This window comes from Aotus nancymaae, unplaced genomic scaffold (assembly GCF_030222135.1).
Source record: "Aotus nancymaae isolate 86718 unplaced genomic scaffold, 86718_ANA_hifiasm-v0.15.2.pri h1tg000041l, whole genome shotgun sequence".
Classification (NCBI taxonomy): domain Eukaryota; kingdom Metazoa; phylum Chordata; class Mammalia; order Primates; family Aotidae; genus Aotus; species Aotus nancymaae.
In genome coordinates, this window is record NW_026988455.1 from 24,118,510 (window position 1) to 24,190,598 (window position 72,089).

A 72,089-nucleotide genomic window follows, 5' to 3' on the forward strand; every position below is an offset into this window, starting at 1 on the left:
CACATTCCTATCCATACACCCCCACACACATGCTCACACACGCATATTGTCATACACAGGCCCACTCACACACATATCACATAGCACACACACACACACACACCATACACACACACACCAAACACAGTACATATAAACCACACACACAACTCACCACACACACCACACACCACCAACATACATGACACACACATCACATACACACACCATACAACATAATACACACATATACTACACACCACACACATACAATACAGACATATACACCATGCATATTCTACATACACACACAATACACCACATACCACACATATACCACATACACACTACACAGACATACATTGCACACACGCTAACTATACAAATCACACATACTACACACACATATGCCACACAGACCAAACACATATCACACATGCACTCACCACACATAAACTCCACCTAGGTATACCATACACACTCTAACACACACTCTACATACAACACACACACACACACACACTACCCCCACATTTAGCACACATATACCTCACGCACACCATACACACATACACCATGCATACACTGCATACACACACAGACACACACTACACACCCCCCAACACTCCCTGTGTGAAATTCTGTCACAGGCTCCTGTCACTCCCTGTGTGAAATTCTCTTCTCTACTCCCCCAGTCAGAGTCTCTCCTTGCTTCTCCCCCTAAGAACAATTCTAAGCCCTGGAAATGGCACAAGAGGCCACCACAGGACTCTGAAAGGGAGAAGGGGAGGACAAACTGGTCAGCAACCCCAGGACTAGAAGAACAAAATAACACCAGAGAGTTCTATGGCCCTTGATCCCAACAACAGAAGGTGACCCAGACCCTGCATTCCTTGAGCCCTCAGCCTAGCAATGGAGGCCAGCCCAGGCAGGCTCCTTCATGCCCCATATAGAATAAGAGTCCTGCTGACAACACCAGCAAGCCTGGCAGTAGGCATGGGGGCCTGGCTCCCTCTGAAGGAACATGTTCCTTCCCCACTGGTCCTGAGCTCACTTCTCCCAGCTAGAAGCTCTGGCAGCTGGGCAGCAGTAGGGTGGTCCCTTCCAGCTCTCAGCCAGAGAGACACTCTCATCCCTGAGGGCTGGAGAATCCCTTCCTCCACCAAGAGACACTGGGAGGCTGGGTGGTATGGACAGGGCAATCCCTGCCCTGCAGGAAGCATGGGCTGGAGAATGCTCTTTGGCCATTAGAGACGGCCATTAGAGACACTGAGCAGCTGGAAGAACTCACAAGGGGTGGTCTGCAACAACAGCAGCCCTGTCTAAGAAGCACAGTTTGTTCCTCCAATCCAAAGAGGTCTTCTGCCAACCAGAGTCACAGAGGCGCCATGCAGTTCCATAGCTGTGATCCCACAACAATGAGCACCTGCATGGGACTGAAACCACAGCACACGAAAGCAGGCCAGGCCACTTGCTAACTTTAAGCATGGCAACTGCCTCCTAAAATGAAGAGTCTCATAGGACTCAGAGTCTACAAATGCAACAGGCAAAGTGTTCTTAATATTAATATTTTTGCCATTAAAAGTAATGGCAAAAACTGCAATTACTTTTGCACCAAACTAATACAATAACAAGTCACCCATTATATCAAGAACCAAGAAAATCACAACTTGAATGAGATACGATCAACTGATGCCAGCACTGAGATGAAGCAGATGAGAATTGGAATTGTCTGATGAGAATTTTAAAGCAGCAGCCATAAAAATGATTTAACATGCAACTATAAATTCTCTTGATAAAATTTAAAACTAGACAATCTCAGAAAGAAACAGAAATTTAAAAAATAATGAAATGGAAATTATAGAACTGATGACTACAATAACAGAATCTTTTTGAACTTACTAAATGGGCATATAGTAGAGTGGATATGAGAAATATAGAATCAATAAATATGAAGACAGATCAATAGAATTTATCAAATCTGAAAAACAGGAAAAATAAACACATTTCAATATAAACTTACCAAAACATATACAGAATCTGTATACTAAAAATTACAAAATGCTGATTAAACAAATCAAAGAAGTACTAAATAAACAAAAAGACATACTATGTTCATGAAGTGGAAGATTAAATATAATAAAGATAATTCTTCCCTATATAGGTTTAATACAATTTCTCTAAGTGTCCCAGCAAGGTATTTGTTGTAGACATTGGAAAGCTTATTATAAAATTCTATGGAAAACATATGTCCTAGAATACCTAAAACAGTCTGAAGAAGAACAAAGTGTAAGCAATCACTCTACCCAATATCGAGACTTTCTCTATTAAACTAAAGTAATGAAGACAGTGTCATATCAATGAAGAAATAGATACACAGCTAAATTGAGCAGAAGAGAGACCTAGAAATAAGCCTGTTTGTGTATATCATGTCAGTTATCAATTTATTGCCTCTCAGCTTCAAAGAACATTTCCATATGTGCTCTATGATAAATCTCAGAGTTCCATTAAGCTTTTCTCCTATGCCCCATGCTATGCTTTTTTAGTACAGTGTTCTGGAGAGACTTTGCAGAAGGATAAGAGTTCTTGACATTTCTACTGTTGGCTGTGGGTAGGATTAGCTGTGTGGGGACATCTGATAGAGGCTGCCCCAAGCCACAGGCCCAGAACACAATGCCTCTGTGACCCGACAGCTATGGCCTGGTCATAACCTATCCACTACCTCCTCCACATGGAAACAAAAGCCCCCAGGTGGTCTGCATGCTCTGGCATACCTTTACCATGAAACATTCCTCAGCAGTAAAAAAGAAATTAAGCATTGAAACACACCACAACTTGGGTGAATCTCATGGGAATTATACTGATTGAAAAGAGCCAATTTTAAAAGGCTACATACTTTATGATTTTCCTAGTATGACATTTTTGAAATAACAGTACTATAAGATGGGGGAACAGATTAGTGGTTGCTGGAGTTAGGGATAGGCACAGGGAGAAAAGTAGGGGTGGCTACCTTTCTGCCCTGGAAGGACCAGAATTCCACAAGCATCTTGCATGTTGTCCTCCTACAGCCTGCTTTGTTGAATTAAAGCAAAATGATATTGTTAAATCCAAAATCAGATGTTCTTTGTTTCAGGTTTGATAAATTCCACAGTGGAATAGGTCAACTCCTCTGGCATCTTGGAGCTTCATCCATGTTAGGAATGGGAGACTCATTCACTGAATGGAAACACACATGTTTTAGGCAGCAGAGTGAAGACCCAACTCTCACTGCTGCATGATGCACAAGTAGGGGCTGAGTTTGGGAAGACTCCAAGCCACTTGACTGCAATTAAATATCCTATTTTTTCCTATACTGCTTATTAGGACCAGCTTCATGATGCAAAATAAAAGAGGAAGGGAGGAAGTGGAAGGGATGAAAGGAAGGGGAGGAAGTGGGAGGAAGTGGAGGGGATGTCTCCTGCCTTCACCTTGGTGCCACTAGCATCTGCATCTGTCTTGCAGAGCATCTGGAGTCCATCCTGTTTAACCTGGCTTCTGACCCAAAGAGCTCAATTTAATTTCCTACATTCCAGACCATGAAGGAATCCTGATGAGTCCCCATGGAGGACTCATAATGTGATAATAGGGAAATCTGAATAAGATGAGTGAATTGTATCAATTCACCCATAAAATGCCATCCACAGAGGGAGGCCGTCTACAGAGGGATGCCACCTCGTAGACCTTTGGACAGCTTCCCTCCATGGACAGCATTCTTGGGGAGTTGTGGTCACTTAGCTGGTATTAGCTGTCTGTGCCCAGGAGTCCCTGGGACTGCCTTCTACCAAGCTGCAATTGCTGTGCTCTGAGCAGACTCAGGCCAGGCTTGAACTGGGCGATGTTAGGCAACTTCTGCCCTTCCATTCTTCGTGTTGCTGTAGGTAGAGGAGGGAAAGCACACACTCAAAAGAGAAGGTAGGACCTGCCATTTGCACTCAGGATCGGCACAGGGACAGTGTTGCAGGATTACAGCACATATGAGACATCCCCTGTGGCACTCCCGGGGCTGGCACAGGTGTGCAGCAAGAACACAGCAGGAGTTTGCTGGAAAACAGTACCCATGATGCTTTTTTTCCACTTTAAATTTTACCTGGGAGGAAAAAACCTTTCGGAGGAGATAATACATTTTATTACAGTAGTTGAAGAAGGGGCCACCTAGTATACAAGAAAGAAAATTATATTTGAAAACTACAATAATTTAAAACTGTGACAATGGCTTAGGAATGGAAAAATAGATAAGTAAGACAGATCATAAATTTCAGGAACAAATCTAAGCATATATAAAAATTTAATGTAGGAGAAAGGGAGCATTTAAACATGTTGTTCTTATAAAAAATGGTAACTGGGAAAATCTGCTAATCATTTGAGAAAAAATATTAAAGACCTTATACCATACAAATAAATGACTGTAAGACAATTTTTTAAAAAACATAAAAGTAATGAAAGAAAATACAAGTGAGCCTATAGGTGAAAAGGGCCCTCTACATAGGGCCTCAAGGCAGAGACCACAAGGTTAGAAAATAGGGGGTCTGACCTCTCTCCAGCCACCCAAAACATAACAAATTAGCAAATACAGTGTTAAACACCCCTAACAAACTAGAGAGATGGATGACAAAAAAGAACCATATTTTTCACTCTGTATGATCTGTAAGGTTTTCTTTGTTTTGTTTTGTTTTGTTTTGTTTTTGAGATGGAGTCTTGCTCTGTCACCAGGCTGGAGTGCAGTGGTGTGATCTCGGCTCGTTGCAACCTCCGCCTCCCAGGTTCAAGCGATTCTCCTGCCTCAGCCCCCCAAGTAGCTGAGACTACAGGCACGCGCCACGACGCCCAGCTAATTTTTGTATTTTTTGTAGAGACGAGGTTTCACCATGTCAGCCAGGATGGTCTCTATCTCTTTACCTGGTGATCTGCCCACTTCAGCCTCCCAAAATGCTGGGATTACTGGCATAAGCCACTGCACCTGGCTAATCCGTAAGTTTTTATACTTTAAATCTTAAAGCCTAATACTGAAATGCTAATGGAATGAACAAAAAATACCAAAGGATGATTCACATGCAAAAATACAAATTAAAACCAAGGAGTTGTTATCTTCCATGGTGCAACCTGGCAAGACTATTCTATGTTGATACTACCCAGGAAAACATCTATCAGTAGTAGACTAGATAAATAAGGGAGGAATAATTTGAAAGTCCAAAACTAAGAGATCGGTTGAAAAAGTTCTGATGCATTCATAGTAATGGAATCCCCCCGAAGGCCACTAACAATGATGTCATAGGAGTGTGTTAATGATATAGAAAGATGTTGAAAATATCAGGTTTTTTGAATTAACAGTCTTTGAAATCATGTTATTCTGTTTTTAAGTACAGTGTATTGAAATCATTATATGTAAAAACAAAAATTATTGGGATGACTGAAATTAAAGTATTTAAAGTGGTTTTCCTGAATGGGGTAGTAAGATAGTTTAAATGTTTTATCTATTTGTATTTACCATAAATATAATTTTTTCCTTAAATTTTCTTTTAAGAAATAAATAAATATAAATAAAATTTCCTTGTAGTTTTGTGTATGAGAAGGAGAGAATAAAATTCTTATTTCAAAGAAAAATGGAGTCAACATGGCATCATCAGCTGGAGAAGAGCTGAGCTACTGGTACTTCTGGTACACCTGGTATCCCTGCTACGCCTGGTCCCCTGGCACACCTGGTCCTCTGGCACTTCTGGCTCCTTGTACATCTGGCACCCCTCGTGTGCATGGTCCCTGAGCACACCTGGTACCCATGGCACACTTGGTCCCCTGGCACATCTGGTCCCCTGGTACACCTCACACACCTGGCACACCTGGTCCCCTGGTGCACCTGGTAGACCTGAAACTCCTGGTCCCTGGCACACCTGATAGACCTGAAACTTCTGGTCCCCTGGCACACCTGATACCCCAGCACACCTGTCCCTGAGCACACCTGGTTCTCTGGCACACCTGGTTTCCTGAAACATCTGATCCCTTTGACACACCTGGTCCCCTGGCACAACTGGTACTCTGGCACACCCTAATACACCTGATATACCTGAAGCAAAGGAGTTGGCCTGTGAAATTACCCACTCAAAAAGTGAGCTGTCAGAGCACATATGATTACCCCAGAAACATATATCCACATAGATTTACCAAGACAGGACCAGAACACCAAAAGGTTATGTAATCCACTGCTTTTCTAATTTGTTTAGTCATAAGACCTTAGTTTCATGAGTCCTGACTACCTCCTGTCTCCAGGGGAATCCCAACCTGAAAGCCCTGAATCTGGATCCTGTTCATCCTTCCCTTTTCAGATTCAGTTGTTGTCTACACTGTTCCAGACCAGGAACCATCACAGCGACCAATGCAGAGACCGACACAGCAGGAAATTCCACAGTAGACCACACTCCATCAAGATAGAGTGTCTGCCTCAACCCAACCCAGGAGCTGACCACAAGGAGCCGCCAAGGAAGTCAGTCATGTGTCATGATGCACAGCACTCTACCAAGGAGACAAAGGCAGGAAATAAGAATAGACTGGAGGTCAGTGAAGCGTTTTGTCAGTGCCTAGGAAAGCAACAAGCAGCTCCCACGCAAGGCTCTGGGACAACTTTAGCTCCTGCCTCACCCTCTCCACCCCTCCCCTACACTACTTGTATTTTGGGACCAGCATGCTCAGAATATCAGATATGAGGAGGATGGGGCAGACAGAGAGAGAGAGAGACCCAAGCCTAAATTTCTCCACTCATTACAGGCATGGAAAGTGAGGAGGCTGCCCAGGAGATTCTTCGTGAGTTCTGACTTTACGGCACATCACCTGAGTGGTGATAGCAGATGGCCCAGTGCTAGTCCCGGTATTAGAGCAGGCAGATCAGAAATGCCCCTCTCCCGGAACACCTAGGAAGAGGATGGGCCAGGAGGGCTGCAGAGTCCTTTCTCCCCTAAGTGACCTGCTGGAAATGCTCAGCAAATTCTTGTTAGAACAACTGATCTCGTGCGCATCCACAGGAATATGCATTTGAGCAAACAGAATCCCTTCTGCTTTGGTACACGCCCTTTTGCGCAAATTCACGCTTTTGAGCAGACACTCCACTTCTGGAGCAGGAGTGCATCACTGCCTCAGTTTTTCATTTTCTCTTCTGGCATCTGAATCGTCTGATTTCTTCCTTAATTTTCCTCCAGTTCTTCCTCTCATTTGCTACTGATCTGCCTGGCTCTCCTTTTTACTGCATCTGAGCACACCGCACATGCCTCTTGAACATGAATGAGAGCCTTAATTGGAAAATGCTTTCTCAGCCACCACAGGGAAGAGAAGAATACTCCAGCTAATAATGTCTTTTCGGTAGAGCCCTTGACCAAATGACTCTCTCTGCTTTAATTGAGAGCCAATGCTTTTGAAAATGAGTATGTATCTTCAGAAATGGATAAAGAATGCAGTTTTATCTTACGAAAATGTCATGTTGGGATGTCAAGGTGAGGGATTGTTCAAGAATTTACCAGAGGACAGCTCTCACCCAGGCTTCTGAGGGTCAACCGAGCTCAGATGTCCCCCTCAAACAGCAGACCAGTGGGACAATTAGGGAGGGGCCGCATGGTTGTTGCAGATGCGTCTCAAGAGTTAGAAGAAAAGGCTGAAATGAAGGCAGCGACTAAGGGCAAGCTGACAGTCTGTGACTTTGAGTGGCATGCTATTTCCAACAAGTATCCCAAAGCAGAAATAAACATGGCTGGAAAGTGAGTGCAGGACGTGAAATATCTACTGAGAGTTGGGGGCCAAGCCATGGTGGTAAAGACGGGGAAGAAGAAACTTCAGAAATAGAAAACATTGTAAGTCTCTTAGCATCTGCATATACATGGAGACACTGGGCGGGGGGGTAAGATGTCACAAGGCCTCTTAGGGGGTGTCCACCCCTCTGGTGGCCTCCTTGGACAGCACTGCCCTGAAATGGAGGGGAAAGTGCATTTCCCAAGCTGAAGCCCTGGCCAGGGCCTCTAATTTTACTTCCATGAGTGTGCCCTGATTGATTTTGAAAGGGAGGAGGTGGATCATAAATAAAACACAGTCCACAGCCAAACCATAATCAGCTGCAGCTGCTGCTGGGATAGAGTCCTGACAGGCGAATGGCATCATGATGGAGCATTCCTCGGGACCAGCCACATTTGGCTGCCAGCGTAGGGGCAGGGAGCCAGTTTATTATTAGGAACGTGCCCGAAATGTGAGTTTGCAGAATTCATCATTCTAGATTAAAACCACTTTTGCAGGGAACAAACCCTGGAGATGGTGGAGGTGTGTAGACTTCTTCTCAGCTTGAAAGATGTATCAAACTTTAAGAGGGACTTGGACTACCCACTTGCAAATTCCTTTTTCATGCAGTTAATTTTCTATATTTTTCATCCAAATCTAAAAGTAGACCCATCCTTTAAAAGTATATGGCCATGTTGGGCGCTGTGGCTCATGCCTGTAATTCCAGCACTTTGGAAGGCTGACACAGGTGGATCACCTGAGGTCAGGAGTTCGAGACCAGCCTGCCCAACATGGTGAAACCCTGTCTCCACTAAAAATACAAAAATTAGCCAGGTGTAGTGGCTTACACTTGTAATCCCAGCTACTTAGGAGGCTGAGGCCAAAAAAAAAAAGAGTATATGGCCAATAGGTCACCAGAAAGTACCCTAAAGTAGAGAGGACTATTTGAATAGAATGACTAAGGCACATAGGGACCCTGGAGGCTCTGACCTTGACCAGGGTGAGGAAGGGATGCACTGAGCTCAGGGCTGGGCTCTGAGTGGGGAAACCCCACACACTTGTTTCTTAGAGGTTCTGCACACCTGCTTTGCTTACTAAAGAGAATTACAAATCCCATAATTTCTTTATGTTTTGATGGAAAGCAATTTCTTCCCAGAGATGAAAAGATGTTAACATGAAGGCGCTGCCTGGAAAGCAGGGCACAGGAATGGCTGCATTCCAAACAAGGTGCCGGAGCCTGTGCAGCATTTACAGTCACTGTAAACATCGGTTTTGGTCTCTAAGGACATGTTGGAGCATCTAGGCCCTCCATAGGGAAGGCTGGGAGACTCTGTGAGGAGGATTATTTGGAGGGTGCATTCCAGCCCCCTGCAGGGGTAGGGAAGGTGTTTTCCCTTTTACCTCAAGTCAAGAACTCAACCTGTCTGCTTCTGTGTGAAGAGCAGCTTTACGGGGCTGTGAGGATGGTGGGGAATGGAAGGCCCGCTGTGCTGGGCGTGATGCCCTCTCAGAGCCAGCTGCAGCTCAGGGTGCAGAAGGCCTGATGGGATGCGGGCCTGGTGCAGACTCCCCCGCAATGAGAAGGGAGCTTGGGAGGCCAGAATGCCCCGTAAGAGGGTCAGCAGGAGGCACTTCCTGGCCCCAGAGGGCAGGTCTTCAGGGCTCTCCTCCTCTCCTCTCATGCTCCCTCTTCCAAGGCTTCATGTGGAGCAGTGAGCCCTCAGCCATGAGTGGAAAGGCCCTGGACAGCAGGAGAGATCAGCCCCAGACTGACTCTCTGGCCCTGAACTGGCCAGCCCACCCACATGGGCCTCCATGGGAGGCTCAATTCAGGTGGATTTAACACAAATTACCAAACTGAGGCTATGTTGTGAGACTGTTTTGATGACTTGAGTAGACAGAATACTTCCATCAAGAGTTTTTGTAAAAATAGCAAGAGAAGTCTAAGGCCTGCTGCATTGTCATCCCTGGGCAAAAGAAAGATTCTCTCCACTGAAGACTTTCTAAAGGTATATATAGAGAGAAACAGAATGTTTTCTGATTATGCCACACAAGTCTGGACCAGCTAAAGTGCAGGTATGCGGATTTTATTTCTTGCTAGCAACAAACAGTTTGGTGATCGACCAAAGACCAGGAGGAGGAGTTGGAGATACTTCCACGGGCAATGCAAGTTTAGAAAATCCAACAATGGAAACCACAAAGAGAAAGGAAAAACACACTCAAAATAGGAAGCAGAGAGGGAACAGGCCAGCACTTGGTGGGGATTCAGCCTGGGCGGGATTCGGGGGGCCGCCCTTGCCTGTTGCTCATTATCCGTCTTTACTCCTCCATCAGAACACCCTCGGCTTCGTTTGGATGGGCAATTGTTCTGAAGTGATTTTCTATGAAAAAATGTGTGTTTTCCACATTGAACTCCCAGAGTCATGGTTTATGGCACTGGCATTGCAAGGTCCCTGCAGCTCTTCAGACGCTGTGAGCATCAATCACAGATCCGCAGCCTTTTCAGGCTTACTCCGTGTTAGATCCACAAAGGCCTCTAGAAACAATCTTTTCACATGTTAAAGGCACCAAAATACTTTTTTTAAATAAAATTTTATATAGAAGCCCATTATATAAAACCCATGCAAGAGCAAGAAATCCTTGTCCCTCCAAATGGGAGGGTCCCACAGTCCAGGTTCTGGGGTTGCCCTTGCCCTTGCCCCATAGCACCTTAGTGGAAACCCTACTGTTTCTCAGAGCATATTTTGAAAACACTGTGCCAACTCAGTCTGCTTGTGTGGCAAAGTAGACTGGCCCAGGGAAGCCAGGCTGGACACAGCACCAGTGTCTTCCATCTTGGCCTGAGGCTCTGTCACTGTATCCATCTCGGGATGGGGCAGGGTGGTAGGCACAAAGGCTGCATCTTCGCTCTGAAGTCACTGCTGCAGATATTGTTTCAAGGCAATGCATAGATCTTGTTCAGGTCTTTGATCTCTTATCCACTCTCTTAGGGTGCAAGAAACATGCTCAAGTTGCCTCATCAGTGGGGGAATAAGGAATTAAGGAGAAAGGATCACGTATTGGTTGTCTGTGACTGTATAACAAACCAGTCCAAAATTTAGTGGCCATACACAGCAACGCTGTTGTTTCTCTTGATTCTATGAGTTGACAGGGCAGTTTTTCAGCTGACCTCACCATTCAGCTGGAAATGTTGATTGATGTTCCACCATCTCCTCAGAGAAACAAGGATTCACTGGGCCAGAGCAGGATTCAGGCATTCTTAGGGTATCTCAGCAAATACCCTGCAACGTTGCAACAGATCTATCCAGCTAAATCTGAAGGACATTCCATAACCACTGATATATTAATTTAACACACATGTTAGACACTTGGGCAGGAACTGGGCAGAGGCTAGAAGAATGAACACTGTCCCTAAACTTTCTAAGCAGAGGCCATATCTAAGGAGGAGGGAGCCTGAGGGTAGAGGCCACATTTAAGAAGAGGAAATCTGAGGGTGGAGGCCACGTCTAAGGAGCAGAAAGCCTGAGGTTTGGAGGCCATGTCTAAGAGGAGAGAGCTTGAGGGCAGAGGCCGTGTCTAAGAAGAAGGGAGTCTAAGGGTGGAGGCAACTTCTAAGGAGGAAGGGATCCTGAGGGCAGAGGCCATGTCTAAGAAGAGAAAGCCTGAGGGTGGACGTCGTGTCTAAGGATAGTGGAGGACAGGTTAAGAAAGAAAAAAACAAGGAGAAGGGGAAGGAGTGAAACAGTGGCATCTGCTGTCTTTATACATCATTCCCGGAAGCCCTTCTGACCGGGCTTATTTCCTAGAACTGGGTCTGCTGCCCACCCTCAGCTGTAACGGAGGATGGAAAGTTTCATTTCATACCTGGGAATGCTAACTCCCAGAATAAAATCAGACTCCTATTAAAGAATAAAGGCATAACGGGAGCTGGGTAGGCAACCGGCCATTTCTTGACAGGAAGCATGTGAGAGAGGCTAAGGAGAGTGAATCCACAAAAGGAGTGCAGGATACATTTAAGAGCAAACTGTCTTCTCCGTGTCTTTGTTGGGAGACCCACACTGGGGAGGTATGCACAGCCTGTCTCTATGTGGACACATTACCCACAAACATGGAAAGTGGCCCTCAGAAGCCTCTTGCAATGAGATTCCCTTTCATAGATCATAAAAAGGGTGGACCATGGGAGGGTACATGGTGTTCATTTGTAGTTTTGTAGGGCATCATTATTAGTACTCTGAATTTTTACCAAGGGGTTGAGTAGAGGGGTTGTAGGGCCCACCGTCCCCACAGAACTGGCCCATGTCTGCCCTTACAAAGCTTCCAGGGAAGCCAGGAGTGGAAAAATTCCCATTTCAAGCTTTTGATTTCAGCAATATGCTCTAGTTAATTGAAATGACACAAGATTATTTTTCAACATCCATAAAATCTACCCTTCCTCTCCTAGTTCATAGCACAGCAACAAGCAAGCGAATGAGCGCCAATTCATCTTCATTTGCTTCATTGTCTTTTGATGTTGCTCCTAAGTCATCGGCTCCGCTCAAGTATTGTGGAATTCTGCCGTGCTGAATGTCTGCGTTGTTGCCGACTGGATAATAAAAATACAAAATGTACTGGCCGAGCTAACAAAGAAAAATAAACATGATAGATGAGGGGAAACTTCATTTGGGTTCTGTTCCTGACAGCTCATACAAGTTCATGACCATTGTTGACTTAAATAATGTACACTGATGAAAATGACAAGCCTGCTGCCTCATATTTGAACTTTATCCATTTAAATCTTGTTTTCTCAAACTGTTGCAAGTCAGTTTAAAGCCCCATGCCAGGGGGATTGAGTGGCAGTAAGTTCTGTACCACTTAGGGCTGGAGGTTTATGTTCCTAAGGGCAGAAGTTTGCAAGCTGAAGAGACCCGCAGCCTGGGCACAGCTGCCTGTCTCACTTCCATGTCTGAAGAGACCCATCCAGTGCACCGTGGAAGGAGCTAGAAGTTATCACTGTTCACAAGATGGCCTCCTCCTGGGGTTCGCACCATGATAACAGCTCTCCAGGGGCGAGCACACTGATGTAAGACTTGCCTCCTCTCTCCTTATTTTTCCAAGAATAATAAACAACTCCCTGTCCAGACTCTAGGCTGATGTTTATCTCGGGTTGTGGAGACATAGAAAGAACAACAGCGATGGCTTCCTGCTCTGTTGAGAAATCTGAGGCTTAAAACAATGAACTGGCACTTATGAAATGCAAGGTGTGTAACTTTGAGCCTCTCCTGGAAAGTATGGCTGGACCCTTCTGAGTGAGGACCATTGTTGCCGAGCACAGATATCAAAATATAGTGGACTAATAGAAAACTGAAGGTATAGTAAGGCCAACAGAGCAAAAGAGGGGAGAGGGTTGCCATTGAAAAGATAATTCGGTTACTCGGACTCCAAGAGGAGGGGACATCCTGCCTCATGCTGGGCTGCATGGGGAAGCACCAGGGCTGGCGGGGAGCAGAGGGAACTGGAGGGAAACATGGCCAGGAGCATTTATTAAGGTTTCTGTGGGAAGGCATAAGTGATACAGGGTAAGCAAACTTAGGATTGGCTTGCAATAATCTCAACTTTAACAGGCTCTAGGGCATAAGGGCTCAGAGTGTGAGACTCCAGTAAGGGAGGTGATGGGGTGTGAGTGCTGGATTGGTTGGTTTGTATTTGAGAAGTCTGCTCTTGCGTGAGTTGTTTACTACTTTTAAAAATTGATGAACCCTGAGGGCGGCAGCCCCTACAGGGCTAGCAAGGCCCCAGTTGTCAAAGTGTCACCGGGCAATGGACTCACAGTCCAGTGAACACAGAATCCAATATTATGGCATTGGCTTTTGAGAAAAGCCAAAGCCAATGCCATTGCGAGTCTACCGGCGAGGAGATAGGTGGCAATTCTCCAATGTGTCTCCCCTGTGCTCTGACACAAAATGACATTTTAAAATTGTAGCATTCTCTACCTCAAGCCAACTAGATCTATCTGGGAGTGGGTCAAGCTTTTATAGCATTTCTTACTAGTCCCAGATGATGCCAGTGCAGCCAGCCAGACTGCCAGGCTGGTGCTGTTACCATTTAGGAAGCTAAAGCTTTTTCCCATTGAGCATGCCCAGGATACATGTCTTGCAGTTTTGGTTCTGTGCCATGTATAACAGCTTAGGCAATGGTTAATCAGTTTGAGCTGGTCTCATGGTTACAAAAGCATTAGGAAATACAGGAAATAGAAAACATGGTTTACAAACCAACCCTGGGCTGGAAAGGTGGGGAAAGCTGCCTTGTGGAACTGTGTTTACTGGGGCAGGTGTGGAGGGTGGCCGTGGTGCCACAAGCCTGGCTGAGAGATGAACCACAAGGAGCTTCTCCCACAGTGCAGACCCCCAAGGCTGGGAGGAGCCAACCCCTGGGGGTTTGTCAAGGACGGTTTTCCCATGGGCAGTCCAGAGGCAGCCTGGTCCTCTTAGCAAGGCAGCTAGCTCAGCACCAGGCAGCACCAGGCTGGCCTGCAGCAAAAGGAGCTCCTGTTTCTCCCATTCGCCACGTGGTTGCAGCCAACTGCTTGCCATCTCATGTCTTTTGAGAGGAATCTCCTGGGTATGCCGTTCTGCAGAATCACATTCTTGAATCCTTTTTAATGACCTGCCAGGCAGCTGCCTTCTGCATTGACTCACAGCAGCAAGGTCAAAGGAGTTTCTGCCCCAAACCCTCCCATTCTTCTGTGTCATGGTAAGCAGAAATATAGACAGTGAAGGTGGAGGTGTAATGAGGACAGGACCTTCACCTGCCCACAGGTGTTGGCATACGCTGGACATTCCCTCGGTCATCCCCTCTTTCCAGCCTGCCTCACGCTTCATGGGCACAGTGCCTCCTGGCCTCACACCTGGTTGGTTCCAGAAGGCTGGCCTCGACCGTGCCTCACCAGGGAGTGCCCAGCCTGCTCCTGGATGTCCCAACACCAAGTCAAGAACTCCTTTCCTGGTGATTCTGTCATGGCCATAAGGATTCTGTCCAAAGAGCAGGATCCAGATAGCCACACTCCTAACCTAGATCTTTGATTGTAACAGAGAACATAACTTAGAGTGGCATTAAAAAATAAAGGCTCATACAAGTTCATGACCTTTGTTGACTTAAATAATGTACACTGATGAAAATGACAAGACTGCTGCCTCATATTGGCTTATTGGACTCCAAGGTCTAAAGGCAAGGCTGGCTTTGGGCAATAGCTGACTCACGTGTTCAAATGCTGTGCACTGATTTCCTCCCTCGGTTCCTCAAAGGTGCCTCTTCAGCACTGGCTTTCCCTCCACCATCTCAAAATGGCCGTCAGCACCTTCCTCTCTTGCTGCCAGCTTCCAATCAGTAGGAAAGTGTTTTGCTTTCCTGGAACCCAAATGTCTTGCACTTGAGTGCACTAAACCTGATTGGACTGATGAGTCATGTGATTATCCCTGAACCACTCATGGTGGGGTTCATGTCTTGATTGATTTAAAGCAATCCCAGTGGGCTCTTAGAAATTGGGTTGGGAGGTGGGGCCAACTGCTTCCAAACTGCACAGCCAGGAAAGAGGAGGCTCTGATGGGGAGGAAGCAGGAACACACCACTGTAATGCCTCTTACTTTCAAACTTGGGATACTGGAATCTTGCCTTACTATTTACTGGGTAAGGAGGCAATCCCCAGAGATCTGTGACACTGAAGGCCCCCCATCCAGGAGAACCCGCAGCACTGGGTGGAGGCTAAGCAGATGTGCCCTGTCACCTGTGGAACCTGGACGACAGAGGAGGTGTTTCCCTGCATCAGCCCCCTCCTCCTCCAAGATCCATCTTCAAACCAACCCATGTTCCCTTCAAACATAAACTGAAATTTTCCCATGTCCCTTGTTGACGGCCATACTTCTCTTGGCATACAAATCCTTGCAGTGTGCTGGGATGATTATTCTGTAAGACAGGTGACAAGGGAAAACGGTGAACTTGCTGGAAAAGGTGTCTCCAATTATCTGATAAGAGGTAAACTTTTCAAAGCCATATTCTCCTAGTATAAAATAAGGAAATAAGGCCAGGTATGGCAGCTCCCATGGGTAATCCCAATACTTTGGGAGGCCAAGGCAGGAGGACCACTCAAGGCCAGGAGTTCAAGATCAGCCTGGGCAACATAGCGAGACCCCATCTCTACAAAAAGTACAAAAATAAAATAATGAAAATAATAATTTTTTTAAAAAACTCGGGGCTTGGTATTACCAGTGGATAATGTTTGAGAGTAGCAAAGCCAAATGCTGAAAGGAAAAAGGGCTGTAAGTTTGTGGTCTTAATTACACATTTTTTGGGTCCCCTGGTTGGCTCTAGAAATTATCTGGTATCTGTACTACCTGAGACCTTTGCTTGTGTCCACTGCTGTCACTTTATAAGTTTTTCAGACTGGCTATGTCAAAGTTATTTATTTTGTCCTGAATACATTCTTAATCATGAGTGACCACTACACAGTCAGCCGTGTCTTTCCCAAAGCAAAATGAAGTGAGAAGAAAGCAGTCATCCTGTCCCACTCTACTATTCTTTTCTTTAAAAAGAAAAACCAGAAATAGAACTAGAAGCAAAAGCCAGTACATCTAATCACTGTTTTAAAAATACCCAAGTAGGCAAGTTGTAAAGAAGCATAGTGATCAAGGTATAAGGAGAAAGGTTAAATATGGTTCTGTTGTGTAGAGAACTTCCAGTATGACTCCATATTTTATATTGGGAAAACCAGAGAAATTTAAGGTGTTCATGTTCTCAAAGGTCTTACTCGAGAAACTGGAGCTGAATTCATTGTCATCAACCAATTGATAACCAGTGGCCCTTCTCTTAAATGTTCTCTGACTGTGTTTCAAGATAAAACTTCATATGGAAACAAATGCTCTAAAAATAAGGCCACTGACTCTTCCAGCATCTGCTCATTTGCAGGGTCTGACCAATGCCTGAAAACCATCCTATCCTGCAGCTGACTCCAGCCCTTAAACTCACTAAACCACTAATAAGGTCCACTCCCCACCCCATGTGACACACGGTTCCCATGATGTGAGCCCCTTGCAGTAGCTCCCAATGTGTGAGCCCCCTTGCTGTAGCAAATAAGAACTCTAACTTAGTCAACCACAGATGTGTCCCTAATGGTCCTTAGCTGGTAGATACTGACATGGGTTATAAATGTTATACATGCATTATTAAAAATACAAAATTGCATGAAATTAAGATTATAATCATAGTTTATCATTTTCCCAGGTATGAGCAATCTAAGTTACTTTCTGTTTTCTTTATATTTACATAATTCTACTGATACACTTTCTAATTTTCTTTTTAATTAAGAAATAGTTCAAAGTCAACCAATCCAAGGAATTATATACTGAAAGCTTGCACATCTACCACCAAGAATTGATATCTGTGTGTTGTGCCATCATTTCTCCAGGTCCCAGAAAAAAAAAATGAAAGAAAATATTTGATATAAATAAGTAAGAAATATCTGATATAAATAAATATTTGATGTAAATAATAAATAAATAAATATTTGCTATAAATATGTATCTCAAAAATATATTTGACATAAATAAATAAGAATTCAATAAATTCTTATAAATAAAATAAATAAATAACTATTTAAGATAAATAAAATATTTAAGTTAAAATCTCTTCATCATCTGCAGCGATCCCTCTCTCTGTAGAGGTGACCCCTCCGTTCAGTTAGGTCTATATAGGTCACGAACAATCACTACAATGTGTGTACTTAAAAATAAAATAGGCGATTGCTTTGATGCTTTTTAGAATATGCCTCATTGACATATTGGTGCATCTTTTCATCATATGCCTTTTCCTTGAATTATCGTGTTTTTGCTATTTATCTTTGTTGATATATGTAGATTTAGTACATTTATTTTAACTGCTCTATAACAGTCCATTAATCAATAAACCATTCGTTTATCCATCCCTATGCTGAGAGATAGTTTGTTGTTGCCAGCAGTTTCACTGTTACAAACAATACTGAGAAATCCCCTTACCCACATCATCCTGTGCTCACCAGGAAGTAGGATTTCTAGTAGTAGGCTATATGTCATTTCACCTGTAATTGTACTGGCAGAGTGCTCCCATAAGTGGTTGTAGAATCAGAGGAAGACGTCACCTGCTGCCTTCAGCTGCCTACCCTGCCATGTGGCAGCCATGGCCACCCCATTCCAGCTCGCTTATCTGGTAATAGGGTTTGCTCTCAAACCTAATGATTTTGACAGAGCCTCCTGACTTCCCACTGCCCACATATGGCAGGGTTGGCAGCTGCCCAGATGGAGCTCTGCTTATTCTTGGGACATTCCTGGAAACACACTCCCTCCCCTGATCCAGCTAGCACACCACTATCTGCAGGAAATCGCTTTCTGCTTAAAATAGATCGATTTCTGTTTCCTACCCTGAACCTCAACTTCCACACACTCCCACCAGCAATGTTGAAGACTTTCTATTTTACTTGGTATTTGCAGACTGCTTTGTGCCAATCTGATGGTGGGGAGATGGTATTTAAGTGCTGTTTTGATTTGCATCATGCTGAGCGCCCTTTCATTCCCTCTTTTATATATCTTTTCATATTCTTTGCCTGTTACAATCAACAGGATAATTAACCCAACGTAGTGTAATACATAACCACAGATCTTAGTGGCTTAAAATCACAAAAGGTTAATTTTGCTCAACACACATGGGATGTGAACCAGTTCTTTTTGGGGCTCTCTCTGTAATCTGGGATTAGACCAGGATCAAGTGATTCAATCATCTTAGGAGTTTTGCCTTTAGTCATGAGGATAGAGGAGTGAGAAAAAAACACGGAAGATGATGTGGGACATTTTAGGAGCCAGGCCTGCATGGGGAAGGGGCTGCCTACATTTCACTGGCCAGAAGTCAGTCGCTTTATCACCCTAACTGCAGGAGTCTGGGAAGGTAAATGTGTATATGGATCCAAGTGAGTGCTAATAAGCTCTGTGAATTCTGCCCTGTTGCTCCAGAAATATCAGGTTATTTCCCTCTGCCCCTCCACAGAGCATACTTATGTCCCCCCAAGGAAAACATACAAAATGCTCTTGAGTGTCTGCACTCAGCTCAGTTCAGAGTTTGGAAGGCCCAAATAATGCATGCTTCTGTCAACCAGGACCAGATGGGAAATCTCTCTGTGGGCTAAAAAGTAAGCCATCCACCTCTCCTCCCCATAGATACTACAGACAACAGCAGAACAGGGCTGTATGCCTGCAGTAAAAACCTTGTTCAAGAAAGGGAGGAACAGAAGACACATTGCAATGATTGGTTCAAACTTATCATGGGTTTCCACTGGATACAGTGAGCTCCACTTGTTTTCATGACTTATTGATCCAATATCTAGGTGCCTTTTCTTATATATTTTATTGGTCATATGGGAAATATGGGTAGGGCAGAAACAGTGGTGTCAACAGGAGCTGAAGAATCTGCTTCCTAAACGGCTCATTCACAAAGCTGACAAGTTGGTGCTGGCCATGGCCGGGAGCTCATCTGGAACTAAAGACCAGAAGACTTGATTCTTTCCATATGGAGCTCCCCCTAGGGCTGTTGGGCTTCCCCACATCATGGTGACTGGCTCCTAAGCACAAGCATCCCATGAGAACCAGGTAGACGATTCATCATCCTTTATGAGTTACCATGGAAATCACATAGTGCCAGTTTCACCACAGTCACAAGCATACCCAGAGTCAAGGGGAGAGAACAACCTCTACCTCATCCCTCAATGGGAGGTGTATTGGTCAGTTCTCAAAGGAGCAGATGGCGTTGAGAGGTAGTAGTGTGATCATTTTGTCAAATGTAATTTGCTGCATGGGTCTTTGGACCTCAGTCAAGATTTTTGTTGTTGCTCCTGTTAATGCTATCTTTGGAATATGATTTCCCCAAAAACCTAATTGATTTCTAGTCCGTTCACTTCCATTCGGGTCCAAACCTTAGTCACTATGCCCATAGCATGCGTGTGTGGTGTATGTGTGTGGGTGGGTGTGTGGGGGTGTGTTTTCCTGAATATAGACTCAAACCTTTCTGTATTACAATGTTTATTCACCTGTATTCCTCTTCTCAACTTTCTGGAGTCTCTCAGGCTTGTGTGAGAAGGACATACCCTCACTATGATCTTTATCACTGGAGAAAGACTTCTTTTCAAGTTTCATTTCTTATTGCTTGTGATCTGAAAGCAGTTGGCTCTTCCAACCCTGCCGTGACTAGAATGTTTGGACTTTCCCAGTCCCATTATATTTCTTTCTACAAACAGCCCAGTTTTTTCTTGGGCTTACCTCATTGTTGGAGCACCTTTCCAAAAGTAGCCCAGTAACACCTTGAATCTTTCTGATTCACTTCTCTTCAAGCTGCCAGCTTAATTAGGCATATGACATGCCTCCTAATTATCACAGGCCACAGTTTTACCAAATATGTACCAGTTCATAACATGGATCCGTGTTTCCAGGCTTAGGTTTTTGTTTCTTTGCTGCCTACCTCCAAAACTAAGACAATACCATGTATCTCAGGTTTCTCATATGCAAGCACCCCACCCCTGGCACTACTTTTTGAATAGATAAAGGTAATTAAGACTGGCTGCCCCAACAAATAACTCAACTTGGTGATGTCACAGTAAATATTTATTTCCTCCTCACTGGTTAGCCTGATGTGGCTTTAGCCCAGACCATGGCTCCTCTCCAGGGAGATCCAGGGATCCAGGAATATTCCATTGGGTGACTCTCTGAAGCCTTCACTTCCAGGCATGAAGATGGGGAAGACAGAGCCCATGGAAGATTACATGGGACATCTGAGAGGCCAGACCTATACATGAAAGACAGTTCAAATGTCATTGGCCAGTCTAGGAAGGCAGGCTGGTGAATAAAGAGTTGGATACGCACAGGTGCTATTTGTTCCCATGTGGTTTCTTTATCTTCTTCTCACTGATGTGTAGGAAACATTCACATTTTTTCACAAATCCAATCTGTTATAGCATTGCTAATATTCTTCCTAAACCAAGGGCTGTTGATTGGAACTCTGAAAGTATGCTTTGTCATTCAGAAGTTTTCATTTAAAAGGTCTGACTTTTTTTTCTTTTCTTGGTTTATGCTTTTGACATTTGTCTTAGAAATGCTTTTCCACCCTGAGGATATAAGATCTTCTTCCTTGTTTTCTTATAGGTCTCTACATCATCTTATAGGTAAGTGGAGATCTGGGATTGGGTTTATGTTTTCGGCCCATGAATAACAAAAGGACCAGTCCATTTAATTATCTGTATTTACCAGCATGAGAACACCACATGGGTACATATTTCCAAACATAATAGCCCTCTTTCTGAACTCTCACTTTGTACCATTTTTTCTGCTAACTTATGCATTGAAAACAATATTTGTTATTTTATATTTCCAGGCAATAGTTTTTAAATTATTTAGTCTGCCTTATTGTCCAAATTGAAGTTCATATACTTTTCTGAAAGAAGTCATTTTTCAAAAGAAGTTGTAATTATTATTGATATATGCTATTTCCTCATCATTAAATATTCTTCAAAAATGACTTTTAATAACTGCATATAACTCATGGATGCAACAAAATTTGTTTAAACATTAGCCTTAGTGGGAGTTTATCTTGCCCTTTTTTGTGTGTTACTATTTAATCTTGGCCTAATTTCCTCTGGTCCCCACTCCCATCTCAAGGATTCAAGAGCTTTATCAGGTGACAGTGTTCCTGCTGCTCTTCTTATCTTTCACTCAGAAAGTAGTTTGTGTATGGAGTGCTCCCCTGCCCCTCTGAGCCCCTGACTCATTATTTTGCTTTCTTAAGGCTCCTGCCACTCATTTCTCTCTTTTCCTCTGACCCATGCACACTTACACCTCGCCCATTCCTTGATTTATAGAATTTCAACTTTACAAGTATTCTATACTTAGGCCTATTTGTCTATGTAAGTTCTTTTTACACTTTTTTACTAAAATCAATCTTTGTAAGACAATGGTATGTTCTGTGATCCTCTGACAGACAAATCCCTGGGCTGGCCCCTACTCCTGTTGAAGTGGCCAGTTTCGAGGATGTTGGGAGCTAGGATGGGTGTGAGAGGTGGGAGGTGCCATGCACATTGAAGAGCACTCCCGACTGGCACAGGTTCTGGTTTGGATTCTCTTTTGCTCTGTCACTTGCAGCATTATGTTCCCACCAACCCGAATGGAAAGGGTTAAGAGATTGGTACTGTTAGCACTTTGAATTAATGCACTGTTTCTGCGGCTGGGGGAGCTCCTGTCTGGAAGCTGGGGATGCTCAAGTCACCCTCGGTCCAGAGCCACATGGAAGGGGGAGGAAGCCAGGTCCTCTCATCACCCAGAGCCATGTGATCCTAGAAGGAATCAAGGGAAGAATGGAATGTAAGTAAGGAGGTGCTGGAATGCCAGAGTAGTTATGGACCGACCTTAGGAACTCAAGAACACCCCTCTTTTTAGTCTCAAACTAAGTCTTTTGAGGCCGCCAATGATTTTTTCCTTGGAAACTTCAGAAATACTCATTAAAGGATTCCAGCATTGCTCAGTATTATCTATTTCGGAAGAGAATGTCTTCTCACCTAATTTTACTTCATCAGATGGAAACAAACCACAGATGGCAAACAGATCTTAGTTTACTTTTTTGTTGAACACTTTGAAGATTACAAATTTAAACCATGGCTGATAGAATTCTCTTAAATTTCTGGGACTGTTAAATGTTTGAGAAGAAACTTTACAAAGTTGGCAAATGAAGCAGTTTATTCACATAATTTTATGACGGAAAGAATTACTACATTGAGAAGCTGAGGCAGGAGGATTGCCTGAGCTCAGGAGTTTGAGACCAACCTGGGCAACACGGTGAAACCTTGTCTCTACTAAAAATACAAAAAATTAGCAGGGTATGGTGGTGTGCACCTGTAATCCCAGCTACTCGGGAGGCTGAGGCAGAGGAATCACTTGAACCCAGGAGGTGGGGGCTGCAGTGAGCCGGGATTGTGCCACTGCACTCCAGCCTGTACAACAGAGTGAGACTCTGTCTCCAAAAACAAAAAAACAAAAATTACAGAATTTGCTATTTAAGATAAAGCAAATATCTAGTCTGGACTTGTTTCACCTCCCCACTGGAAAGCACAACCACAAACTCTGTAAATAACATAAGAAACAACCAAAGTTGAGCTCAGAAAGATGACAAGAGAAAGGTGAACTGGTTTGTGAGCCTGGGACTAGAAAATGCAGTGGCAGAGTGTCTTACAGCCTTCACTCAATAGAAGCAGGCCATAACACCCAGCATTTCCGATACTCAGCCTAGCTATGGAAGGCAGCCTAGATAGGCTTATTCTTCCCTCAAATCAGACAGAGTCCTGCATCAACACCAGGCGAGCCAAGCAACCATCAAACAATCAATTGGAACTCTACTGACCATAGGCCACCAGGGGAGTTGCTCTTTTCCTTTAACACCGGGGCGGAGACATCCCACCATCCACCTTGGGGCACTAGTAATGGGTATCCTGCCCCTACATGTGCCTGACCCCCGCAGGCAGGAGGCATCCTGCCACAGCAAGGGCCTTGACTGGGAGCCCTCATTGTCTCCACCGGCTGCCAATGTCCCTCTTCCATAGTGACCCAGCTTCATCTGCATTCTCAGACAACACCTAAAGTGCCTGGTAGGAGCCCAACAGCATGAAATGTACCCTCAGTCCACATTAGTACCACTAGGGCTCTGCAAATTAGACTGCCACAAAAGTAGGCCAGAACCTGTGTTCTATGCCTAAACAAGTTCAAAACGAAAATAAAGAAAATGCTTAAATATTGACTTTAGTTGCTGGGCACAGTGGCCCATGCCTGTAATCCCAGCACTTTGGGAGTCCAAGGTGGGCAGGTCACCTGAGGTCAGGAGTTTGAGACCAGCCTGGCCAACATGGTGAAACCTCGTCTCTACTAATAATACAAAACTCAGCCAGGCATGGTGGCATGCACCTGTAGTCCTAGCTACTTGGGGGCTGAGGCACAAGAAGCACTTGAATCCAGAGGCAGAGGTTGCAATGAGCCGAGATTGTGCCATTGCCCTCCAGCCTGGTGACAAGAGTGAAACTCCGTCTCAAATATATATATATATATACACACACATACATATATATACACACACATGTATATAGACTTTATTAATAAATAAAATAATTTAACAGAACCCATGGTCTCCTAAATAATGGGTGAAATGTCCAGCTTACAATTAAAAAATCATCCATCATACCAAGAACCAAGAACATAACAAATTTTAATAAGAAAAGATAATCTACTGCTGCCAGCACTGAGACAAATCAGATGTTAGGATTATCAGCCAAAAAGTTTAAAGCAACAATCATAATAGTGACTCAGCAAGCAATTATAAATTCTCTTGAAAAACTTAAAAGATAGAAAATCTCATAAAACATATGAATCAAAAAAATAAATGGAAATTGTAGAACTGACAAATACAATAGCAGAAATAAAACACTCTCTGAGTAGGGTAAACAGTAGAGTGGAGATGACAGAGGACAGAATCGGTGAACTTGAGGACAGATCAACAGAATTTACCCAATCTTAACAGAGAGAATATAGACTCAGAAAATGAACAGAGACTCCCCAACCTGTGTGATTATAACAAATGGGATAGCATTTGTGTCATTGGAATCCCAGAAGGAGATGAGAAAGAGAGTAGACACAAAAGTGTAGTTGAAGGAATAGTGGCTGTAAATATCCAGATTTGGTGAAATACATAAATCCACAGGCTTAAGAAGCTGAGCAACCCACAGATAGCAAAAACCCAAATAAACTCATACCAAGATATACTATAATTAAACTTCTGAAAACAGAAGGCAAAAAAAAAAACACCTCTATTTTAAAATTGCAAAAATTATACTCTTTTAACATTCTCACCACAAAAAATACTAAGTTGGTGAGGGGATGGATGCTAATTCATTTGATTGGATCTTTCTGTAATGTATACATAAATCAAAACATCCCATTGTACTCCACAAAAACACACATTTTTTTTTTTACCCATTAGACATAGATAATAATAGAAAACAGCCAGAGAGAAATGACACATTATATATAAAGGAACAAACACCAATTCAAAAGACAGAGAATTTTTCATCTGAAACCATGGAGGCCAGAAGGAAATGGCACTGCATTTTTCAAGCACTGAAAAGAAAAAGAGAACTGTCAATCATGACTTCTATATGAAAATCTCCCCAGAAATGATAAGGGAAATAAAGACATTCCCAGAAGAAAGAAAACCAAAATATTGTGTTGTTAGCAGGCGTACCCTTAAAGCATGGTTAAAGGCAGCTCTTCATACAGAAAGACCAAGTAAAGGAAGGAATCTTGGACCATCAAGAAGGAAGAAAGACCAGTGGGAAGGGCAGACCATGAGTAAAAGTGATGAAATGCTGACACCAGTAGACTCTGATGTCACATGTATATTTTAATATTTAGACCAGTCACCAAGGCAGTGACACAACACGATATACTCAAAAAACACAAGCTATTCTCAAAAACACAAAACGAAAACCTAAACGAATTTGTTTCTTTTTTGCCACAGAAGCAAAAAAAAAAAAAAAAAAAAAAAAAAAAATTAAAAACAGAAGAAATGAACAGAAAATTGTTATACTTTATATTAACACTGGCACGGTTTGGCAGTGTCCTCACCTAAATCTCATCTTTAATTGTAGCTCCCATAATTCCCACATATTGTGGGAGGAACCCAGTTGGAGGTAACTGAATCATGGGGATGGGTTTTTCTTCTGCTGTTCTCATGACAGTGAATAAGTCTCATGAGATCTGATGGTTTTATAAAGAGGAGTTTCCCTGCACATGCTCTCTTGCTGGTCACCACGTAAGATGTGACTTTGCTCCTTATTTGCCTTCAGCCATGATTGTGAGGCCTCCCCACCCATGTGGAACTGTGAGTCCATCAAACCTCTTTTTTAAATAAATTACCCAGTCTTGGATATGTCTTTATTAGCAGTGAAAAACCCCATCTCTACTAAAACTAAAAAATTAAGCAAAATTAAGCAAAAGAAATAATGATAGGCCTGATATTAGGGCCTTAACTACAAAAATCCAAGTGAAATCTGAGAATCCTGATTGTTGTGTTCTGACCTAAGACCATTTGGCTGTTCCCAAATGTCACATTATTTGGCGAAAATACTGACAGCCTCTGAATATTAGTGGTGGTCAGGAATCTTGCCTCTTCTCCCAACTCTTCTTACCAGGGGTTGTATGGAAAGCAGGTCTCAGACTGAACTCATACAGACATTTATTAGCTCAGTGTATGAACCAACTGATACAGAATTCATCATAAGACTTGATCCCTTAAGCTTCTATGCTGCTGTATCCTTTTAAGGCTTCTGGGAAGTACATTGAGTATAGAAGAATTCACAACCATCGTGGCAAGGAGGGAACAGCTGGTCTTTCAAGTGAATCAAGTGAAGGATGAAACAGATTTCTATATCCTGAGCGCCACTCCAAAGTAGAGAGACTACTGGGTTTACTGGATGGTTTTATTCCATTCATGCATAGGTGAAGGCACCTTTGCCAGTCTTCCAACCAATCATATGTAATTATGCCACTTATTTCATCAAAAAAAAATTACCCAATAGTCCTAGCACTGATCAATGGACTTGCTACTGCTAATTCTGAAGGTAATATTTAAAGACTTGCCTTAGTTGTTTCTGGAAAACTGATTCCAAATTATTGTCTAAATTAAGGTAGTTAGGATTCCTCATTAGTGTTCTCCAAATGGTAATTAAAAGTCCTGGGAGTTTAGATCAATGTTCACATAACCACACACACACACACATCACACGCACACACACACTCCATTCTAAAAACTTAAGGATTTTTAAAGTAAATTACCGACGGTACTTTAGTTTACTTTTTTTTATTTTTACTTTATTTTTTTGTCTATTGACAAGAAAGCCCAGTGTTGTATTCTTAACCACTACTGATCATCAAACATTAATGTTTTTATTCTTAGAAAATTAGATGTACAAATAATCCCACACTTTCTGCATGTGTTACATCAGGCAGGTCATTTAATCTTTTTTTGGACCCTAATTTCTAAATCTGCAAAGTGGGGTTAATAATGAGAGTTATCTACTTTTAAGAGTGGTTGCCTGACCTCATGAGATAAGATGAGTCAAGGCACTATGGAAGCCATATGAGCAACAGGCGTGAGGAAGGAAGGCATCATTAGTTGTTTGCATCTTGAAGACAGAACGCTCAGGAGGGAAAGTCTGCAGGATTCCTCATCTGGAAAAACTCCCTGCTGCCTAAAGGAGCACAAAGCACCCTCAAACTCCACACACCCAAACCAACCCCAAAGGCACATTGTTATTCATAAGTGAAAGGTCCTGGATGTGGGTGGATGAAAGTTGAATGCTTTCCCAAGTCAAAAAAGAATATTTGATTCCATTGCCTCACACTGTGGCATGAATAAGAATATTTCCTAGCAGGATAATGCTTTCCTGTCTTCTCCAAGCCGTAAGTTCTTCTGTCACTGGCAAATTAAAACTTCTGAACTGTGAGTTCTTTTATCACTCCAGTCAAAATTCAAAAATTTGGGAGCCCACTGAATTAGATGGAATGCTTGGAGTTGTAAGTAACAGGGAAATTCTAGAAAAATTGACTTAGTTGAAAAATAGATTGTCTTGGACCCATAAGGTCCAGGTGGGCTGACTCAACAGCCTTGAAAATAACCTGACCACTTTCTGCTCTGCCATCCACAGAGAAGAGCTAAGAGAGCAGGCACCCGTATGTGATGGAGTATTATTGGCCAATAAGGTTGTCATTGAAAAAGACCACCTAACAACATGGAAAAAACTTTGAGATGCTAGGAGAAAGACACAGAGGATAAAAATGTACATAAATAAGATTGGACTTGTCTTTAAAAACAAAAAAAAAAAAGCAAAAGCTTGCTTCAAAAAAATTGGAAGAAAATGAACCAAAAATTAACAAGAGCTGTATTTAGGTTTTCTTTGCTCTTTTTCCCTACTTTTCAGTACTTTTTAAAGTTTTCTTTAAGGACTTTCAAGGTGAAAAGAATTTTATTTTAAAATTTAAAATGAAATAAAGGGATGTTCAGGTCTCCCTGGGAAATTCCTGGTGAACAAACACTGCTATGCCATGGGTCATAGAGTTTTGTATCTCTGTGACCCTGATTGAAGACTGAGTCTCCTTTCCATTTGTGGGATATTTCCACTATAATTAACCTAAGAGAGTAGATTCGGCTAATGGCTAATCAAATTTTTGCCTGATAATGATAGAAAGCTCATTATCTCATCCCATCAGGATACTATTTATCCCAGCATTTCTGCACTTTCTTTTTAATGACCTATTTTGGAGTAGATCAAACTTACAGAAAAGTTACCAGAATATTATTTTTAAAAATCCCATTTCTCCTACGATGGCTTAAATTTTACCACCATTTTCACCATCACACTTTCTCTGTATCCATCATAATCACAAATCACTCATATTTTTTTGGAACCATTTGTGAGCATGCCACAGACACCCCTAGATACTGCAGTGTGGTTTCCCCCTAAGACACTCTCCTACATCCACACCGCACAACTCCTCTAATTGAGAAACCCACACCAATACGTTTGCATCCAACCCACAGACACCATTCACATTGTCCCAGCATTCCCAGCACCATCTCTACTCCTTTCTGGCCCATAATTCAATCCAGGCTTGCACGCCATATGCAGTTGTCCTGTCTTTTCAATCTCCTTCAATGTGGAGCAGTTCCTTGCCCCTTCTCTGTCTCTCGTGCCCTTGGTAGTTTTAGAGAAACTGAGGCATGATGTGTCCTCACAATAGACTCAGGCCAGGTCTCCCTGATGGAAACAATGCAATGCTCAATGCCCACGATGCGGGCCCTTCCCACTCCTGCAGAGGGTCGCCTTCGTCACCTCAGAGTATGCCAGTCCCCTCCACAGCAAAGTCAGCATTTCTCCTTTGCAATTGATTATTATGTTGTGGATGATGCACTGAGACTACAACTCTACCCTTTTCTCATCAACTCCCACTCACTAGCCACAACACCTAGTAATGACTCCTGACTGAATCACCACCCTTTTGGTGATTTCCAAGTGATAATTTTCTAATTGTATCATTCCTTTTGCATGCATTTGTCAACATTCTACTTTAAGGGAGAGGCTTCTCTTTTTTCCATGTATTCATTCATTTATATCAGAGTGAACTTGTGGGGACCTGTTTCCTTCAATAGGCTATAGTCTACTTCTATGATAATTTATCTTGATGCCCAAATTGGCCAAGATGTGACCAGTAGAGACCCCCACAACCTGAATCCTGTATCTTTTAAACACAACTCCATCATTAAAAAGCTCTGAAAAACCCCTCAGCAGTTTTATTCTTGTTCTCTAGAAAGTGAAAAGTACTCACATCATAGATGATCAACTCTCTAGACTTCTTTTTTTAAACAGGAAAGATTGAAAAGGGGATTGGGGCCAATAAACCACTGGTTTTTCTAACTTACACTTTCAGGATCTCAATCGCCAAAAGGTACTTCTCATTAATGTAGGATTTGGAGGATTGGAGATCTAAACCTGCTCATTAAGGAGGCTACCAGATTCCTCTGGTAGACCAGCTGTCCACCTGTAAGTAGGCTGCCCAATGTAACCTGCAGGTCATTCCAGGCCCAGATAGAGCAAATGACCAGCCCTGATACGGATGATGTACAGGGTATCATTGTCGGAAGACACTCAGAAGATCCACCTCTTTCCCGCTCACAATGTCCATGCCAAGCATAGCACCTGGCAGTATATGGACAGCAGTCTTCCCCTTGAAGGCTGTTCTCTAGCTCTTTTTAAACTTTGTAGTAGCAAAATTGATCACACCCAAATATACACACTACCAAAAGAACATTTTTTTTTTTGAGACAGAGTCTTGCTCTGTTGCCCAGGGTGGAGTGGAGTGCAGTGGTGCACAATCTCAGCTCGCTGCAGCTTCTGCCTTCTGGGTGTAAGCCATTCTCCTGCCTCAGCCCCCCAAGTAGCTGGGATTACAGGTGCTTGCCACCACACCCAGTTAATTTTTATATTTTTAGTAGAGATGAGGTTTCGCCATATTGGCCAGGCTGGTCTTGAACTCCTGATCTCAAGTGATCCACCCACCTCGGCCTTCCAAAGTGCTGGGATTCCAGGCACAAGCCACCATACCCAGACCCAAAAGAATACTAATCAAGGCTCAAATTAGTTAATGCATTCAAAAAATATTTTTGAGTTTGATCTTTTTCAAGCATTGTTCTGGGTACTGGAGATAGATGGGTGAACAAATCAAAGTCCTTGTCTTTGTGGAGATCAGAAGACAAAATGACCATTTAAAAAACTGAGCAAGTTCACACACAGATGATGAGTGGTGATATGTAAGTAGAAAAACTAAATGGGGTGAAGGGGATAAGACAGCTGAGTGTGTGAGTTTGTGGGATGTGGTGGGGTGCTTGCTACCAAAGCTATCAGAGCACCAGGGAAGGTTCTGCTGAGGCAGTGCCATTTAAGGAGAGACTGGAAGGACTTGAGATCAACTGGTGGAAGAATCTTCCAGGGAGACGCATCAGCAAGGGTGAAGTTCTGGAAGCAAGCTTGGATCTCATGTGCCCAAGGATCAGAGAGGGGCCAACGGACTGGGAGAATTGAGTGAGGGCGCAAGTAGCTGGACATGAGTTGGAAGCAGTAACAGGGCCAAGCACGGATTGTCCTGGAGGCCACTTTGTGGGTTTTGGCTTTTACTCAGAGTGAAATGGAGCATCATGAGAAAGCCTTGGGGCAGAGGTTAATGTGTTCTGACTTAGGCTTTAAAAGACTGTCTTTGGAGATTGTATTGAGAATGGTCTGTAGAAGGGCCAGGGCAGGAATTGGGATGCCAATTAGGAGCTGTAGAACTAATCCCAGCAAGAGGTGGTGGCGCCTTGGACCAGGATTTTGACACAAAGGTGGTGACAAATGGTCAGATTCGGTGTATATTTCCAGAGGAGACCCAAAGGCTTTGCTAATGCTTTGGAGGTGGGATATGAGAGAAAGACAAGCCTTGATGTGTGTTTGCCTCAGTTACTGAAAGGAGGGAGTAGCAGTTCCCTAAGATGATGTCACTGCAGGATAATCAGATGAATGAATGGGATCAGTCTAGATGGGCTAAGCTTGAGGCCCCAGCAGACTTCCTGGTGGAGCTATCAAGGAGAGAGGTCAGGCTGTAAATAAAGATTTGGGCATCAGAAGCATAAGTTGGTGAGAAAAGCTGTGAGCCCAGAAGCGAGGACCTAGGGAGTGAGGGTGAACAGAGGAGAAAAAGAACCTCTGAGGGAAGCTCTGGATCATTGAGAGCGGTTTCTGAGAGAGGAGAGCTGTGCACAGGAAAAAGGGAGGGATGCCTCAAGCACAGAGCGGTCGGCACCATCATACGATGTGACAGGTCAAGCCCATAGCAGTCAGGACTTAGACACTGGGTTCAGCAAAGTGGAGGTCACAGACAACCTTGGCAAGAAGAGTCTGGTGATGAGGTGGAGACAAAGCCCAGATGGAGTTGGCATAAAAGATAGAGAAAAAAAAGAAGGAGAGAAAAAATGGAAACAACAAATATAAACGACATTCAACAAAATTCAGGAAATGTTTCCCAGTCCTTCCCCAAAACACTGTCAGGAAGGTGAGCTCCACTTCCTACCTGGCTCTCAGAGTAGGGAGCCACCTTCCCATCTGCTGACAGACACAGCCTTCTCTTTGGATAAAAGAAAGAAAAAGCCTAGATGAGGAGGCTGGCTGCTGCTGCTGCCGCACAGAGCTGGGGTGTGTGTGCCAACGGCCTGCGGAGAGAGATGCTTGGTTACTATTAGCCCGAGTTAAAAACACAGAATTTTAAATGGTGATTAGGAAGACTGCAGCAAGTCCTGAAGTTTCCATATTGACCAATTACATATAATCTCCTTTTGAATTTTGAAAACAAGTTGCTATTAATGGTAGGCACATTCCTCCATGGCCATTGCTGACCTGTCACATGTGAGGAGGCCACTGCAGCCACGCTTTCTGTCCTCCACCCTTTGCCTTTGCCTTTAAGACAGGCTCTCGCTGGAGCTTAGCCAAGCCTGTCAGTTTGGAGAGGAAAACCAGAAACTAGCCAAGAATTCTGTCCTTCAGAAAGTATTGCATCCTCACACTTCAGCTCGAGCTCATGCAGAATGCTGCCCCTCTGCTGAGAAGCCGTCCATTTATCTGAAATGTGATTAGCTGACGTCACCCTGATGTCAAAGAGAGCAAGTCAGGGCAGGGCTTCACTGGACTTTCCAAAGACACGTTTGACCCCACTAGAGGGAGGTCAGACCAAGGGGCAAAAAGAGAGAGGGGGACAGAAAGCACACATACCCGTACGCACAAGTGGGGTTAGGTCCAGAGGATTTTAAGTGTAGTTCAGATATGCAAATTAACTTGAATGGAAGGAAGCATCACCCATGGTAAGATGGGAGATCCCCTAAGAACCTGCTCAGCTGGGCCTGGAAGGCAGCTTTGCCATGTCGGTGAAGACACAAGAGCAGAGGCAGGCAGCCCTCTGGCAAAATGGGAGGTTCTGTGGATGTCATGTAGACATGTTGAGTTACTGAGACAGAACTGAAAACCAGGATTTGGGAACATCCGAGGTGATCATATGGCTGGCTTTCCCAGGACCACCCATTTCCCCTCTGCCCACTCCCACCTTTCAGTCTGTCCTCACCTCCTGAGACTCACTAGCATCAGGTGCAGTGGTCAGTCCCGGAGTGACAGTCACGGAGTCCTTGGAACGCCACCCTTTGGGGCAGGGTGAGCCTGACGGGCTGCTTCACGCTGTGCTCACCCAGTCTGGGTGCCTGTTGACAGCACTCTCAGCGATGGCCGCTTTGTATGACTCCTGAACCATAGGGTTGTTCTTGATCTCAATTGTCAGTGATTTTTTTTTCTTTGGTTTCTTAAGAAAGATCCGGGAATGAACAGAAAAATCAAACCACGAGTTGTACTTTTAGTATTATTTACTGGCTTGAGTTTCTAGGATCTCTGTTTCATAGTCTTTTTCTAGAGGGCAGCACATCTCTATTAGATTTTAAGCTCACTTTAGATGGAGAGAACCCCTTGCATCTCCTGGTGCTAACAGAATCCCAGAGTCAAAACCACTCAGATGTGGGGGGCAGGGAGTTGACTGATAAATGATACAACATCTCCCTTTGCAAAAATTTTATTCTCCCAGGTAATCATTTCAGTGAAATATGCCCACGTTCCCCATATCTGCTCACCTCCACGTTTCCAGCATTTCTGTAGTGTATAACGTATGCACAAGCCGTCTCACTATCAAGTTTTGTTTGGCGCGTTAGCAGAAATTATTGCACGACATTATATGCAGTATTCAGAGCACAGACTTCGGGTTCTACCACCAGCCAGGCTCAGTCTGCAAAACCCACTGGCTGTATCCACACACAAGATGTGGCGGTATGTGATAGTGTGTGAATTAGACCCCACCATTTCTCTTATCTCATCGTAACCCTCAATTTGCTTGATTTGATGTTGACATGAAAACTACCACTTTCTGTATTTCCAGGGGCTTTGTGAGGCCATTTGCTCCCTGGTGCTCTAGAAACTGACAGGTTAGCCATTGGTAGAATCTCCCTGTTCACTATTCAGTTGGTGACTGCACCTCACAAGTCATTCCCAACACCATAAAATAAGAGGGGATGTCATCCCACATTCCAAGTGGCCATCATTTCCTCTCTTATTCCACCTGAAATAGAGGTCAATTACCATGCCCAGGCTCTGCTGTGGATCCCTCTGTCCTTGGTCCTGCAGCCCCAGGCTACCTGCAGGGCTGGCGGATGGGGAAGGATGTTCTTTTTGCTGTCTGCATCCTGTTTCTCTGAGCGCTGCCCAGCAGCATTTCTCCCTGCTGGCATAGACCTAGTTGCAGCTCTGGGTATGTCTTATTCTCCTTCTTTCTTAATTACAGAGCCTTAGTCCTGTAGGAGTTGGCATGTATGAAATTGAAACAATATTTTCCAGCCTTCTTTGCAGATAAAAGCAGTCATGTGACTAAGCATGACCAGTAATAAGTATGGGGATTCTATGACTATTTCCCTCTTATTACTACAAAGGAGACTTCTGCTGGCACTGGCCTTTTCCCTTTGCCGTTCCTCCTTCCTTGAGGGGGCATGGGCTGCGGAGAGGGTTCAACCATCTTGAGGCTCTCTGCTGACATCCTGGAGCCACACCCTTACCCTGAGCAACCTACCCCTGGACTTCATGATATGCAAGAGAAAAATAAGATCTACGATTTAAGCTGGTACCTTTGAGTCTGCTACTAGGATCTGCGTGGAGCCCTTGCATGATACAAACCATCCATGCCATCCTGCCCCACAGTCAGAGGACCAGATCCCCTTGGGACACTCACATCTCTCTTCAGTTGGTTGGGCTGGGACTTGCTCTGGCTGCTGGGCAGACTCCTGGCTTATGGTGCTCTGCTAACTTCCGTGTCCCTTCACATGAAGTGGCAGGCACCACTGGGGCCTCTTATGTACCTTCTGAGAGCTGTGCAGCGACAGTACTCAGGGTCCCCAGGGCTCCCAGAGGCTCCTTGTCTGCCTCCTCCCAGGATGGCAACTCCAGCAGGGCCTGAGGACTCACCACCACAAGTCTCCAGGTTGACAAGTGCCTCCGTTACTACTAGTGACTACTTCCTAGAGGCATTTGTGGTGCAAGGCTTAAAATTAAGGTTTTTGTGCTGCCTTGACCTCTGGCAAAATTGGGAGGTCCTCAAATGGCCTAACTGCAAGTTCTTCCTTCTTCTCTGGTCCCATGGATAAGACCTCCCAGCCAAACAACCTTCCCATCAAATGGTAGGTGACCTGAATAGCAGGTTTTAGTTCTCTGCCAGCCTGAAGAATTATTACAAAAACCAATCACAGCCTCACCCTGGAGCCAGGAGGCAGCTCTCCATCCTGTTACTATAAAGCTTGCCTCCCACAGTCCTTGGTTGTTCATGCTGTTCCCAAGTGCAGCCCCCAAGTGGCCCCACACGGCCTGTGGCATCCTCCTCCCTGGGCTTGATTCTACATGCTGTCCATCTGACCTGCCCAGCACTGGGTGTGCTGTATTTGTCCATCTGCCTAACCCAATGGAGGGAATCTCTCCCTCACCGACTGATTGAGAAGGAGGTGATTAAAACTGAATCCCTCTTCACTTCCCCATGGGAGGGAAAGTCTCTCCCACCTCTGCTATCTACACGGACCAGCGACGCCCCTCCCATGCTGCCTCTTTTGCCTGGGGAGAGGTCGGAGTCCAGGACAACAGGCCAGTCCTGCCTCCTCCAGGGACCGCACAGAGGACCCTGGTCACTGGCAGCTCACTGGAGAACGTGGTGAATGTGGGACCTTCCACCTTTAGTTGTAGCAGGAAAAGCCCCTTCTAGAGAAGAGAAACAGCCTCTCACTGAAGTGAGAAAAGGAACTTAGGGGAGACATACAGGGCTGCAGGTCAGGACGGGGATGTGAAATGACAGCGGCCACTTTGAAGCTCTCCCTCCTCCATTGTCTTCTTTTGTAAAAATATCAAGCCCAGCAAATCTCCTATTTGGGAGAGAAAATAAAAGAATTAGGGAAAAGTAAAGAGGAAAATAGCATGTGAAGGACCCCTTGCCGTCTCCCATTCTTCAGCCATCAATCAGACAACTGACGCTATGACTATTTCCAAACTTGAGTCATCTTTCTGTTATAAAAAGATGGGTCACAGACCTGGTTTGGAATTTTCACTATTAACAACATTATTTGTTGTGTCAGCAAAGCAGTCAAATTGTGTTCATAGTCATCGGTTTGTTCTCTGAGTCTAATTTGAAAGCCGTGAAAACACAAAAGTACTTTGAATCCCTAATTAGGTACCTCTGGGCAGGCATTCCCCAATGAAGCTACCTTTTGATGGAAACCATCCGCACAAAAACATTGTTCACTGCTGGTGGCCATTAATGCCTCTTTATCCTCCTGTCAGTTTGTGACAACAGGGATAGCCTCTTCCTGCCCCCAGATCCACTGTAAATCCAGTTGCAGCCTGGGTCTCATCCTCAAAACAAGAATGAGCCAAGCCAACCATGCCAGCAAGGGATAAGCACTCCCTCGGGCGTTTTGCTGGGATTTAAAAAGGAGAGTGCATCTTGCAGACCACACAGCAGAAGGAAGCTGCACTTGCTCAGCCAGTGGTCGGGGTCTTCCCCTCCACTCTTCCCTTCTAGCGGCTGCCCCTCTGCTGTACTCCTCCTTCACTGACACGTTTTATAAAGTCTCCTCTATTGTCCTGGGCAGTCTAGTCCAGGGTCCAACCTGCCATGACCTTCACAGTCAAGATAATACATAAGATGAAGCTTCACAAATCCTCTTTGATGAGCAGCCGTCCGATTCTGGTCTGCCCTGGTCCTGGGGGAAGACTCCTGTTTCCCAGGCGGCCTATTGCAAAGACTCACTGAACGATGCAGAGATGACAGGAGTCTGGAAAGGGGGCCTCCTGCTGGCAGATAGAACATGTGATTTGGCTCCTTGCGCATACACATGGAGGCAGCGTCCTGTTTTCAGCGGCAATATCGTCTTGCAAGCCCCACTTACTGTGTTTTTCCCACACATGAGAAAATAGGCCAGACAGTCTTTTGGATAATTGTCTTCTTTCATGCCTCTTCTGTTGCTTCTCACTGCCTGCCGCCTTTGCCCCTCAGCTGTGCCCTGTCTCCATCCCACTCACAGTTTCCACCTGTCCTCATTTCTTCTCCTTTTTGGGACACATTGAAAATAAGGCCCCACTGTGACTCAGCTAGCAGTTTTGCCCTTGGGCCAACCCAACTTCAGCGTATAGGTGATATAGTCATCACTCGACAGCTAGGGAGGGCTCATAAGAGTTTACCTCACATTATCACGGGAGGTGTCAACTGAGCATCTGAATAAGACAGAATGCTGAACTAGAAGGAATTCCCCGTCATTTGGAGAGAAATCCATTCAAAGAGAAATTCATTCAACATCTGGCTGTCAACCATCTGGACAGTTCTAAGGAGTAAGGGAGTCTGTTATTGCCGGTGCTCCAGGAGAAAGACCAGGCTCAGAGAATGATGGAAAGTGGATACTTCATGCCGGGAACCTGTGAGGCTGTGAACCAAAGATAGTTGCTCTTAGCACTAAAGCTACTTATTTAAAAAAGAAAAAAAAAAAAAAAACAGTAGGCATAGCCGCCCGGCTCTGAGCAATGTGGAAAAGTGCAATGGTTATTATTCTCACCATCTATCAGGGTCACCTAAGAACTATGACTGTGAGTATTGATTATTAACAGTTGCTAATATCTCCGAAAGAGAGACAAACTGTCATTCTGTGCCTCTTGCGAAATGGACACAAACCTCTAGGATATATTCTTGATAAAAATTGGAACCTGAAGGAAATGAAGCCTCTAGATCTGACTAGATCGATCTAATTGGATCTAACTACCAACTAGCAGGAAATACAGGGGACAGAGGAACATGATAATGACAACATCTGTATGTAAAACCCAAAAGAAAGCATGATTCAACCTGAGAGGATAAATGACCTGTCATCTCAACAAGCATATGCAGAGACACACAGAGAGGAGAACTATAGATTAACAATGCGAGAGCCTTATTTGAATTTTGATTCAACAAACAACCTATAAAATACTATTTTATTTTACCCAGAGAACTAGACATTGACTAGATTTCTATAGTATTAAGGAATGATTATTAAATTTTTTAGGTGCAATAATGGTACTGTGTTTATGTTTCTTAAAAAATTGCTTTACATTTTAGAGCGATATTCTGATATGTTTAAGATGAAATGCTAAGAATTTCGAGATTGGCTTCAAAATAAGGACTGGGGGGAGAGCAGAGTGAGGGTGAAAATAGGATGGCTAAGAAAACAGTGATGTTCCGGTATAAGTGTGTCCCATGCAACATTGTATTTTTATTAAAAAGTCATCCATTTTTTATCTGAAATTCAAACTTAACTGAATGCCCTGCATTTTTATTTGCTAAATCTGGCAGCGCTAGGTACAACACACTTGATTGTATTGTTCTCTCTACTGTTTTGTATAATTCAAGTAAATAAATGGAGTGAAAGTTAAAAAAAAAAAAGCCTCCTCCAACCCCATCCCTGGAGATCTGGAGTCATGGGAGTGGGGGTTCTTTGGAAGCTGAGGCAGGGGGAGTGGTGAATATGCTTCTTTCTTTAGTCGGCACCCCCTGTGGTTCTGATGCAGACAGTTGTAGGTTTTTCTCGGGGACACTGGCTGAGTGAGATGGACACAGGCCTGTAATTTTAGGCTTGGGGGCCAGCTCTATGGTTTTGGGACAAATTACTTATCAGCTCTTGAGCCCCCATGGAGATAATAGTAATAAAAATAAAAATGGCCATTTATGAGGTCTTTTGAGGAGTAAGTGAAATTAAAAGATCTGAACTGTAAAGCAGCATCCAAATGGTAATTCGTAATCAATACATGTAAAAGTGTGAAGTGTACCATCGTCATTTTCTGAAGTGTAGTTTGGGACATAGTATTTGCCTTCCAACGTTAAATGTAGGCCCAAAAAACTTAATTATCAATATCAAAAAGAGAAAAGCTGTGGTTGAGAAAGATGTTACAAATTGAGAAATAAAACCATTTCCTAACAATTAGGAAACATAAAGAGGACAAAAGCAAGTTTTGAAATAAAAGTGTGAATCATAGGTCTTTGTTAAAAGGCAGGAATCCTTTTATTAAATACTTTGCAGCCGGGTGCGGTGGCTCATGCCTGTAATTCAAGCACTTTGGGAGGCCGAGGCAGGCAGATCACGAGGTCAAGAAATCAAGACCATCCAGGCTAACATGGTGAAACCCCTTCTCTACTAAAAATATACAAAAAATTAGCCGGGCATGGTGGAACGTGCCTGTAGTCCCAGCTATGCAGGAGGCTGAGGCAGAAGAACTGCTTGAACCCGGGAGGTAGAGGTTGCAGTGAGCCAAGATCGTGCCACTGTACTCCAGCCTGGGCAAGAGTAAGATTCCATCACAAAATAAATAAATACCTTGCACTTATCCAGGAAGAGCTGAGCATGTTGCACAGCAAATCAAGCATGACCCTGAGGTTTCGTCTACACCGCTCTCCACCCTTCCCTGAGAACTCCAAATGAGGAGTCCATGGGCTGAAAGTTAGGGAACGTGGGCTCTAGAGTTTAACCGTAACTTCCTAAAGTCAGAGCTCTCTAAGCCTCAGGTTCCTTGTGTGTAAACTGGAGATGAAACGTGGTTTCCTTCAAGGATTGGAGCATCCAGTGGACAAATTCAAGTGAGCAATGTCAGGAACGATGGTCATTTTCCACCTTCTTGGAGGAAACTCACAAGGGTGCCATCCTGGTGGGTGGCATCCATGCCCCTGGGAAACAGCATCCAGGCCCAGGGCCGAAGGGAGCAGGACATGGAAGAGGGGTGGACTCACAGTCCAGCAGAAGCCTCTGATCTCTATGCTGGAGAGGGTGTGGAGAAATAGGAATGCTTCTACAGTGTTAGTGGGAGTGTGAATCAGTTCAACCACTGTGGAAGACAGTGTGGCAATCCCTTAAGGATCTAAAACTAGAAATAACATTTGACCCAGCAATCCCATTACTGGGTATATACCCAAATCATTCTACTATAAAGACATATGCACACGTACATTTACTGCGGCACTGTTCACAAGAACAAAGACTTGGAACCAACCCAAATGCCCATCAGTGATAGACTGGATAAAGAAAATGTGGCACATATACAGCATGGAATACTATGCAGTCACAAAAAGGATGAGTTCATGTCCTTTGCAGGGACATGGATGAAGCTGGAAACCATCATTCTCAGCAAACTAACACAGGAACAGAAAACCAGACACTGCACCTTCTTACTCATTACTGGGAGTGGAACAATGAGAACACAGGGACACAGAAAGGGGAACATCACACACCTGGGCCTGTCAGAGGGTGGGGGTGTAGTGGAGGGATAGCATTAGGAAAAATACCTAATGTAGATCATGGGTTGATGGGTGCAGCAAACCACCATGGCAGGTGTATACCTATGTAACAAACCTGCACTTTCTGCACTTTACACCAGAACTTAAAGTATAATTTTAAAAAAGAAAGAAAAAAAATATTAGAGACCTAAGGAGTGGGGGGAGAAGAAGCCTCTGATCCCTCATTTATCTCACATCGTGTGGCCGGGGAGATAGGTTCAAAAGAAGCCTGATGACGAATATTCTCAATGACACCAGATATTAAGAGGCACAAGGTTGGGACTTCCCTTTCCCCATGTTCTACTCCCCTATTTGTCTTTTATTCTTCCTCTTCAAGATGGATCTTGACATCACTTTAGTGAGTGTCCTTTTTGTGAAAATACATGTATTGAGAGACAGGAGACATGAGCAATTGGCAGTGGCCCTGTGTGTGTCAGCCCCTGCCTAGGGACAGAGCAAGGGTCAGCGCTGCTCATGGCCGGACAGCGGGGAGGTTTTCATACAGGCTTCAAGTCTACATGTGGATGCGAACAACTGCATCATCTTGCTCTCCTCTTTCTACCATCCAGCTTCCCCGCGATGAAGTGTGCAGAACTCACTGCTGCAGGTCGGACCACACCGTCACTATCACCACAATGGCTGTGCCTGTTCCCAGGACTCTGCAGAGGTTGATCCCTGAGATAAGGAGGTGTGCAGCCCCCGCCTGTTCCAGGAGCTCTGAGGTGTTAGCTGCCCGTTTCCTTCCCAAGGAGAGTGGTGTGAACCCCACAAAAGACTTCTCTCCCCAGTTCTCACTTCCTGGTGCTTAGAGCCAGACTTGCTTCACACACCACCACCACCACCACTACCCAGGCTCTGAGGTCAGAACTGCAGGACTGGCCCCTCCTTACTGACTTGAAGGCAGGCCTGAGAGGTCTCCCAGGGTCTCACTAGTGAGCCGCCTGCAGCCTGGGCCCCTGCCCCAGCCAGGGCTCTTCCTCCCCAGCTTCTCACCGACTCAGTGGGCCGGGCTGGGGATCTTAAAGGGCATTTTAAGAACAGGAAATGATCATGCATCCGGTTGAACTCGCCTGCTGTCCTTTTTGGCTGCTCCTAATTCTACCTTCCGGCCTCAGAGTTTGCCTCCTGGGGTTTGTTTCTCTGTGCTCAATATTTTCTGCACAATGACCTGGATTTCATTATGTGAGGCTCAGAGGGCTCTGGCCCCTAATAGTGGGGGAGAAAGAAAGCGAAAAAACACACAAGGACCCTGGTGGAGTTGCTGAATAGAGTAATTACGACAATCCTCAAATGCTGAAAAAGAATCAGAGAGAGACACAGGAAGAGAAAATAGAACAGGAGCTGCCATGGTTGCCTTGATATTATCTCAAAGGATGGGCAGGAACCATCATGCCGTGGGGAGGGTGTGGAGGAGGGTGCAGAGCAGTCTGGCTTGAGGGAGACCATGGCAGGTCGAGATTCAGCTCTTTGGAAATTAGGAAAGGCCACAGCTAAGGACACGCATTGTTAGACTTTTCCCAAAAAATTTCCAAGAAAAAGTAGTGCCTCCTTTGGTTTTAGAGTAATAAGCGGATAGCCATCAACAGTTATAGCCTTTTAAAATATGAAGGCTCCCTTGCCAAAAATGCTCATCAAGCAAGAAGTCTCTGTTGCAATAAAGATGGTGCCATGATTTTACTCCTTGGCTCTCCTGAGACTGAAGTTAAACAAATATGCAGCTTGGCCAAAGACCATCTGAGTCACTCCTTCCATGTAGGCACGCTAAAGTCTTAGCAGTAAGTTATCAACTCTCTTTTTTTAAAGTACAAACAAAATATTATTTCAGGAGGAGAAATTTCAGGAAGGATTTCATTTATTTCTTTCTGTTTTCTGTGGGTGTCTTTGTCTATCCTAGACTATTTAATTGGGGTCATTATCTCAAGCAGTGAGATGAAAAAGGGTGGGGTGGGCAAGATGGGGAAATCACAATGGTTCCTTGAGTGTGTGATGTGGCTCTCCTCGACACCTCCTTCTCGACTGCCTCATGGACCCAGTTAAAAATCAAGCACTGCGGACCCAAGCTTACTGTTTGGAGCTGTTAAATACTTTGAGGGCATTACAGTTGAAAAAGGTCAAGAGCCAATTATTAAGTAATTCAATCTCCAGAAGAGACCCTAGAGTAACAAGTGTCTGGATATTAAAACAAATTTAACTCTGAATTCAACTAAACTCTTGTTTGTCAAGGAAACGCGTGCCACTACAAGAGCCAATAATTAGTTGTGTGCCTGTCAACAAATAATCCCCCAAACTGTTTGGAAATGAATAAATATGGTAGGATTGAAACCACACAATTTAATACCACAATTCCATTTCAGCCATGACCAAACTCACAATATACTGAATTTCCTACCCACAAACTATATTATTTTAGCAATATTAAGGTGGGACTTTTCATGCAAAAATGAGTCAGATTTTATAAGCTCAACAGATATAATTCCCGTAAAACCAATCATGTTTACCCCTTGATGGTTGCTCTCTGTTGGTGATCAAAAGCCAACTTGGTGAAAATCAGGGGAGGATTCCACTTTCTGTTCTGCTGTTGGCCTACTCCTAAACAATTTTCTGTATTTAAGTTTCAACTCAGCAAAAATCATTGCATGCCTGTCAAATACCAGATCTCTGGCAAGGAGGCAGGCTGCAAAGGCATATAAATGGAAGGGTGTCCTGAAGATAAGTATTCTCACATTGTGTATTCAGTCCTCAGGAGACCTGGATAAGGGAGTAATTAATTCTGCCTGAGGAGAATTAAAGAGGAGGTTAAAGACAGTACCATAGAAGGGTCATGTGAAGAATTGAGGCAGTGGGTGATGAGAAATTCTGCTAAAGTATCATTGTGAAAAAAGTGAAATTAAAAATAGCACATTCGACTTTTACATAATGTAAAAAACTAAGTGCAGAAGAGGAAATTATGTTACTATAACTGGTGAAGTGATTCATGGCTCTCTTTAAACATCCATCACTATGTTTACCAATGAAATTCACTCAAAAATTTAGTAAACTGAAAGCCCTATTTCCTTAACTTATGTGAAAAAAACTACAGTCAACATCTGAGATCTCTTGCCCCTGAAAAACCACCATTAAATGAGTAATTCTATTTTTAGGAAATTTTAAATAACAATGTCAATTATTTTAATGATTGTAGAACTATTCAGATTATCTATGTCATCTCAAGTAGTTTCTTGTAGTTTTTGAGAAAGAAATTTCTTTCCTTTAAGTTATCAGATTTATAAACACAAAGTTGTTCATAGTATTCCTTTATTATCTTTTGAATGACTGTGGGATCTGTGGCGACATATCACGTGTCATTCCTGACATTGACGATTTGTGTCTTCTCTCTTTTTGTTATTCTTGCTAGAGACATCAACTTTATTGATTTTTCAAGAAGCCAGTTTTATTTCATTAATTTTCTTTATTGTTTTCCTATTTTCAATTTCAAAGTAACTTTCTTGTTTCCTTCAGCTTCCTTTGAGTTTATTTTACTTTCCCTTTTTAAGCTTTTTGAGTTAGAAACATTACTGATTCTAGAGATTTTATTTCTAATGTAATCATTAATTGCTAAAAATTTTCTTCTCAGTACTTTTTCAGCTGTATTCTATATAGTTTCATGTGTTGTGTTTTCATTTTCATTTATCATTCAGTTCTATTTTTAAATTTTTGCCTTCAAGACTTATTCTTTGACCCATGAATAAATAGAAGTGTGTTATTTTATTTGCAAGTATTTAGAAATTTTCATGTTACCTGTCATTGACCTCTAGTTTGATTCTATTGTGGTCAGAGAACACACTGTATTATTTCAATTTTTTAAAATTTGTTGTTACTTGCTTTATGAACCAGAATAAAGTCAGTCTTGGTGAATGTTCCATGGATGCTTGAACAAAACGCATATTATGCAGCTGTGTGTGGAATGTTGTGTATGTGCCAATTTGATCCTGTTGGTTGATTGTGTTAATCAGATCGTCTATATGCATGCTGATTTTCAGTTTATCATTTTACCAGTTGCTGAGAGGAAGAAGTTGAAGTCTCCAGCTGTAACTGTGGATTTGTCTATTTCTCCTTTCAGCTCCATCATTTTTCTTTCATGTTTCTTATTATTTGTATACAGATGTAGGTTTGTTATGTCTTTCTGGTGGATTGATCTTTCCATCTCTATGTAATGTCCCCTTTGTGTTTAGTCATGTTCTTTGCTCTGAAGTCTACATTATTAGATATTAATTTAGCAACTCCTGCTTTTTTAAATTAATGTTTGCATTGAATATCTTTTGCAATCCTTTACTTTCACCCTACTTATGTCATTGAATTTGAGGTGAGTTTCTTGTCAACAGGATATAATTGGAGGGTGTGTGTGTGTGTATGTATGTGTGAGTTTACCTACTTGGTCAATCTCTACTTTTTGATTGGTGTATTTAGAACATTTATATTTAAAGTAATCATTGATACATTAGGAGTTTTATTATTTGCTTTCTGGAACTTGGAACATTCATCATGATAAACAATATTTTGTGTCATAAGACCTACTTTATTAACTTAAAAGAACAACATTTATACAAAGTATGTGCTCAGCCCACAATGTAATTAAACTAGAAATTGATAATAGAAAGACAGCTGGAAAATTCTTATTATTTGGAAGTTAAGCAACACACTTCTAAATAACACATAAGTCAAATAAGAAGTCAACTAAGAAATTTACAATATTTTGAAGTAAAAGAAAGTGAAAATAGGACATATCAAAATTTGTGACATTCAGTGAAAGCAGTACTTGGAAGGATTTTATATCATTGAATACATATATTAGAAAAGGGCGAAAATCTAAAATCAATTTTTAGATTTTAGGAGACTAAAGAAAAAAGAACAATTAAAATCTAAAGCAAGCAGAAAAGGATATAATAAAAATTAGGATAGAAATCAAGGAAATTAAACTTCAATAGAATCTAGTTTGATTCAATTGTAGTCAGAGAACACACTGTATTATTTCAATTTTTTAAAAGTTGTTGTTACTTGCTTACAATACAATCCAGCAATCATACTCCCAGGTATTTACCCAACCAATTAAAAAAGTTATGCTTATATTAAACCTGCATGTGAATGTTTATTCATAATCACCAGAAACTGATAGCAACCAAGATGTCCTTTATTAGGTAAGTGGATAAACAAACTATGGCACATCCATAAAATGGAATATTATTCAGTAATAAAAATAAATGAGCTATTAAGTCACAAAAAGACATATATGTATCTTAAATGCATGTTGATAAATGAAAGGAGCCAATTTGAAAAAGCTACTTGCTGTGTGATTCTAATTATATGACATTCTGAATAAAGTAAAACTAAAAAGATGATGCAAAGAGCAGACTCTGACAACGGTTCAAAGGAGAAGAAAGGGTAGAATAAATGAGCACGTAGTTTTTTGGGGTGGTAAAATCATTCTGCATGGTTGTGTAATGGTGGATACATGATATTACGCATTCGCCAAAACCTGTAGGACTTTATAACACAAAATTCTGTGTGCAAAGTTTAATGTCTGCAAATTTCTACAAAATCACTTAGAAAGTTGGGAGAATTCCAGGTGGAATGTCAAACATGACAAAAACAATCTAACTGTATTACAAATATATGTAACAATCTCCTTGAAGAGGGTGAAGGAGAAATGTACTGAGTTAAGTTAACTTTGGAAATTAGTGGTTCTGGTAAGGCAAAAGAAAGTGTTCATAAGCCCTATACTCTAGTTGATAAAGTTGTTTTCCACGAGAATATGGATTGGCAATTCTGATTCTGCTACATGTGTGTCCTGGAATTGAAGTAAATGAATGGTGGATGGTGGGAGCCAGATTTCTCACTATTGGAGGAAGAAGTTCCAGATAAGCAAATGGAGGAGGCTGGAATGGTCTATGTAGTAAGGTTTTAGAATTGGAGACCTCAATATGAATTCATGTTTAGCTTGTTGTAAATACAATGTTATATATGGAAATATTTATAGATATGTGTATATATACACAGGTTAGTATACATGGAAATATTTTTTTCTCTGCCAGCTGAGTGAACCCAGAAGCAATGATACCCCAGTAACAATGAGCACACCAACGCCCAGATCTTGATCTCTAATATCATTCTCCAACAAAAGGTGCCAAGACTTCTTGGAAAAACGAATGATTTCTGGACTAGGGTAGGAAATATACAAGACGAACATGGAGTATCTTACAGTCAGAACAAAAAGAAAAAGTACTCAAAACAAATGGACAAAAGGAACTTCACAATGACCAGGTTATGTAAAAAAGAGCAAACTGAAAGAGCTCCCAATGGCCAAAACTGGAAAGATTTGAGCAATAAAATAAATTAAATGCTGCATTATAACTGAAAGTATTAAATAAATATCCATGAACTCATGCTGATATAAATAAGTGAATGGATAAATAAATAAGTGGGGGAAGAATAAACAAGTCTCTCATGTAGACTTCCAAATAATTTATGTAGTTACTCCATCCTCAAGGAAGTGGAATAAACCACAGCTTATTCATTCCTTCTAACACTGGTGGGCATTTAGGTTTTATCAGGTTTTTCACATTACTATGCTACTAGGAACATGTCTCCTGCCTATGTAAGAGTTTTTTTCTAGGGTACATTCTTTGGGGTGAAATTTCTGTGCTATGTAGTGAACATGTGTTCAACTTTACTAGGTAATACCAAATGTATTCCAAATAGTTACACCAATTCTTTATACCTTCAGCTATGTCAGAGAGTTCCCAGTGTATCAGTGTCTGAGAACTCCCAGAGAGTTTTCTGATTTTTAAATGTTTCTCAATCTAATCCTTATGTAATAAGATATTGCATTATAGTTTTAAATACTCGCATTTCAATTATGACAAGAAATTGTGAAATCTTTTCATACATTTTTGGATCAATAATCTCTCTCTTTGTTTGGAAAGCGTCTATTCAGGTATTTTGCCATTTTTCTCTTTGTTATTCATTTTTAGTTATTTATCATCTCGAGATTCTAGCCCTCTGTTGGTTATAGATACAGCACATATTTCTTGCTTGTGACTTTTTGTCCTCTTTACAGTATCTGTTGAGAGCAAGAAATTCTCAGTGAATTATCCACAAATGATTACATCCTTGTAATCACCACTCAAGTAAAGAAATGGGAACTTATTAGCCTCCAGGAAGATTCCTTCATGCCCACTCTGATTGCTACCTCCCTTCATCCCAAAATTAAACATTACCCTGACTTCTAAAACCATAGATTAAGTTGGCCTACTGAAGCGCTTTATATAAATGGAACCCTATAACATGCATTCCTTTTGTCTGGTTTATTTCATTCATTTTCATTGTGTGAATGTACCACAATTTATTTACCAATGTTAGTGTTGACAGATACTAACATTGTTGGTGTTGAGTGTGTTTCTAATTTAAGGCTATTAAGAAAAATTACTGCCATGAAGATTTTTATACATGTCTTTTGGTACATATAGTTCTATTGGATTTATATTTAGAGTAAATTGCTGGGTCACAGCTAACTTGAGTTTCAGCTATAGTGATACTGTCAACAGTTTTATAAACTGACTATACTAATTTTACACTCCTATCCAGTATTATGTAAGAGATTGTATCGTTCCATGTGTTTTCAACACTTGCCATTGTCAAATTTATAATTTGTAGTGGTATCTCCCCACAATTTTAAGTTATATTTCCCTATGTCTAATGCAGTTGAATGTCTTTAAATAGATTTCTATGTTATTTAGATAGCATATTTTGTGAGGTGTCTGTTCAAGTCTTCTATTCATTTTTAAAAATGGGTTGTCTGTAATTTTCTTGATTTGGAGAAAATCTATATTTTCCAGATACTGGGGTTTATCAGTTGTGGGTTTTCAAATATTTTCTCTAAATTTGTGATCGGCCTTTTGAATGTTCTTAGCGGTTTTAATTGACAGATACTTTTAGATTTAATGTAGTACAACTCAGCATTATTTTTCTTTTATGTCTGAGCTTTATTTGATCAATTTAAGAATTTTCTGTTTAGTACAATATCATGAAGATATTCTTCTATTTTGTCTTCTAGAAGCTTTTCTTGTTCATACTTTCACATTCACATCCATCAAGTGTGCACCTGGAACTGAGTTTTGGTGCACAGTGTCTAGTAGACCTCATTAGTTTTTCTGTATGGATATCCAGTTGGCCCAGCAACATTTCTTTAAATGATCCTTCTCTTCTCTCTATTATGCAGTGCCACCTTGCCATAAATCAAGTATGCATACAAATTTCTGTTTCTGGACCCCACATTTTGATCATTTGGGACAATTGTCTATTCTTTAGTCATTGGAATTCTGTCTTAATTGTAGTAACTATATTAAAAGTCTTGTTTTATTATAGTGCAAGTTCTTCCATCTTGATATATTATTTTTGAGAGGGTATTCCCTGTTTTACCTAGTTTTATTTCTGGCACTTTTATGTAAATGGCTAATAAAATTGTCAATTTTTACAAATTTTCATGCTAGAATTTTGATTATCATTGTATTTAACCTATAAGTCAATTTGAGGAGATTTAAATCTTTATAATATTGATTTTTTAATCCATGAATATGGTATATTTTTTCATTTATTTAGTTTTATCATTAATTTCTCTCAAAAACATTTTGTAGTTCTTTCTCTGGAAGGCCAGCATAATTGTCTGAGATTTAATCTTATTTAATACTATTTTTAATGTTATCTTTGACTTTTTTTTTCTATTAAGGGATAATTTACATGCAGTATAATTCACCCATATAATTGTACACTTATGTAGATTTGGACAAATATAAAGTCACTAAATTCAAGAAGGGTCATCAGTCAAAAAATTCTCTGTGCTCCTTTGTAGTCGCCACCCCACCGCCCACCCTCAGCTGCTGTTAATCACTGCTCTGTTTTCTTTCTCTATGGGTGTGCCTTTTCTGGAATGTGATATAAATGGAACCACATAGTATGTAGACTTTGAGTCTGGCTTCTTATACTTGACATAACCTATCTGAGATTTATCCACACTGTTGCACATACCAGCAGTTTATTCCTTTTAATTGCTTAGTAGGGTATTATGGTACCATGGTTTGTTTACCCACTTGCCAGTTGAAGGACATGGTCATTTGGATGTTTTCAGATTTGAAAGGTTATAAATAAAGCCATAAACACCTGATTTTTCATACAATGATACATGATGTTTTACTTTTTAACTTTAATATTACTCTGTTGCTATATAAAGATATAATTCATTTTTTAATATTGCAAATGTCCTAAACTAGGTAGTGTTGGGAATTTTTTTTTGAAGATTCTTTGGGATTTTCCATATAGACAAGCATGTCAGTTGCTAATAGAGATAGTTCTGTTTCTACTTTTTCAATTTGTCTAATTTTAGTCTTTCTTCCTCTTTCCTTCCTTCCTTCCTTCCTCACTTCCCTCCCTCCCTCCTTCCTTCCTTCCTTCTCTTCCATTTACCTTAGGGTACTGGATAACATCTCCAGTACAATGGTAAATTAAAATGCTAAGAGAAAACATCCTTGCCTTGATAGTGATCTTAGGAACAAAGGATCTTGTCTTTTACACTAAGCATAATGTAAGCTGCATATCTTTTTGTAAACTCCCTCTACACGGTTAATGAAGTTTCCTTATTTAAAAAATTAATAATGGATTTGGGGTTCTGTCAATGGCTTTTGCACATTTATGGAGATGATTATATAGTTTTTCTTCTTTAGTCTGTTGATTTACTGAATTATGCTGATTATTTTCTAATAGTAACCCATCTTGCATTCCATAAGATATTATCCTTTTTCTTTGGTAAGATTCGATTTGCTAAATTCTCGTTGAGAATTTTTACCTCTATGTTTATAAAGAATATTGGTCTGTAGCTATCTTGTAACATCTTTATCTAGTTTTGATATCAAAGTAATGCTCTATGCTCTCCTCATAGAATAAGTCAGGAAGAATCCCCACCTTTTTAGTTTTCAGGAAGAGTGTGTATGAAATTGACATTATTTCTTCCTTAAACGTTTAGTAGAATTCACAAGCAAAGCCACCTTGGCTTAAGGTTTTATTTGTGAGAAAGCTTTTAACTACAAATTTCATTTCTTTTGTAGTCATCGGGTCATTCAAGCCATCTATTACTTCTTGGATAAGCTTTATTAGTTTGTATGCTTTAAGGGATTTGTTCATTTCATCTAAATTGTTGAATTTACTGGCATAGAGTTGTTCATAGTATTCTCTTATTTTCCTTTTAATTTCCATAGTGACCTAGTGATAGCCCCATTTTCATCTCTCTTATTTTAAATGGTGTCCTATTTTTAAATTATATGTCCTTTATCTTCATTGTTAATGTAACGTGGAATTGATTTTTGCATATTGATCCTGTAGCACACAACGTTGCTGAACTCACAATAATTCTAAGAGGTTGTCTTTTTGTTTATTTATTTTGTAGATTCCTTTGTATTGTCCACATAACCTTGTCGCCTACAAGTAGAGATGATTTCATTTCTTCGTTTAGAATTAGATGCCATTTACTTATTTATTTATTGCCTTCTTTCATCATCTAAAATATCCAGTACTATATTGAATAAAAGTAGTGAGAATTGGCGCTCTTGTCTTGCTCCCAGTCTTAGGGAAAAAGTTAGTCTTTCACTACAAAGTGTGATGTTCCCTATAGGTTCTTTGTAAATAGTCTTTATCCAGTTCAGGTAGTTCCACTCTCTTCTAATCTTCCTGAGAGAGAATTTTATCAAAAAATAGATGTTGGATTTTGTGAAATACCTTTTCTATATCAATTGATATGATCATATGATTTTTCTTTCTTGCCTTGTTGATATGGTGGATTATATTTACTTCAGAACATTGAACCAGCTGTAAAATTAAAATTAAAAATTAAAAAAAAATTTATACTTGTTTTTGGTCAGGATATGATCTGCAAATGTTCATGAGCACTTAAAAAATGTGTGTTCGCGAATGTTCATTGCAGCACAGTTTACAATAGCAAAGACCTGGAACCAACCCAAATGCCCATCGATGATAGACTGGACAGGGAAAATGTGGCACATATACACCATGGAATATTATGCAGCCATCAAAAACGATGAGTTTGCGTCCTTTGTAGGGACATGGATGAACCTGGAAACCATCATTCTCAGTAAACTGACACAAGAACACAAAATCAAACACTGCATGTTCTCACTCATAGGTGGGTGTTGAACAATGAGAACACATGGACACAGGGAGGGGAGCACTATACACTGGGGTCTGTTGGGGGGAAATAGGGGAGGGACAGCGGTGGGGGTGGGGAGTTGGGGAGAGATAGCATGGGGAGAAATGCCACATATAGGTGAAGGGGAGGAAGGCAGCAAATCACACTGCCACGTATGCACCTATGCAACAGTCTTGCATGTTCTTCACATGTACCCCAAAACCTAAAATACAATTTAAAAAAATGTGTGTTCGGCCACTGTTGAGTGAAGTATTCTGTATGTGCCAATTAGATCCTATTGGTTGGTTACATTTTTCAAACCTTCTACAGCTTTGCTGATTTTCTTTCTAGTGTTCTGTTAGTTGATCCAAAGGTTGTATTGAAGTCCCCAATCATAATTGTGAATTTGTCTATTTCTTGTTTCTACTCTGTCAGTTTTTTGCTTCATGTATTTTAGTTTCTGTTGTTTGTTGTATACCCATTAAGAATTGCTATGTCTTTCAGGCAGATTGATCCTTTCATCTTTGTGTAATATCATTCTTTGTCTTTCCCCTGAAATCTACATTATTGGATTCTAATATAGCCACTTCTGTCTTTTTTTTTAATTAATGTTCTCATAGTATACCTTTTTCCCTCTTTTAACTTTCAACCTATCTATGTAATTGAATGTGCAGTGTGTGCCTCATAAAGAGCACGCAGTAGGGTGGTGGGGTTTTACCCATTCTGCTAACCTCTGTCTTTTCGTTGTAATTATCCCAAATGGCAGGGCCTGCTGCAGCTCTCTGCAGTGGAATGTTGAATGTCCCCCGACCCTCAGAGAGGCAGCCATAGAGCTTTCAGGAAATGACAAAGCCACCTTGTACTGATTAGTGCCATTTCTAATCCAGCTCAGAAATGAAACTCAACACTCTCCATCTGCTTTGGATTTGGAACTGCACGTCTGAAATGTCACGGTATCCACCTCTTTGCCCAGCCCCCACCCTGATCCCTGCAAGTTGGCCTCTCTTGGGATTTTCTCCAGCACCACCATCTGCAATTTACCTTTTTCTCTTTATTTTCCCAAGGAATAGAACCTGGGATGTAGCAGCTCAGCTTCTTCCTGAAACCCAGTTTATACAGTCAGGCTGCCTGTTGTTGAATCCTTGAGTGCTGGCTCACCCACAGTACGGAGGCAGAGCCAAAACGATGAGGAGGCCTCTGGAAACTTGCAAGAGCACCAGGGAAAAGGGAGACTCACTGTTTAATTTGCACACTCCCTTTCTGACCCCTTTTAAGTGCCCCTGATCCATAATGGCTTCCCTGCTCATACCACTCTAGGACCGTCTCTCCCTTTTCTGAAGTCTGGCAATATTCATTTATATCACTTGCTTAAGTATTTTTAAAAATTAAGAATAATTCATCAGAAGCCCTCTGGGTTCTTTGTACTGTTGGAAGTCCGATTGTGGAGGGATTACAAGAAGGAAAGAGCCCCTTGGCAGAATCCTTGAATTTCTTGCAGTTTCAGACACATAACAGGTACTGGGGTTATTGAACAGCCATAGAGAGCCATGTGGAGGTAGGTAGAATGGGGAGATTTCACACTCTTCTTTCACTATCTCCACTGCTCTCATGACAGAATCATACCAAGTGATTTGCTGAAAAGCAGTCATCATCTATCTGGGTGTCTTATACCCCAGCCCACTTTCCAGGGAAGGGGCAGTGTCAGGTTCTCTGAGCCTGCACATGGGGCCTAAAGAGGAGACCAGAGGGAAGTCCAGAGGGCAGACACAGGCGTCAACTAAGCAGCCACAGGGATCGTTTCCTTTTTTCTTTTCTTTTTCTTTTTCTTTCTTTCTTTCTTTTTTTTTTTTTTTTTTTGAGACAGTTTCACTCCATCCCCCAGGCTGGCATGCAATGGCTTGATCTCAGCTCACTGCAACCTCTGCCTCCTGGGTTCAAGCGATTCTCCAGCCTCAGCCTCCCGAGTAGCCAGGACTACAGAGGTGTGACACCATGTCCTGCTAATTTTTGTATTTTCAGTAGAGATCGAGTTTCACCATGTTAGTGAGGCTAGTCTTGAACTTCTGATGTCGGGTGATCTGCCTACCTCTGCCTCCCAAAGTGCTGGGATTACAGCCATGAGCCACTGGGCCAGGGATCATTTTCTTTCTGCCACTGGTTCTTTCTGTCTGCTTTGGAGTTCATCCACTCAGCCCCCAGAGGATCCACCCTCTAAAGGGCAGAAATGAAAAAACAAACAAACAAAAATCCAACAACAACTGAAGGGAATGATCACATCACGACGTCCCCCAAGTAGCAAGTAAAGAGAGCCCCCACCTTCACAAGTGAGGCCCCCGGAGAGGCGGCTAGGACAAGAAAAGGAAAGCCCCTGCGCCCACCGTTTTCCACAGGTGTGAGTGCTTCAAGACAGAAATAGAAAGAGAGGAAAATTGAATTTAATTAAATCTCCTTATTAAGTATGCAGTAAAATGTGCTGCCTAATAAAATTAAGTCATCCACCAGAAAAAAGATCCACGTTGACAATGTTTTATAGATTTAACTACTATTTAATCATTCATTCTATGTGTTTATTTTCTTAAAAAAAATTCTGCCAGACATTTGGCTCATGCCTGTAGTCTTAGCTACTCAAGGAGGTTAGGGTGGGAGGATCACTTGAGCCCGAGAGTTCAAGGCTGCAGTGAACCGTGATCATACCCCTGCACTTCAGCCTTGGTTACAGGGTGACAGTTCATCTCTGAAAATAAAACCTTTTTTTGCTACCTTGGCACAAGGCCAGTGCTACAAGCAGCAGTCACACGGTCCCATGCCTCGGATGTGCCCTAGGACACCCACCCCACTCATCTTAGGCAGGATGCAGGCCCCGTGCTAATTGAAGAAGCGGGTGGAGAGCTGGTAATATCAAACACAGGGACAGCTTTCATTGTGATATCAACCAACAGAGAGCACCCCGCTGAGGTGGTACGCACAGCAGCTAGCCACCCAACTGTACGTTACTCACAACAGGTAACCCGCCCACCCACCAAACCAGGCCCTACCCTCAAGGAGGGTTGGCCCAGGAGGCACAGGCACAAGTCCTTTGTGTCTCCATTTTGAAGTCTGAAAGCCTTCTTGAAGGGAATTCTCCCGATCAGTCCCTCCCTCAAAGAAATGTAACATCACATATATATTCACAAACAAAATGGCATTTTAAAAACCCTTTAAATATCTCTTACATCCCAGTTTTAACCAAACAGTGCTGGAGCCACTGGATGTCCGTAGGCAAAAAAAAAAAAAAAAACTTGACATACACCTCACATGTTCTACAAAATTAATTCATAATAAGTCATAGGTTTAAATGTAAAACATAAGGCTATACAGCTTTTAGAACATGTAGGAGAAAATCTTGGGGGGCCTAAGGGTGGTAAGTAGACATGACACCAAAAACACAGTCCATCCAAGAAAAAAGTGAGTAAGCTGGATTTCATCAACGTTAAAGATGTTTGGTTTGAGAAAGCCCAGGTGAAAGGATGAAAGGCTGGACGGCAGACTGGGATACCTAATTCCAAACCACAAATCTGACTAAGGGCTTGAATATAGAATATAAGAGGTCTCAAAGCTCAGAAGTTAAAACAACAATGGCAATCCAGTAGGAACGTGGGCAAAAGACCTGAACAGATATTTAAGTGAGGAGAATGCAGACGGCAAATAAACCCTTGAAAAGATGTTCAACATCGTTCGTTAGCCATCTGGGAAATGCAGATTAAGGCCATGATGAAAGATCACTGCATACTTATTAGAACAACTATAAGAAAATAGTGATAGACCTAATACTGGCGATGATGCAAAGAAACTGGATTTCTCATCCGTTTCTGGTATGCTCGTATAATGGTATGCCACCCCCTCCCAAAAAAAAACAGTGGGGCAGCTTCTTAAAAACTGAAACAGGCCAGGCATGGTAGCTCATGCCTGCAGTCCCAGCGCTTTGGGAGGCTGAGGCAGAAGAATTACTTGAAGCCAGGAGTTCAAGACCAGTCTGGTCAACAGAGCAAGACTCTATCTCTACCAAAAAAATAAAATAAAATAAATAGCTGGGCATGGTGGTACACACCTATAGTCCAAGCTACTTGGGAGGCTGAGGCAGGAGGATCAAGTGAGCCCGGGAGGTTGAGGCAGCTGTGAACTGTGATAATGCCACTGCACTCCAGCCTGGGTGACAGAACCAAGAACATGTCTCAAAAAAGAGAAAAACAATAACAAATACACTTACCATGCTTACCATGAAACCAGCAATTACATTCCTGGGCATTGATCTCAGATAAATAAAAATTAATCTCCACACAAAAGCCTTTACACGAATGTTCACAGCAGCTTAATTTGTAAAGCTAAAAACTAGAAGCAAGCTCACGGGGTAAACCGAAACTACTGTGCTACATCATACCATGGAATATTACTCAGCAGCGAAGAGAAATGAACTACCAATGCGTAGCTTTGATGAGTCCGCCAGGCATTATGCTGAGTGAAAAATGCCAGTCTCAAAACATTCCGCCTATAAGACATTCACAAAATGACTAAGTTACAGACACAAAGAACAGATTAGTGGTGTTCAGTGTTAGGACGGTCCTGGGGAGGGCTCGAGAGGGGTGGGCAGGCAACAAAGGGGCCACAGGAGGGGGTCTTTGTGGTAGAGGAACAGCTCTGGTACTTAAATTGTGGCAGTCACTGCAGGAATTCACACAGGTGACCAAATGGCACAGACGCTGCACCAACGTCACCAACATCAACATCCGAGTTTCGATATCAAACTATAGTTTACATGATGGAAGCTTTGAGCGAGACTGAGTAGAGGGCAAACAGACATCAACTTCACATTATAATTGTTTTAAAATAAGAAATGTACAAGAAAAGTCATATCCCATGTACTTCACTGAAGTGAAATGTCATCTGTCCTAAAAATGATTACAAATGATTGGATTAGGCTTCTGTTCGTGTTTTACAAGTTGCGTTGAAATTAGAGCATTTAGGTCCTCTTCCAACCAGTAAAGTCCTCCAGCTCATGGATGCTGCAATTTACAGCCTGCTGGAGTCAGTGTCAGGGAGGGTGGTCTCTACCCACACACGAGGGCCAAGCTTGCTAAAAGAGATCTTGAGCTCTTAACTCCTGGAAAGCAGCAGTAATGTGAGGATGAGTTCCCTGACCTTGTATAGCATGCTCAGGAGTGAGAAGACACTTCTGAGAATATGATAGAGCAAGAACACAAAATAGACAGCAGGAAACCATGTTCTGTTTTTTGCATGTTTATGCTAGGTTATATCTGACACACCAGAGTCAGGTAGAGGAGATAAAAAAGCTGGAAGGGAACAAGCATTGATTGGGTGCCCAGGGGACAGCTTACGTACATGTGCGAAATCCTTCAGCAGCCCCGCTAGGTAGAGCCATCCCTGCCAGTTTGCACACGCAGACCTGGTGCTCAGGCACACACTAAGCTGTTTCCTGGCAAGGCGCAGGCCTGCCCTGCCTCTACCCATGTGCACTTTTCCACAACATGCAACGTGACCGCACCATGGGTCAGACTTTCAGAGCGAGGCACCCTTTTGCAGTCTGGATCACAGGGCCAAGTTATGACGTGCGGTGCTCACCCGCAGCCTGTGCTGTTTTGGCAGTGACTCTGTTTGCCATTTTCCAACACGTGCTTCCAATGGGAAGGGCCTAGACAGAGACATATCCACTTCACTTTTGTCACAAGTCCTGGTTCCCAGGCACCTATGAGATGCCTTCTTCATGTTTCTATCCCAATCCCGGCATGGGAATATTTCAACAGAGCTTGCTGGGAAACTGTGACCTGTAATTATGGAAACCAAGAATGGACATGTTTCTATTAATATTGGCCCCAGATAAACCACCTACTCTTTTAGGTCAGCATTATTTGGCAAAGGATGCGGTGGGCTGGACGCAGCCTCTGCAGCTCCCACACAACATCTCAAGCTCCTCTTCGTGGCGGAATTCTGCTTTGGGAGGGCTCTGGAGGACTGGAGAAATTCCTTTAAGTCTCTTGGCCTCATTCCTGCATCCATTGAAATTTACATCCAGCTTCATTCTTCCTCAACATCAAAGGACCTCACATGGGCCGGCTCTGCTTCCAAACCAGAGCACTGGAAAGTGTTTACTGAAGAAGAAAAGTGAATCAGGAAACAGCTGTGCTAAGGGCGGAGGCTGTGTCCCCCGGGGTTCACACTTGGCCATCTGTGTCTCCTATTATGGCTAATCTCTCTAGTTCTCAGAGAAGAGGCCCATTAACTCAGACAGCTGGGAAATGATGGAAACCATGTTTTTTTTCCAAACGTTCTTATTATGCAGTGTTTATGTTTCAGGATCCGGGGGACTTTCGAATGTCGACCCTTCTTGAGCTGTCCAACCCCAGAGGCGTGGGTGCTGGGAACTTGCTTCAAGCCACCTTCTTTCTGTCTGGACCCCAGAAAGGATAGGGGCCACACAGAGCCAGCTTTCTCCAGAGTTACGTGTGCTGACCAGGGAGCTGCCTTCCTGAGGGCTGGGTCCAGTTTTTCTGCAGCAAATTTTTCTTCCGCAGAAAGTGGCAGATTGAGGTCCTCCAGATAAGGTTAATTCTAAGGATGGTTCTGGAAATGGATGGTGGTGACGGTTATGCAACAGTGTGAATGTACTTTTTCCTCCATAGGTATCATTTATTAGCTTTAACCTTATAAGTTTCACATTAATGAGCTTATTTTAAATGATAGTATAGTCTATAGGCTATTATTTTAAACGCAAACTGTACCTCTTTTCAGTTTTAATGATGGTGAATGTGCTTAGTACCACTGAAGTGTACACTTTCAAATGGTTAAGATGGTAAATGTTGTTATGTGTATTGTGACACAATTTTTTTAAAGGAGTGGGAGGGAGTAGGTCTTCCTTTCCTTGGATCTTGGTGACTGTCTGGGGTGGGGTAGGGGTGGAATGCAGTGGAAGTGATGTTGTGTGGCCCCAAAGTGGGGTCACAACAGGCAGAACTCAAGTTCACCTAGTCCTCTCTCTCCCTCTCTTTCTCTCCTCTCCCTCCTACTTTGTCCCTCCCTCCCTCCCTCCCTCCCTCCCTCTCTCTCTCTCTTTCTGTCTCTCTCCCCTTCTCTGTCTCTCCCTGCTCCTTCCTTTCTCTCTGCCCCTGTTTCTCTCTCCCTCTCCCCACTCCGGCTCTAAAGGGATGGCTCCTCCATGAACGGTTTGTGCCCCTCTTATCCTCCGGGCCAGGCTCCTCCCATGTGTCAGGCAGGCATTCTAGAGTTGAGACTTCAGTGTGAACAAATAAACATTCATTTTAAATTGAGACGTGTATGAGGTATACAAGGTGCTACTCATGCCTATCCCTGGGGTCCAGGAGAGTCACCCTCAAGCAACGATCGTTGACCTCCTGCCTGAGCAGGAGCTGGAATTAGGTGTCAAGGGGAAGGAAGAGGACAGAGGTGGTGCAGTCCAGACCCCAGAACTTTCAGGAAGAGATGAAGGAGTGCACTTGGGGACTTGAAGGGTTTCCCCACCCTTATGCTAGTGGGCCTTCTTGGGGCCAAGGCCTGTGCCGATAGGTCCTCACCCCACCTCATCCCAGTCTCCTCACCCACTGGCCTCAGGGGTTGCAGCACATAGTGGAGGCTGCGGCTGTGCAGGTGGAAGTGGAGGCTCGGGGGACCAGTTCCCGGCCTGTCAGGTAGGGACTCTGGGCTCACGTCTGGAAGGCTTTGAAGTTCCACTAAAGAGTCTCAGTGTCTGTAAGTAATTAAACACTTTGCAGAGTTGGGGCCTTCTTTTTGCCATCTTTCAACCTGTCTTCTCTTAAGAAGGTTCTGGGACAGGAGTGGGAATTTCAGCAGGAGGAGGCGGGACACCCCCAAGTCTTAGCAAGCCCTTCTCCCTGCCCAGCAGCCTGATTCTGCAGTCTTCACTGTTCGTGCTGAGTGGTTTTGGGCTCCCTGTAGGAGCCTCTAGGCCCTCCCTCCCAGCATGGTGGTCATGAGGCTGCTACTGCCATGCAGATGTTCTGGCTATGTCAAGTGACCTGCCACCTAGGGAGTGCGTGCTGCCTCCAGCCCTGTGCCCGTGGCCACCCTGGGCTCAGCCAGACCCAGACCTCCCTGGCTTCTGCCTAGCTCACCCAACCCATTCCCAGGAGGGAGTGCAGAGGATGCACGCTCCAGAAAGTTGACCTCGCTGCTCCTTTGTTCCCCCAATTGCACTAAAATTAGGCAGTTTTATGACTGACCATGTGTCTATGCTGTTTGAACCTTCACCATCACCACAGAGGCAGCACCTAATACAGATACTGGTTTAACTACAGGTAGAAACACAACCATCACCTGCAGCACAAAACATTTCACATTTACTCACTGGAGTTACAGGAGAAAGGACGTGTCTAATGAATGGCCCAACCAAGGGAATGTGTCCTTCAGCTGTCTGAAAGTTCAGCCTGGGAGTGTGTGTCTGGGTGTTGGGGTGCAGGACTTCTCTCTTCTGAATCCTGAAATTTTCATGCCCTAATTTAACTTCACACTGAATTCTTCTGGTGCAACCACTTTAGAAAGCAGAAAACAGTTGGCACCAACAATCTTTTACATAGAGGGCTTTGGTGAATGGGCAAGCACTCTGGGGAGACCCATCCTGAGTGGACAGGTGGGCTCGAGCCTTCAGGGGCAGAGAGAGGAACTCGAGGTCCCTGGAGATATCTGCTCTGCCCATAGCAGTTGTGGGAGATTTTTAAAAGTGATATAAAGATAATGTTTTTAATTTCCCTGCTATTTACAGAGAGTATTTTGCTTCTATAGGACAGAAAATACATTGCCAGATGAAGTCTTCTTACCAAGAGAAGACCAGCTGCAAATAATTTGGTCTGGAAAAAATATATATTTTTTTAGAAAACATTCTTCCAGAGAAAAATAGCCCTGTGCTCTCCTGCTCCCTGCAATTCATGCTTCTCGCCCAGCATGTGTTCAGGTTGTCATGGTAACTCTGCACTATCTTTCAGAGGGGTGAGCAGAAGTGGAATTCAACATGGAGGATTGGCCCATTTGAGTGTAACCTACTAGAATCAATGTCACCTTGGTCTTTCTCATCAACTTAGGCAAGGCACATTTTGTTTTAAATTTTTCAAATAAAATTAGGATACATGAGTGGAAGAATAAGGCTGAGAATGTTCTGGATAGGGATAGTGAATGTTTGCTACCACAATTCCATCCTGGGATTGCTCTGGTTATCTTCTGCTGCATAAAAAACCACTCCAAAAACTCATAGCTTATGATAATGGCAATATTTTTTCACCACAAATCTGTAACATTGTCAGGGTCTTGGCAGGAGCAAGTTCCCTCTGCTTCACACACTTCCGTCTGGGGCAGCTTGACGGTAGCTGATGGGATCACTGGTAGGCTAGCTCAGGCGCCTGGTGGGGGACACTGCCTGTCAGCTCGGACCTCAGCTGGTCCCTTGCTCTGGGTACCCATGTGTGGCCAGCTGCCTAGTATGCTGTGAGCTTCCTCACACAGTGGTGGCGGGGTTCCAAGTGCAAGTGCTCAAAAGTCACATTCTGCCTGTCAGAAGCAAGCCAGCCCATATCCAAAAGTTAGATTTCCCCCTCTCAATTAAACGCAAAAGGTTTGTGAAGGTACTTCAGAACGACCATGATGCCCATGTCAGTTACAGCTAATTCATGATTGAGCCTGGACTCCACACAGTGTTCCAGACAGCCACTGGCCATCGTTGGAGCTGGCCCTGAAGTTAATGCCCATCTAATACCCTTGCTCTGCGCCAATGGCCCAAGACAGCACAGGACCAACGCTCTCAGAAACAAAGTTCCTACAAGTCCATAATAAAACCAGATAGATATAAATAATGTAATAAATTTTTCATGAAGACAACTTTATCCTATTTAAAGATTGTCCATTGTTCTGAGATTATGTACTTCTTACTCTTTTGGAGTGTTCAGCTGCCCTTTCTCTTATGAGCTGAGGAGATGACAAGGAGCAGTTGTGTTGTTTGAATCTCCTTTTAAAATACTGCTGATCCACGCAATTCAAAAATCACAATCCCCTGCCCTAGGCCACTTGTTGGTGGTTAAAACTTCACTCTCATAAACAGTGGAGTGCCACATGGCACAGACACAAAACTTAGTACATCTCCTCTACGAGTTCACCTTTGAAGGTCCACGTGCTGCTCTGGAATCACTGCATCTTTTACCTGCTTGAGTCTCTGGATTGAGCTCGAGTTTTGCTTTTCTTTTTCTCTCTTTTCTGCCTTCTCTCTGGCCATCCTGTAGGCTGGACACATGAGAGAATCTTGCTAAGCAATGTGTGTGTGCTCCTGGTGTCATCAGAAGCCCTGTCCTCTGGCAAACACTATCCAGCACTCAGAGCTACACATCCTCCTGGGAAATCCCCATGGGTTGTCAACTCAGCCGTGGGGAAACGGGGCCTCAGAACAACCAAGGATCCTGGCCGTTGAGTCAGAGTTGGTCAATATGACTTGGGGAAGACATTAAATGTGGAAACCAAACCAAAATGACGTAAGTGGACAAGCAGTATCTAGATATCACACTTGGCCTTCTGTGTCTCCACCCTTGTCAATCAGGGAAAGAACCGCCCACTTTACTCCCAGAAATCGGGTCCAAGTTAATGAGGAACTATAGCAACTACTTCTTTTAATGCAAATCCTTGGAAATGTTGGGAAGGTTAGAGAATATATAGGATCTTCCAGATTATGGAACATAGAAATGGGGAAAGGGAAAAGGGCAAAAGATAGGAAGAGGAAGAAGGGAAATGAGGAAATGAGAAGGCGGAAGACAGACATCCATGGGGTTAAAAGTTACCTTTTACCTAGAGCTGCAGTTTCGCTTTAGGAGAAAACAAAAACTGGGCTTTTCTTTGAATGATATTAAGGAAGTTACCAGCATGGTTTCTCTGTCTCCCTCTCCAGGGAGCAGGGCCTGGCTGAGTCTCATTATATTGCAGATTATTGGTCTTGAGCCCAAGGCTTTACAAGAGAAGCACAAACCCCAACAATTACAAGGGACATTGCTTTCCCACCCTGGTCACTCCCTATACAACAAAAAGAAAACAAAGCAAGCCCAGATCCTGGAAGCAGGGCCAAAAGAAAACATTTTGATGATGGCTTTTCTTCAAATAAGTGAGCTGACACGAAGGAAAGGCAGAAGGCTCTTTCCAGCTCTCAGATTTTTAAACCACCAGGGAATGTGCGCTGCTCCAGGGCCTCAGAGAAGCCAAAGGCTGGGCTGCACAATCAGCCCTGCTGCCCCAGGCCAAGTGTACTGGACACTGGGCAGTCAGGTGCCGCTCACCTGGACAGTCCAGCCTCCCCCTTCGCCTTCAGCTTCCTCCAGGCTCAGGAAGCGCTCAGTGTCAAGGGTGACTTCCTGCTCCAGTTCTCGAGAACAGCCCTCTGGTATTTGTCTTTCTTGTCTTGCATCTTTCACTTAGCACACTGTCCTCTGGATTCATCCCTGTTGTCACAACTGGCATGATGTCCTTCTTTTTTAATGCTGAATATTACTCCATAGTACATATATACGCACCAGACTCTAATGAAGTTGACCTCTTAGAAGCAGAAAGTAGAAAGGCAGTTACCAGGGGGGCTGCAGAGTAGGAAAAGAGCGTGTGGATTTTGGTCAAAGGGTACAGATGTTCAGTGATAAGATGAATACGTTCATCTTATTCATGATCCATGAACAGCATGGTAAGTATAGTGAATAATACTGTACTCTATGTTGAAAATGTGCTAAGAGAGATCTGAAGTGTCCTCACACACACACAAAAATAATGGTAACCATGTAGGGCAGTGGAAGTGCTAATTAGCTTCATCTTGGCAGTCACTTCACAATATGAACATGCATCAAATCATCACATTGTACAATTAAGTGTCTATAATCTTTATTTGTCAATTACATCTCAATAAAGCCAGGGGGTGGAGTGGGGAGGAAAGAACTTCTGTCTTGCTGTTAGTGCATGCAGCATCTTGCAAAGACAGCGTGAATTACCATCACCATCTAGCCCAGCCAAGTACTCCAGGGTTTTGTGTCCTGAAAATCAGTTCACACACACCAACCAGTGTCTTCTCATGATGCACGGCTGGAAATAATTGCTTTTTAAGCTTTAAAAAAATCCAGGACACAGCTTGTCCTTGGCGTCCACTTGCAGATAGGCCCTGAGAACATGTCACCTGTGGACAAACTCTAGCTTTCCCAAGACCAGGGTTAAGTGTTGAGGGGTGGGGAGGCCTCTGTCCTGCCCTATCTCCCACTGTGCGGACCGACTGACTGACCCTCCGAAGCACTTTGAGAGCCACTAGACGCAGCAGCTTACGTCTTCTTCCCATGCAGATACTCCTTAGAGAAGCCTGGTGTATTTATTTTGAGTTGCTTTCAGAAACAGAGGATCTCACTTCTGTTTCACAAAATACATGTCACAGAGAAGAAGAAACCCACCCATGGCCAGCCTCTGGCTGTGTAATTGCTACTCCGCACAATAAGAAATGAGTGGCCATGGCACAGGTAGTCCGTTTGGGAGTCGCCTAGAGCCCTGTCCCTACAAAGAAATTATAACATAGCACAAAACCAGAGACTCCCTTCCTTGAAAATCCAGGCTTAGCCATAGAGTGAGGAAACAAGACCAGTGTAATTACCTCGCATGCATAATCACTGCTGAGATCTGAGAACAGAGGCTAAGCCCTGCCTGGCTGTCTGGCCACAATCGAGCCACCTCTGAAAGCAGGCAGCTGGGGCGTAGGGTGTTTGTGTGTGTGAAATGGTTCTGCTCCCTCAAAGCAAGGAGCAGGGAGATGGCTTTTCCCTGTGTGGCTTATCTGGGTCAGAGTCAACAAGCAGGGGCATAAAACAGAGATCAGACCCCAGGAGGAAATGACAGCCAGACCCACTGTGTGTGTGTGAGTGAGGATAGGTGTGGAGAAGATTCGTGTTTGCTTGTCCCTTTTAAAAAGCAAAACAGACACAAGCCTGTGGTCAGGAGCTCAGTACACAGGAAGGGGCCAGCGCCTGACAGCCTTCCCCAGAGCCCCTGTTGGCCTGGGGAGGAAGGCCTGCTGCCATGAGAGTGGTGTGCAGGGATCCCTGGAGTTTTCCTCCAGCCTTTGCTGTGGCATAAGGGACTTTTCTATTTTGAGATTCAATCTTTTAATTAGATTGCTTGGAGGACTTGATATTAGGAAAATTTTAATGGTTGTACCTAGAGAAGGGATAACCTTGTTTTGGAAGCTTATGAGGGAAAATAGTTAACTGTAAAATCGGCAGGCCTGGGGAAAACAAGACCGGCCAAGCAGTAGCCAGGATGGTGCAGGGCTGTAGCCAAGGCTCTGGGCTCAGGGAAGACTTTTCTGGCCTCCTAGTTAGGTGGCATCTCCTATTACACACTCTTGGAGCATTTTGCAATTCTGAGAATGTGTTACCCTAGCCAATGAATGATTATGCAATTATTCAATGTCATCTCTCCCTCTGGAACATGATACAAGTGTCAGCTCCATGCCTGACTTGTTTGTTCCTGGATTCCCTGTGCCTAGACTAGTGCTTTGCACATGAAAGGAGATAATATTCATTGAATAACTGGTTGGATGGGTGGATGGGTGGGTGCATGGATAAGAATGAATGGTTGGATAAGTGGATGGACAGAAGAACAGACAAGCAGGTGGAAGGATGGATAGATGAATGAATAGAGATGAGGATAGATAGATGAGTAGATGGATGAATGGGCATGTGGGTAAATGGTTGCAGAAATGCAGAAATGAATGAGTAGATAGATGAATGGGTGGGTGAAGTGGATGGGTAGATGAATGGATGAGTGGATGGGTGAATGAATGGATGAGTGGATGGGTGAATGGGTAGATGCGTGGGTGGGTGGGTGGGTGGATGGATGGATGGATGGATGGATGGATGGATAAATGGTTGGATGGATGATGGAGCCACAAGGTCATTAAAGCATTCTGTTCTCTAACTTCTGAACTGCACTCCACTGGGTATCTGTGAGAAAAGCTTTTACAGAGGGAGGCTGAACATCCAGGCTTGTTGGACATGACCGAGGGCAGCTGGCATGGACACATATGCACGGTATCTCTGCTCTAGATGCACTAATGGGAACCCAGAGCTCTGTCCCTTGGGAAGGCATGGCGCAGGGCTATCAGGCAGTTTCCTGGGCCCCGTCTGCAGAGCCTAAACAGATCACATCTGGCCTGTCTCAATAGGGCCCCCTCACCCTATAAACCGTGCTTGTATTTATGTAACACTTCAGGCCTGATGGAGACCAGATGTGACCAAATAGTGGTTTATGCTGCCCAGGAATGCTGACATACCAACCTAGACGTCTTTTATGGCTGCTCTTGCTCAGCAATCTCTCTTTAAATCTTAGGTTTGAGCCCTGATATACAGCCATTAACTTCATTCTTCTGTGAAACAGAAACATCTGGCAACTTCTATTTGATTCGTTATGCTTAGGAGAGAAATACCTCCATGTACAAATTCTATTCTCAGTCAGCATAATATAGTAAAAAGGACATTGATGGGGAAGCAGGAAACCCAGACCCAGCTCCGCCCTGCGCCTCCCTTGCTAGGTGGCCTTGGGCCAGTTGGTTCTCACCAGGACTCAGTTTTCCATTTGTAGGTTTAAGAGTTATCATTTATTAAACACCTCCTGAGTTCTAGGAACCCTACCTTGTGCCGAGTAAGTTACGGATCATTGCCACAACTATGTCCCCATTTGGATGTGCAAATGGCTACATAGTAGTGACTTTCCAATATTCAACCATCCTTAGGAGGCAGATCAGTCTCGATCTTCTAATTCTAAAACCGCCTCTTTCCAGTAAACCAAAGGGCCATTTTCACCTGTAAAATAAGGAAGTACAGCTGAATTGCTATTTCCCAAATTTGTCTTACCCGGACACTTCTGTTGGCAGTGACTGATAAGTCCTTGGACCCCTCTCCAAAGAATGAGGAACACTGAGGAAGTGTCCCTAAACACACATATGGGACTTCAGATGCCCACAGCACACTACAGATATTAAAAGAATTTCAGCCTGTTTACTGCAGGATTTCCCACACTCATTGGGCCACTAGAATGCCTTTGTCCCCTGAAACTCCTATTAATATATTGAGAATCACAGATGCACATTCATCCAAAAATGCTGATTGAGTAGGTATAATGCTCCTGGCAGGACAGGCTGTGTCTCTGCACTCAGGGAGCAGCCGCCTAACTGACCCAGGTGCAGCCCAGCCCTGATCACCCCTTCTGTACTTGCCTGTTTATAGAGATCCTCCCTTCACCCTCCATGGATGTATTTACAAAGTAGAGATGCTTTTAATACTGTTGGCTGCTGCTACTTGAGAAAGTTCACAACACACTTGCCTTGGGGATTGGGAATGGGGTTGAGCAAATTTAGTATCACCAAGAGTAGTGGGACCTTGTGTACTTGTTTTAAAGTCTCACTCCCGGAAAGGGCCAGACCTGGATTCTGAGTGACATCTACCCAGTGGAATTTCTCCACTGAATAGAAAGAAATGTGCAAAACATTCTAATAATGCTTTTGCAACAAGCTTTTTAAGAAAAATTATATTGCAAAGATTCCAATCAGTGCAAAACTTTGCCTGAAGTTCCTTAGAGCTTAAAATCACCATATACCCTCTCCCCGCTCAGCTTCCTTCTGCAGTTTCAGGTGCTCGTGATGCAGAAGGGTTGGGGCTGCAGGAGGTCCAGTCCGCATGCTTTGGCTCTGATCACAAACTGCAGCTATAGCTTTATCTCTCTCTCTGCTCTACTTTAGGACAGCTGCCCTCAGAATGCCAGGCTGGAACATCTAAATTCTACTAAAATGACCACTTACTCGGAATCAACAGCTAGGAAGAGGCCACAGAGCAGAGCCCTTATTAATTTGGAACACACCCAACTGCAAAGATGGTCCGTAATGCTCCAGCAGGGCATGTGAGAGCCCAGCTTCAGATTCAATGTGTCCTGCCCAAGGCCCAGGCCAGTGCAGCAGCGCTTCCTCAGATGGTGTGTGCTTCGGAGCCCTGAGACACTTCCCAGCCCAGAAGCAATAAAGCTACAGTGTGTCATTTTCTGCAGGCCAGCACCCCGTCCACACTCCCAAGGGACGAGGGATGACCGTGTCATCTATCGCCAACAGTGAAGCCAGGGGTGTGCAGTTCCGCTCCCTTCCTAAGATAGATGTTAATTTGGAAAACCAAGAAGAGAGCCTCCTGCCTCCATGCAGCACTTCTGAAAACAAGCAAAGCGTTTCAGGGCAGGAGCAGCAGCACCTCTGAGCTCTGTATAAACCAGCCGGGAAGGCTTTGACTGGAAGGCAAGCAGGACTGCCTCTTGCCATGATGGTCTTAAAGGCCCACTTTTCCTCTTATCCTTTCTTCAAAAACAAAAACAATGTTATTGTTTCTTAATTGTCTGAATTCAAACAAATAAGAGGCCAGTTTGCCCAGATAGGATTTTATAAAATGTTTCTAGCCTTTAAGAAAGTCTGTTTCTCTTTAATTTTGTTACTAAAATGTGCAGAAGGAAAAGTGTGCCGCTTTATGGAATTAAACATGAAATTCCAACTCCCTCAGTTGGGCTTTGGAAGGAAACAAGGATGACTTAGAGGGGTCTCCAGTTTATCCAAAACCAGTGTGGTTTTTTTGTTTGTTTAAGCTTAGTTATTCTCTGATTATAAAAGCTAACCAGTTTGTGAAATAAAATTTGGAGAACAGGAAAGGTAACAAAAACAGGAGTAGAAATCACTCGTGATAACCCCATCCTATATTTTTTTCTAAAAGAAACCTTGGCTGCCTGAAAGAAAACTCAGAAGCTCTGTGAAATCCCCTGTCCGAGTCATCTGCAGCATCCGGGAGGTGGGGCTTTAAGTGTTTTTTGGCACTGAAACTCTGTTTCTGGTCGTGGAAGAGGAGAGATGAGCAGCATTTTATATGAATTTGATTCCATACCGAAATTGCTGTGCCCACCCTCTGTGCCTTCGGAAACTGCCCGTTTGGCCTTGGCTGAATCTTTAGCAGAGGTTTCACTTAATCCCAGTGCCAGGCATGAAGAGCTGCTTGGCACTCCCACCCTGCAGATGTGGGTGGGGAGGCCAGTGTGAGACACTTTGTTCTACAGGTGAGTGCGACCCAGAGGGCCAGACACAGATTGAGACGGGACATTGACCCACAATAGGCCTGGGCAAGGCTTCCAGGGCTGGGTAGTGGGCTTAAGGTAACAATGGCTCATCTCTGCTCCTGACCGCTCAGAAATCAGAAGCAGCCCAAAACCCCTAACTGCAGTAAGAATGAATAGCACCTCATCCCCAAAAGGCCTTCACTGATCACCATATTCAAAACTGCAGACTCCCACCCGGCATGTTGCTGCCCAGCTCCAGCTTCCCCGCCATGCTGGCCTCCTTGCCCACACGCCTTTACCTCCTCATGAGGTTCTAGCTACCTTCACCTCCACCAGAATGAACAGATGCACCCAGAGAGACAGTGGTATGGACCTGTTTTATGTCTTTATTCTCAGAATCTAGAAACCACCTGGTAAAATAGGTGTTCAATAAATGAGGAATAAACAAATAAATGAATGAAATGCTTTATTCTCTCGGAAAAGGACAAAGACAACAGTAACTCCAGGAATGAGAGCAAAAGCTCTAAAGATAGTCACAATCCAAACAGAGTACAGCTTCCGGGGATAACGAAAGCAATGCATTTGTTTTTGCATTTCTCTTCCAGTGGTACATAGACTCCCAAAGAGAAAAGGATGTGACGTTGGCGTACCATTTGGCCTGAATGTGAATAAAAGTGACATAAAAAGTATGATGCATCCACACTGCTCTAATGTTTTTTATTGTTGTGCACATATTTTATTTATAATTATGATAACAAATTTATGTGTGTCTATGTCTTCTTCCACTAGACTGTCAGTAGAAGAGGCAGAGATTTGTTTTATATCCTGTGCAAACTTCAATTGCTGGCATGTAAAATAGGATAGATAGGCACACAAAATACTTTTGAAAAACTAAACATTCGCCTACAACTTAACTGCAAATATACAGCCTCCCAGGTGTCCCACTCTTTTTGCTTCCCAGGGCTGTCACAACAAAGAACCATATAAGGGAGCGCTAAAACAACAGAAATCTCTTATCCCACAGTTCTGGAGGCTGGAAGCCCACGAGCAAGGTGTCAGCAGGGCTGGTTCTTCTGAGGGTTGTGAGGAACCATGGGCTCAGGCCTCACTGCCTAACTTGCAGGCGGCTGCCTTCTCCCTGTTCCCTCACATGGTCATCCTTCCAGGCATGGGTCCTCATCTCCTCTTTTTGATAAGGACAGCAGTCATATTGCATTAGGGTCCACCCTGAAGCTCTCATTTTAATCACCTCTTCAAGTATCCTATCGCCAACTCCAGTCATATTCTAAGGGTACTGGGGTTAGGACTCCAACTCATGAATCTGTGGGGAAGTGACAATTCACTCATAACTGCAGGGAGCATCTCCCTCCAACTCTGAAGCAGATGAGGTGTTCACTCAATTCACCACTCGCACAGGCCTCTTCTAAGGCCAGAGGCGGGACCCCCAACAACGCGTTTGCATGGTCATGCTTCTGTGAGATTTGAAAAGAGCAGTGTTGTAATGGTGACTGGTTTTCAATGCTCATTCCCACTGTCCCTCACTCACACTGTCCCTCATGTTGAGGGACATCAGAGTTGTTGCCGGCATTTCGAGATCCAGCTAGCGGGAAGATTGAAGGGACATGCTTAATTGGAGTGCTGGGGAGTATGTTTTCATGGCTTAGGCACCTCCATGTATAAGTAACTTACCGCTGGCCAATCCAGAGTAGAAACAACTTTGTGGAATGGTACCCTGCCCACCGTGCCAGTCCTCTCGTGTCTCAACGTGAAGGTGCTCTTATTTTCTACAGCTCCATACGTGTGGGTGGTGGGAGAGATATGTGCTTTGAAGGGCAGGAAGCCAGAAGCTAGCCTATGGAAAATTCTCTGAGCCTTTACACTTATAAGGAGTGAGCAGTTCTCACTTATGTCTAGGCAAAAGCAGTGTTCTCTTGTCAGGAAAATGCTTAAAGTGCACTAGATTTAATTATAAACACAACATATTTTGCCCCATTTTGATGAAAGTCACATGCAATAGAACTTATCAGAACTCCTCTTCTGTTGGGCAAAGCACCACAGCATAACTTTTTTTTTTTTTTTTTTTGAGACGGAGTTTCGCTCTTGTTACCCAGGCTGGAGTGCAATGGCGCGATCTCGGCTCACCGCAACCTCCGCCTCCTGGGTTCAGGCAATTCTCCTGCCTCAGCCTCCTGAGTAGCTGGGATTACAGGCATGCGCCACCATGCCCAGCTAATTTTTTGTATCTTTAGGAGAGACGGGGTTTCACCATATTGACCAGGATGGTCTCGATCTCTTGACCTCATGATCCACCCGCCTCAGCCTCCCAAAGTGCTGGGATTACAGGCGTGAGCCACCGCGCCCGGCCAGCATAACTTTTAAAAGGCACACATTACCCACCAGAGAGTAGCGATTGGCAAATCAGGAACTCTAATGAATCTTGTCCTCAAGAAGTAGACCATTCCTCATGAAACATGCAAGCCGGCACCAATGCAGTAAAATTCTTCAAGAAGCAAGTATTTCAGAGACGGGTCAGACAATCTACAAAAGTGTTATTTTTATGATATCATAAAATCCATGGTATTTGTCAACGTTTGAAAATACATAATTTACTGTGATTTCTTTTCTCATTCTAAGTAACCTTTCTCAGGTGAGTTTGCCTTTATAATTTTATGTCCTGGATCTGCCTGGCACATAACAGTTCCATATCCATAGTAACCATGTATTTCAGAGATGTGATGTCCTCCCTACATTCGGGGATTGGCCATGTGACTGTGGGGTCCAGGGAGCGGCAGGAGCTGGGGAAGGGTTGGAGACAAGAGGCCACAGCACAAGGAAGACTCAGCTAGGTGTGGCGAGGCCCCTGAACCGAGTGACTTATGCATCCTGAATACTATTTGCACCTTGTGTCTGTAGATGGCTTTACCACATACAAAGGGCACATCCCTGGGCTGATCTCATTGTCCTGGGAGGCTCGTTTCTTTATTTCTGAAAAGCAGGCAGTGACCTTAAGTAAAACTTCACTGGGTTTGGGTGAAGATTAAGTGAGAATAAGACATGACTGTGCTTTGGAAGCTCACATATGCGTTTGACATAAAGGGTTATTTTTCCAAGTGTGGGGAGGTGTGCAAAAATACGCATTTTTAAAATGATTTTTAGCAAATTTATTTCTGGGTAGGGCAACAGTGAGAAATTGGTGAAGTGTGGGGAGAAGAATGTCAAGATAGGCAGGAGGGAAGGCCCCTGCTTCAGAGATCCTGGTCCTGGAGCACTCTGGGGTGTGGCCATCAGCAAGAGATAAGGCAAAGAGATTCCAGAGCGAAGCTATCTCTAGACCCCAGGCAATGATATCTGGCCGATCTCTAATATGATTAGCTTCTTAAAAGCCCCTTTAAAAATGTTTTCAGCTGGAAAATAAACTCCCTTCCATGGTTAGAAGAGACAGAAAGTCTGACTTTCAAATGGCAGATGAATCACTTAGATTCCGAACAGGACCCATTTGAACTCAAGCTACCTAGGGACGCATAAATGTTTGTTTTGTTTACTGCTCGGGATTGCAAAATGAGGGATAGTCAGCAGAAATCATTTCACCAATGATGCAACATACATTAAAACATTCCTCAATGTAAAAGTATACCAAAACATGACACTGTGTCCAAATACATATAATTATTATTTGTCAATTAAAAATTAAATAAGTTTAAAAATTGGAAATAGGGAGGGGAGAAAAATCAGAAATAAAAAAAGACATTTGGAATTTGGGACAGGGAATAGAATGGGTTAAGTGAAAAAGTGATCCTTTACATAAGAATCCTAAGTCTGAACGTTGAGCGACTGCACAACGGAAAATGCTGGAAAGTCCCCAGTGCTCT